Below are 72,089 nucleotides of genomic sequence, written 5' to 3'. Positions count from 1 at the left end.
CTTAGGTGTATGTCTATAGTGGCATGGGGCAGATCAATATCTGCACCCACTTTTAAACCTAACCTAACCTTGTAGCATTTCTATGAAAAATGATTCGGCTCTAGAATATGTTTTAAAAGATGTGCGAATTAATTATCACTTTACTTACTCAGTTTCCTTATCGTTCATCTCAATTGTGTATTTAAACATTATGCATCTATTAAATTAATAAATTATGAAAAAAAATTATTTGCTATTTTCTTGAATGTCCATATAAAATTATATATTTTGGGGCGGATGTGGTACGAAACAAAAAATTACAACTCTTAAATTTTATTTTCTTTCAGGTAACGACCAGAAAGTCATAGCTTCGGCAAGTCAGATTAATGGTACCACGTTTTGCATCTCCATTCATCGTGGATGAAGTTACAAACGTTGTCCGCTATTTTGTATATTTTACTCTAATTGTTTTACCTTTTATTTATGTTAGTCTGAGTAAAAATCCATCTATTGGGTTGCCCAAAAAGTAATTGCGGATTTTTTAAAAGAAAGTAAATACATTTTTAATAAAACTTAAAATGAACTTTAATTACATATACTTTTTTATAATTTTTTTACTAAAGCAAGCTAAAAGTAACAGCTGATACCTGACAGAAGAAAGAATGCAATTACTGAGTCACAAGCTGTGAAAAAATTTGTCTACGCCGACTATATGAAAAATCCGCAATTACTTTTTGGGCAACCCAATACATTTAATCAGTTTTGTTTGCTTGTAAAAAATATGTAAGAAAGAAAAACAGAAACCTACATTTACAACATACTATTGCAACATTTAGTATTAATAGCCTAAATTAATTCCGTCAATGCTTTTCGCTATATCAAATGTGATTAGTTTTTTTTAGATTAGACAAACTCTTAAATACATCGCGATACTATTGTATAAAAAAACCGCGCACAAAATGCTTTAACATTTTTTACAAAAAATTCATTTTAAATTGAATTGTGCGTGACCTTTTACAATATTTAAATGAAATAAATTTTATTCTATTCAGTAAAATGCAAAAGTTCATTCATTCGTGCAAAAGAACATATTTGAGAAAAGTCATAACCATAATATGTATACCATATATGTATGTATATATGATCGTCATGACATTTTAAGTCGAAGTGGGGGATTGGCCTTCGTTATACACTCAATTCTGTAAAGTATAAACCCAAGTTTACGAGCCCGATATAAGTGGCCTGCTGTCTGACCATAATCGCCTGGTTTTAGGAGACTTTAATGCGCATCACATTTCATGACATTCTCCCCTAGGAAACAACCAGCTTGGCATAGTTTTGGCAAAGCAGATTAAAGGCTCCACGTTTTGCACGGTGAATGAGGATGCCCTCACAAGGATTACGAGGAGGTGTAGCAGCTCGCCAGACATTTCCATAGCATCCCGTAATCTCCTGAGTGACGTAACCTGGCAAGCCGTCATTTCTTTGGGAACAGACCACCTCCCCGTAATTCTCACCATCAACCGACCACCGGACTCATAAACTCTGAGCGCCGGCCGTTTATTAATCAAACGAAGGTCGATTGTGTCAGCCTCATAGGGTACACCACACAATCACTGTGGTGGAACATCTGTCGAATTTCGAAGACTGCATAGCACAACAACTGCTTTGCATGCCATCGCCGCTTACATTTGTGGTGGCTGTTGTAGCAGTGTGTTTCGTTCTATTTTTCGTCTGCTTGATTCTGTTGAGTATGAGAATGGAAGGCGCTCGTTTTCCAAGGACCACATTCATGAATGTTGTCTAGACTCGCTTGTCCATTTGATCTAGAGGTTCTCTCTTTCAGCGCTGAATCTCGCTCTGGATCATGTAGTTCCGCCTTAAGGCTTCAGAGTCATAGGCGGACATGCTAATCTATAAGATTATGATTTGGATGGTCCCTGCCATAACAGTCTAGGAGGTATTGCTTAGACAGCATGTAGTTATGTCTTCGCATGATAGAGGTGGTCCACATGAGAACTAAGGAGAAGGCTCGTCGCAGTTCGAATAGCGTCATTCTGACAGATTTGAATATTATTCTACTACGTGTTACAGGCCCGAAACGCGGGATTGCGATTTATCTATGTGGTCGCCAGATTTTTGTGCAATTAAGGGATTAGAAATCGAAACACCGTAGAGTGAAACAGGGAGTTCCCCAAGGCGGGATGATATCTCCGGCACTGTTTAACCTCTACCGTCTTTCGTCTCTCCAATCGATATCACTGATTGTACGCGATTGCATTTGCAGCTACATATTGTGAAACATGCTGATTCCGTTTTAAACCATACACATAACGGACTATGCTGTTAAAAGCTACATTCAATTTTCGGAGGCTCGAAGAATCACAATTCGAAAAAAGTTCACAACCATATATCAAACCTGGAACTAGGAATGTTTTCGCCAGAAGAATTCGGATTTTTATGGGTGTAAAAGAGTGTGTGATCCATGTAGTAACGCCGCAAATATTCCATCAGGTCCGGGTGGATTAAATAGTTTGAAGCTCCTCAAGGATTCCTTCACCATAAATTCCGTTAATAAAAACCTTCGATCAACATCATTATACCAAGATTCCGGTGTCGTCTACTAAAATTTCAGTTTGGACATGGGTTCTTGAGAGAAACTTTTTTATCTTGGCGGCGTCTTTTTTTTCTTGGGCTAATTTCCTTTCCCGAAGAAGACAACTGTCTTCGAAGGACCAACGTCTTCTATGCTTGGACAATCTAAATTATCTTGCCCAAGTCTTCTTCTGAGTAGCCTTCCGAATTTTGTCCAGTTGGTTTTCAAATTATTCCGGATTCGGCGCTGGCCGTGCTATTCTAAACCTAATGTAGCGATGGTCAGGGAAAGAATGTTCCATGGAGACCCTCCAATCCTGAACCTCATCGATTAGATTTTCCGAACATATCGTCACATTTAATACCTTCTCCCTAATCCTATTAACAAAGGTAGTGGTGTTACCGATATTAAGTGTTATTAAGTCGTTAGTATTTAAGAAATCTGCCAGGGCTTGATCCCGCTTATTAGTGTTGCTACTACCCCACGAAATGCGGTGAGAATTTGCATCGCACCCGATTCCTGTCTGTTTTGTTTTCCTCACCAGCCGTTGCAGCTCCGACGTGGGTGGCGGTGTCGGAGAGTCGAAAGGCAGATAAAGTGATGTTAGGCATGCTCCACCGTCTCCCTGTCTCACCACTGTTACATCCGACGTTGACAACTCTGGGGAAAATATATAATTCAAATTTTTATGACAAATAACGCAGGTCCTCGGCCGAGTACCAGCGTTAGCATAGAATAATTGCTAGTTCATATGGCTTGGAAGCCACCGTGGCGCAGAGGTTAGCATGTCCGCCTATGACGCTGAACGCCTGGGTTCGAAACCAGGCGAGACCACGAGAAAAAAAATTTCAGCTGTGGTTTTCCCCTCCTAATGCTGGCAACATTTGTGAGGTACTATGCCATGTAAAACTTCTCTCCACAGAGGTGTCGCACTGCGGCACGCATTTCGGACTCGGCTATTAAAAAGGAGGCCCCTTATCATTGAGCTTGAACTTGAATCGGACAGCACTCATTGATATGTGAGAAGTTTGCCCCTGTTCCTTAGTGGAATGTTCATGGGCAAAATTTGCATTTTGCATATGGCTCAGTTCAGAAACTTTGTTCCAGGACGTCCATGGCTCCTGAATTAAGGCAATATGAATCTTGCCCTTGCTGATTTTCTCCATCAGAGCGTGTGTAGCAGTCTCGCTCCGATGGAGGCTTATCTGGGTTACCTCAATGATTGGTCCTCCAGTAAATGGGCATCTTGGGAGTCGATGATGATCTCATCGGCTGCTCCCTGTTCTTTAGACTGCATTGACTTTCCTGTCACTGCACTGCCTGATGTCATCGTTTTAGGTTTTTTGCCTAGTCTAGTCTTCCGACTTTTTATAAAGCTGTAAGTGTAAGGTAGGCATTACTCTCGACTAAAGGTGCCAAGGCACCCACACCTATAGATAGGAGGGGAGGACAACACGCTATGGTCTGACGCTACCACCGCAGATGTTGAGTCTTTGGAGTCCATTTCTAGCCTACTCCAAATTGCTTTAAAATTTATTCGTAATAGGTAGTACCTATTCTGAGATACAGATATATATTTATTTTTTCTTTGAAGAGCGAAATAAAAGCACGTCCGCTTCACTCAACGGTTACAATGCTTCACCAGGGTAAGTAGTAGTTTTAAGAGTGGAATTAAAAACGTCAAACCAATCGTAAACAGCTTGAAAAAAAATGTATGTTTCCAATGAATTACAGAACGGGTACCCTAAACTGTCACAACGAACTATTGCACCGGCTGTTGTGTTCCAAAACAACTACGCTTAGTTTAACTTTTTGTCGAGCTAAATTGTTTTATAGTAAGTACTTATACTTTTACCAAAAAAATCAAAACAGTCACCAAGATATGTTCACTGCTCCGCTTTTGAGTAATTGAAATGTTTTCGACTGATGTGTGACGCAGAACGTCGGCAATTGTCCTTATTGTAAGCAATTTTACGCCTATCTCAAGTAAAGTCAAGTCTACATCGGCAAATACAAAAATGTTGTCCATACTGTCAACTGGTTTCTGAAACCAGGACTTTTTTGCGAAAATATTGTATTTGTACTCGAAACATACTTATACTGAAACATCTTACCAAAAGCTCTTTTAGAGCTCTCATATCTGAAACAATTCCAACTACGATATAGCCCAATGTCGTGCAGCTGAATTATTGGGTTGCCTAAAAAGTAATTGCGGATTTTTTAAATGAAAGTAAATGCATTTTTAATAAAACTTAGAATGAACTTTAATCAAATATATAATTGTCATTTTGTTCGATAACCTTTTGTCATCTTTCTGGCAAATTTAGTATTCCACGCTCATAGAACTTCTGGCCTTTATCTGCAAAAAACTGAACATAGTACGATTTTATATATATTTTATATCATTGCCGAAAGTTTTACCATTTAAGGAGTTCTGCAAAGATCGAAATAAATGGTAGTCTGATGGTGCAAGGTCAGGACTATATGGTGGATGCATCAAAAGTTCCCAGCCAATCTCACTCAGTTTTTGGCGAGTGACCAAAGATGTGTGCGGTCTAGCCAGGATTCACTGAATAAGGTTAAGCCAAGCGATCAGCCGATATACTTTTTTTTTAATATTTGACAGTACTTGGCATTGAGGATGTCAACTTGTTCTCTTTTTACATTCATTCTTTGTTTACGTTTTCTCCTATATGATGACATTTTCAATCGTCAGATTTGACATCCTTAATGATGTTTATGGGGCCTATCCACTTTGTGTTTTTGCATGTGACCTAACCTTCTATTAGTGAATCCTGGGTCTAGCGTTGTCCTGGTGGAATATGACACCTTTACGATTGACCAATTCTGGTCGCTCTCCTTTGTGGCTGTATTCAATTTGTCCAATTGTTGACAGTAAACATCCGAATTAATCGTTTGGTTCCTTGGAAGCAGCTCAAAATATACCACACCCTTCCATTCTCACCAAACAGACAGCATAACCTTCTTTTGGTGGATATCAGCCTTTGAAGTGGTTTGAGCTGTTTCACCATGCTTGGACCATGGTCGGATCGAATTCATTGCGTTTAAGGTGCATATCACAAGCGTTGATTCGGTTTGTTAAATGAATTTCTTTCAATACATGTGGTACCCAAATATCAAGCTTTTTCCAGAGCCCAAGACTTTTTATGTGATAATGAACGGTTGATTTTGGTATATTTAACTTCTCATCTCACGCTCAGTTACATGACGATCCAATTCGATTAATGTTTTGATTTGGTCATCATCAACTTCATTTGGCCGAACGGAACGTGGCTCATCTTTAAGTGAAAAATCTCTTCCTTTTAAGGCTTTATCACCATACACATCTCGTAACTTTTTAGCAACCTGCTCCGCGTTTTTTCCTTTACGGAAATAATAAAGTAAAATAAGTCGAAAATGCTCCTTTGTGGGCTCTATATTAAAATTGACGCCAAACAAACAAATGTAAACAAAATTTCGCGCACTTTTTTTCTAAAGCAAGCTAAAAGTAACAGCTGATAACTGACAGAAGAAAGAATGCAATAACGGAATTTGGGAAACCAATTTTGACACTGTCTTCCTTTTAAGGCTTTATCACCATACACATCTCGTAACTTTTTAGCAACCTGCTCCGCGTTTTTTCCTTTACGGAAATAATAAAGTAAAATAAGTCGAAAATGCTCCTTTGTGGGCTCTATATCAAAATTGACGCCAAACAAACAAATATAAACAAAATTTCGCGCACTTTTTTTCTAAAGCAAGCTAAAAGTAACAGCTGATAACTGACAGAAGAAAGAATGCAATTACAGAGTCACAAGCCGTTGAAAAAATTTGTCAACGCCGACTATATGCAAAATCCGCAATTACTTTTTAGGCAACCCAATATATTTTCCTCTTATATTTCCTTTGTTATTGCAGTATCATACTTAAAGTAAATTAAAGTAAATTATTTCCATATGCCACGCTATTACGATTTGGGCTTGATTCGCCGGCTTCCGTGCGAAGTCGCCCGCAGCATCGTATTCGAAAGTTCCTAAAACCTTCATCTCATCTCAACAAATACCAAAATACATAATTTATCGTCCTGTGTACTCCATTAATAATGAAGGTTTAATTAGTCATTCGGACGATTCGCAATTCTATTTGCAACTTTTTATTAATTTTAACTTTTGTTGCATCTCTTAAATGGTTTGAAGCTCATCAAGGCTTCCTTTGTGGTTCGGAGAAGATGTTTTCTTGGCATAGGCGGAGCCACGGACCACGTCCACTAGGGAACTGGAGACTATTCTAGATTTACGACCCATTGACATACATATTAAATGTGAGGCAGCCACTGCGGCTATGAGACTTAAGGCGGTCCTCGTGGCACTGGACCTATCGAAGGCATTCGACACGGGTAGCCATGCCAAATTATTTGAGGACATCGCCAACACGTCCCTCCAGCCAGGCCTGAAACGTTGGGTCGCGAATTATCTGTGTGGCCGCCAGTCATTTGTGGAATTTAGGGATAAGACGTCAAAACACCGTAGAGTGAAACAGGGAGTTCCCCAAGGTGGGGTGATATCTCCGGCTCTGTTTAACCTCTACCTATCCTCCATCCCACCTCCTCCAGACGGCAAAGAGATCGTATCATATGCGGACGATTGTACGATCATGGCATCAGGCCCCCACCCATTGATGACATCTGCGTTAGGTTCAACGTCTACCTCAACGAGCTTGCCTCATATTTCGCTGCAAGAAATCTGAAGATATCCGCCACCAAATCTTCAGCCACACTGTTCACTACAAATACGCGTGAGGTGAATACTGAGCTGACTGTGATGGTCGATGGAGAAATGATTCCGACCATCAAGTGTCCCAAAATACTTGGTGTCACATTTGACAGCTCTTATACATTCTACCCACATGCCACAGCAATTTGCCATATAGTCAAAGCAAAAACAAAGTCCACAAGTCACTTGCTGGCAGCACTTGGGGAGCAGACAAAGAAACTTTGTTGACCTTGTTGTGATACGCAGTGGAATAATATTCAGATCTGTCAGAATGCCGCCCTCCGAACTGCGACGGGCTGTCTCCTCAGTTCTCATGTGGACCACCTCCATCAGGAGACAAAGATCCTACCAGTGCGAAGACATAACTACATGCAGTCTAAGCAATACCTTTTGGGCTGTTATCGCAGAAATCATCCAAATCATCATCTTGTTGATAGATACCCACCGCCCAGAAGCCTGAAGGTAGATCTACACGATCTAGAGCGTGAGGTCCAGCGCTACAAGAGAGAACCTCTAGATCAAGCGGGTCTGAACAACATTCATGCAGACGCGGTAGCAGACGCGTTAATGGTCTACCGGGTGAATGTAGTCCTTGGAGAACGACCGCCACCCATTGCACCCGAAGAAATCGACCTCCCCTGGCAAACCAGAGTGGTTCTGGCTCAATTACGTTCCAGCAGATGCAGCCGCCTCAATTTCCACAGAGCCAGGATTGATGCCGACGTGCAAGATGTATGTCCCGATTGTAACCGCACGATACACGTCACCTGTTTAACTGCCCGGTCAGACCCAGATCCCTGTGGACGCACCCCATCTTAGTCGCGGAGTTCCTGGGTCTTGACACTCAACAGAATCAAGCAGACGAAAGATAGTACGCAATAAACTGCTACAACAACAACAACTCTCCACCTTCATCGGCAAGGGCTGCCGCCTCAGTAAAAGCACACTGCTACAACAACAACTCTCCACTCAATACCGATGATAGTCTGCGACTGCAATTGCAGCTACTACATGTACGGAGCATTCATTGTACTTAGTATAGGTTTAATCACGCTCCTGTAGAACCAATGGACTATCCTCAAATTCAGGCATCATTTAGAGCCTACATAATGTCCAATATATGTGAGCTTCCCAGTACGCTCTTGGATATGGCACTTCCAGTTTAATTTATTTCTCTCCAGTTTCTAAGGACTCGGACAACCTGATGGTCTAAGTATTCGATGAGCGTGTCTTTCCTAACATTGTTAAAAGCGCCGTTGATATCAATGCATACTGTCAATATGTACATCTAGACAACGAAACATTCTTTATTTTATGCACAAACTCTTGCAGGGCGGTCTTCACCGATCTCCCCTTCACCTATGCATGCTGCTTGTATCTGAACAATTCGCTGGATATGCTATTGTATTTTATGGTATCCACTATACGTTCCATGGTTTTGAGTACCAGTTTTGAGTCTAAATACCACCCTTGCCTCCTGTTATGTTTTCGGAATATATGCAAATCCTGGGCATGCTGAGGATATAACGGCCAAATGCGGATCTAGGGGTATACCGATTCCAGGAGTACCGTTTTGTCGCATTGTATTTCATCTGTGCTTGAGCAATCCAAATAAACTTATCAAAGCCTCTCCATTTTTTTCCAGTCACTGACATTTAACATGTCTAACTCTATTAAAACTTTCCAAATCGTAACATTACTATTCTTCAGTTTGGGTACCAACACATTTGGTCGCCTCTTCAGGAAAACTGGTGTTGTTCCTTCATAAACATATAACTATTTTAACTAAATAAAACATTAATTTTGTCAAATACTCACCCAAAGGAAATCTCTATTTTCGAAGCAATTTCGTCTTCGTCATTTACCGAAAGTAAACTAAATATAAATAAAAGATTTCATACAAATGCAAATTTTACCCATGATCATTCCACTAAGGAACAGGGGCAAACTTCTCTCATATCAATGAGTGCAGTCCGATTCAAGTTTAAGCTCAATAGTAAAAGGCCTCCTTTTTATAGCCGAGTCCGAACGGCGTGGCGCAGTGCGATACATCTTTGGAGAGAAGTTTTACATGAGATAGTACCTCACAAATGTTGCCAGCATTAGGAGGGGAAAACCACCGCTGAAAATTTTTTTCCAATGGCATGGAATGGAATTTCCCAACTACAGAGTTGTTTCCAAATCCACTAGAACGTCAAATGCTTGGTTTGAATTTTAATTTTTTTCACATTTTGTTCCTTTTTTACATTTTAATTGTTTTAATTTGCACGTTTTTAATCATAAATCCCTTTATCTTGCGGCTGCTGCACATGATAATGCAAATAAAAACTAGAATGTCAATTAAGAGTGTCCAGAAATTTGACAGCATGGTGGAAATTGGCGCAACCATCATCACAGGGTTGTGAAGTTGATTTCGTTACTGTTGGGCAAATGAGCCAATCTTGTTAATTCAACCATGGTCCAATCTGACCGACTGCTAACAGCTTTTCGGGTGAGACCACCTTCATTAATCCAACTTGAAACCTGAGTAAAATTTTTTCTTGCGAAGAGCACTATCTTTTAACGAGTTTTCATAACGTTGTGTTGTGTGTGGGCACTATAGGTAAGAACTATAACACATACAAACAACGAAAAATGGCGCGAACTAGAAACATACTCAAAATCAGAGTTGCACGAAACCCTGGTTTTGGCAGATAGTGCACTTGATTTTTTGTTGTTGGGTAACTGCACTTACCTACATGACATAACTTCCAGGTAGTGTACCGTAAACAGATGAGTACAATTTTTTCTCGCGAAGTGCACAATCTGTCAACGGGTTTTGGTTGTGTGTATGTATTACAGTTAAGAACTAGGCAAATTTATACAAGGTAAAGTCATTAGCCCAGCTGATGAAATTTTTTAATTCCAGAGTTGTATGCAAATCCCAATAGAACGTCAAATGCCTTTTTTGGAATTTAAAAGTATTTTACATATAGTTTCTTTTTTCGCATTGTTATCATTTAAATTTATAATTTACCTATTGGGAAACAACCATGGACTTTGGACAGACTTCTTTTTTTACTGCAAAATTTGTATAATTTGTTATTAGCGAATTGAGAATAGAATATAACTTTCCAAACATCCAATTGCGTATTTTAAAACCACGATGCTGATTCTTGTCTAGCTCTAGCGAGCAAAAACGCCTGAAAACGAACGCAAAAGACTAAGGCGTGATAACTCTATTTTGCCTCAAAATGTCAAAATATCCCAGTTTAATGAAGACATTTCAACTATCAACATTAGCATTCGAAATAGATTCGCCTTGCTGGGGGTGCTAGGCGGCTTAAAAGTAAAATCTATCAAACAGGCAAATACAAACCACACAGAATGTTTGCCTGAATTCAAAATGGTTTCTTTTCCCTTATTCTAAACAAACTCGATTAGATCTTCTTCGGCGTATCAGGCGAACCACCACAGCATTTATGACGACGAAGTAGAAGCAAACATCTATACTACTCACTAAAGTAGTTCTGCCACCTAAACTCCTTTTGGCAAGCGAAAACGCCAACGTCTACAAGACCACTCTGGAAGACTGATACAATGGGAGAGTTTTTGCGTCTTTTAAAAAAAGTAAAATCCATAGATCATTAAACTTACTTACCTTCAGCGTGAGATCCCTTGTTGATCTACGTCGCCAAATTGACCTGCGTATCACCGTCATAAACAACAAAATAGATGTTGGAGAAATCCAAGAATGTGATCCTCGTAGGTGTCACATTTTGGCGCCCAGCAACATGGGACTGCCTTTACTGCTATTGCATATTGGCTACCCAACACCATCCATTTTATTAAAATTTTGTTAAGATAAATAATCCAAACTTATGGGAAAAATTCTTTTTCTTATTAGCGGTGTCCCAGGAATCATGTACTCTGATGCTATAAAGCTAGATATTACATTTGTTGTTGTTTCTAAATAGAATGATGCGATTTAGAAGGTATTCCATACAAAGTAATTTTTTCAGTGTACCGATTTTTGATCAATTGTTAATATATCCCAAAATTCCAATAAGACATCTTTGTTTAAATCTGATTAGATTTCTTTGTTTTTTATTGAGGAAAATTGAATGAAATTTGTTACTTTACATCTTAAATTTCAGCTTAAAGTATTTTTTTAAATTTAATTTGAAAGTGTTAAATTGAAAATAATTCTTAAAGCCAAATACATATTTTTAAACCATTCTCCATTGTCACTTGATCCGTTACAAGATTTCAGCCATCACACCTATGTATATTGTCCTTATCTGAAAAAGAAAAAAAAGATATAATTAATTAATACTATCTATATATTTGTTTTTTTTTAGTGTTGTTTTTGTAGAATACATGTATAACACTAATCAACTATAATATATGTGTATATTGTCTAAAAGATTCTAAAACAATTTCCATAAAAAAAACGAATATATTTCAATTATAATATTTTTATTACCACAGAAATTGCCTATTTCTTAATACCATTTCAATAAACCAGACATATTTTTTTTTTGCATGTTTACATTGCCATACAAACGAAGTTAATAGTTCCCTCCGGGAAACGTTTAAATATTTTTGAATTATAAAATGACAGAAAGAACAGGCTCTAGATCCTCAGCTCGCATTGCTAACAGAAATTTACAAAATCAGAATTTGAATAATATTCCAAACACAAGCGTTAATCTAGATTCTCTGAACAACACCCCGAATAGGAACTCAGATAGATTTGATCCGAATCGTACTGTTATCGAGACAAATCGAAATCAATCACTTAGACAGTTAGGACCTCATACCTCTTCTTCTTTAAGTTCATTAGAGTCTATTACTACACCAGAATACAGCAGTCTGACAGCACGAGAAATCCGAAGAGAATTCTCCAGAATGTCACAACAAAATCGAATGCCTACTCTACTTGAGAATGCCAATCCTTCTTGTGAAGCAAATACTGACGGTATAAGCGTACGTGATTACGTAGACGCATCTATTGGAGCTGCACAGGCTAGCATTATGCGTTCCATAGAACAGAACCTGGCAGTTATGATACCAAGAGCGATTAGAAATTCGTTAGATGAGCGAGGAGATATTCCTTTACAAAGCAGCCGTAATAATGATCATGAGTCTACTCGCCATGAGCAAGAACAACAACATTTTTCATATCGACAACAACAATTCTACCCAAATAACACAAATTATTTACCAAACCGAGCAATGGACGACAACAGTTACAGGCCAAATAACCAATATGGAAATGTACCTCATCCCAACAACTACAATCACACACAAAATTTTGCCATGGGCTATAAACCAATCACACCAATGCAATTGCAAAAGTGGGGACTTCGGTTTGATGGCTCATCAAAATATGTGAGTGTGGAAGATTTTGTTTTCAGGGCAGAATCCCTAAGAATTGATTATAATTGTCCATGGGACATATTCGTAAAAGGTTTCCACCATTTACTGAGTGGACGAGCTCACGATTGGTTGTGGGAATTCAGGCAACAAAACCCTTTTTGCCAATGGGAACAACTTAAATATCATTTTGTCCGGAAGTTCAGAAATTTCGAAAGTGACTTCGAAATTCAAAGGAAAATTATGGAAAGAAGACAAATGCTATCCGAGTCGGCTGATATTTTTATTTCGGAGATTATTAAGTTGTGAAACCAAATGCGTTTTCCCATACAGGAATACGAAATGATTCGAGTCATAAAAGACAACTTAAAAGATGGTCTTATTCAGCTCATATACCCAAAGAATATTGAGTCATTGGATGAACTTATGGAAGAATGTAAAAGAGCCGAGAGAACGCTTGTCTTTTCGCCAACCACAACAACACCTAAACTACAGAAGAGTGAATGAGATGCAAGCCGAATTTTTACCTAATGTAGACACACATGAAGTCGAGGCAATGATGCATAATTCCAAACAACTAGTTTGTTGGAATTGCAAGCAACCTGGACATTCTTTTATTGATTGCCTATTGAACAAAGGGCAATATTTTGTTTCAAATATGGGCTCGACGGCGTAACCTCACCAAAGTGTCCTCGCTGCGCGGGAAACCAGGTAAAGAACATGCTACGAACTGGACCCACATGTTCGAGCGGAGAGACAGCTCAGTAGAAGCCGAACCAGCTGTAAAGTGTCCAGTTGAACAACACTTGAATATACAAAGTTATTGTATCACCACAGGTAATACAATCGACAATCAACCCGATTTTGACAATTTAACCCCTACATCAGCCAAAAGAACACCTGGTCAAATTAATATTCAAAAGCCTACCTGTTCACACAACCATGAACGAAAACTCAAAGCTATAATACCTTATAATGATCGTTTGGAGCGTTATGAAAGAATCCGATCGGAAATATTTTAAGATTTCGTACCTTGCACAAGCAAAAGGATTTTAAAGGCCAGAAAAGGATATGAACGAAGAAAGAAAGAACGACATGAAATCGCTTCTGCCTGTCTGAACATCGAAATCGACATTCGTCCATATATGAATGTTAAATTGAATGGGCATGAATTTAAAGGTTTGATGGACAGCGGTGCTTCAATTAGTTGTTTAGGAAGTTCATGTTTAGAGAAGATAGGTTCGAGTTTAATCAATTTTAAATCAAAGGTCAAGATAGCAGATGGCAAGGAACAAACAATTATTGGCAAGGTAAAACTTACTGTAGAATGCGGTGATAAGAAGCGCGAGATGTTGTTTTATTTAGTCCCGAGTTTAAGACAAGAACTAATACTAGGATATGACTTTTGGAATGAATTAGGCATACGAGTTTGTTTTGACAATATGATTAATGAGATCGATTATAGTCTGGTTGAGAATACACTAATACATGAACTATCGCCTTTGCAGGAGATTGTGTTGGAAGATGTAAAACAGTCTTTTAGGTGCTATTCCGAATTTGAACTAGGTAAGACACACGTTGAGCGTCATATAATCGATATAGGGGATGCAGTCCCTAGAAAAATGAGATATTTTCCAGTGAGCCCTGCTGTTCAAAGACTTATGTACGACGAACTTGATAGAATGTTAGAGTTATGGTGATTTCGATTGTGAAAAAAAGTGCAGCATTTTTTCGACATGTTGCACTGAGATCGAAATTTTGTGTTCGATTCTCCAAAAAAGTGTAACCCCACCACCGGGTAAATGTTCGTTTGTAATGGTGTTGCCCACTGAAAGTGAAAAAATGCTGCATTTTCTACACCGTGGCTAGGCTAGGATGGAGAATGCCGCACTTTAAATCAGCTGCTATCATCTCATGTGCATGCCACCGTTCAAGCAAATTTTGGTTGAAAAGAAGAAGAAGAAAACAATTTGTAGAATGTTTGGCAAAATATTAAAAAGAAATACATAAAAAAAGGAAAAAGTAATCGCGTTTTATTTAGCTAACGGCATATTAGATGCATTGCTACATTTTACAGCATTATTTGGTTGAAATTACAATATACGGGCATATTAACATGTTCGATTGAAAATGTAAAAAGTGTAAAACTATGAGAGGGATAAGGCAGCATTCCCAAAATGTTGTCCCGTATAAGTGCAACATTAGTGTAACATTTTTTTTTCAGAATCGAAATCACCATTAGATTTAATTGAAATAGCGGAAAATGCAGAGTGGAATAATCGTGTTACTCTTGTGGTCAAACCAGGTAAAAACCGTCTTTGCTTGGATGCTAGAGAGTTAAACAAGGTTACTCGCAAGGACGCATATCCACTGCCTAACATCGACGGATTGTTATCGAGGTTGGGCGACACACACTTCATTTCAGCGATAGATCTGAAGGATGCATTTTGGCAAATTCCTCTGGAGGAATCGAGCCGACCTTTGACAGCATTCACAGTACAAGGCCGTCCACATTACCAGTTTAAAGTAATGCCTTTTAGAATGTGCAATGCTGCTCAATGGATGTGCCGCCTGATGGGCAAAGTGATTCCTTCAGAGTTGAGAGACCGAGTTTTCGTATACCTAGATGATTTGCTTGTCGTGTCACCCAATTTCGAAACACACATGCAAATGTTCAAATGTTCACGGTTGGACAGAAGTTAACGGCAGCAGGACTGAAATCAATATGGGAAAATCAAAATTTTGCCATAAAGAATTGCGATATTTAGGCTATATTGTTGGGAGCGGAAAACTGAAGACAGACACTAGCAAGGTTAAGGCTATTGCTAATATTAAGCCACCCAGATGCGCAAAGGATGTCAGGAAATTTTTAGGGACTGTAGGTTGGTATCGAAGATTTATCTATGAGTACTCTACACTAACAGCTCCACTGACCGATACACTCAAGAAATCGCCCAAATTTTCCATGAATCCTGAGGCTTTAGCTGCATTTGAGCAATTGAAATTACGCCTGATCTCTAGTCCTGTTTTAACCAGCCCTAACTTTGATAAACCCTTTTTTATACAATGCGATGCATCAAATGTAGGCGTGGGTGCCGTCCTTTTTCAGAAGGACAACGATAATGAAGAACACCCAATAGAGTACTTCTCAAGGAATATAAATTCAGCACAACGAAACTACTCTACTACCGAGAAGGAATGCCTTGCAGTTTTGTTGGCTATTGAACGCTTCAGGTAATATGTTGAGCTCATGGAGTTTACTGTCATAACTGACCACTCCAGTTTACAGTGGCTCATGAGGCAACATGATCTTAATGGCCGTTTAGCACGCTGGAGTTTAAAACTCCAGGGATATAAATTTACCATCGAGCATAGAAAAGGCACTAAGAATGTGGTACCTGACATGCTATCAAGACTTGATATGGAAGAAGTCGAATTTGAGCGAACAGGCATAATGATTTCAACTCGAAAGAATTTGAAAGCGAGAAATATTTGATATTAATCGACACAGTTGAGCAAAACAAAAATCGACTACCTGATCTGAAAGTATCAGAAGGTGTTGTGTACAAGCGAGTAAAATTCAACAGAGAAGAAACCCAAACAGAAGAGGATTGGTGGCGAATCTGGCTACCTGAGAATCTAACAGATGAAGTGATACGAAAATCACACAACGAAAACACATCTCATGGTGGTATAGCAAAAACACTTTATGACATACGGCAATTTTTCTATTTGCCATCGATGGTATATCAAATAAAAACCTTCATAAGCATGTGCGACACTTGCAAAGAGACAAAACACCCCAGGCAAACATTAAGACCACCAATGGGAAAAGAAACTGCAACAACAAGACCATTCCAGAAAATCTATGTAGATTTTCTAGGACCTTATCCACGTACCTGCTCTGGAAAAGCCTTTATATTTATAGTATTGGACCACAAGACAAAATTTGTCATACTAAAAGCAATGTCTAAGGCCACGGTTATATTGGTAAATAAATTTCTCATAGAAGAAGTTTTTCATAAATTTGGTGTCCCCGAAATTATCCATTCAGACAATGGAAAACAATTTATATCTGATGCCTTTCAAAATATGCTTAAGATATTTGGAATACGGCACATGAGAACAGCAATACACTCACCGCAATCAAATGCTAGTGAAAGGGTAAACAAACTATACTGTATTAGAAGCTACCTACAAACTGATCAAAAACGATGGGATGAAAATCTATCTCGTATTGAATGCTCAGTAAGAACGACAGTTCACGCATCAACAGGCGTAACACCCTATTTTGCACTCACAGGCTATAACGTGATCACACATGCGGATGCCTACGAAATCTTAAGGAAATTAGGAGCACTTTCTGATGGCGATACACAAATTTTACCAAAAGCGGCACAAATGCAATTGCTCACAGATAAAATAAAAGAAAAATTACACGAGGCTTACGTGCGAAATGAAAGGACTTACAACAAGAGATCGAAAAATGTACAATTCAAACCTGGACAAGAAGTTTTTAGAAAGAATTTTGTCCAAAGCAATTTCTCAAAAGGTATTAATGCAAAGCTATGCAAACAGTGGCTCAAATGTCGAATAAGAAGACCTATTGGAAACTGCCAATATGAAATTGAGAATTTAAATGGAAAACTAATCGGAATAATTCACGCTCAACATTTCAAACAATAGACAGACCTAAACATACCCTACACCTAACTTAAAGCTACGCTGTACTAGACTTTATAGCTATGAGTATTAGTAACTCTTACCAATGGCTCTTGCCACAATTAGGTTGCAATTATTTTATAGATGTCAGATCATAGCAGCATACTAGATGTTTCGTGATGTTACCTGAAATTTAGAAGTGAAAGAAATAGATTAAAAAAATGTATGAAAAAGATTACCTGAAAAGAGGAGAAAACGAATTAGAATATTGCAATAGATGAATTTCAAAAAATATACTTATCTTCGCATTACAGATCCTTAGGTATTTGATTGTGTTGTTAGCTCTGACGGACAGACATGCATGTGCATCATTTTGTATGGACATCGTTCGATGGTTTTCACCCATAGATTTTGTTACCTGCTATCAACGAACATATTTTTTGGGGCAATACAGGAACTATGCCAATGAATAGGCAGGGACGGCAGTTGCGCCCAATTAGGCACACACAGTAATAAGGCGATTTGACAATTTGTCATGGACTTTCCAGCGTCCATTCGTATTATTTTGCACAGGCTTTTGCGGCAGGCCATTTGTTTTCGTATCTAACTTTCATAGAAAATCCAATCTCAATGGACATTTGTGAAACATACTTCTTGTTGTCACTAGGCAATATAAAGGCAGAGGCTTTTAGATTTCAACATTTTGTCAGCGACAGGAAATTTCCACAACACAGACAATGGACTTTTGTAATTGTTTTTAAGATATTTGTTCCACAAATGGATTTCCATGTTTGGTATATCTTTCTGTAAGAGATAGACTTTTACTTTAAAATGTACATTATTTCTTTTCATTTGCAATTTTCTTACCTTTTGCTTGTGTACGTTAGGATTTTGCTTTGGAATTTTTTTTTTGTCGTATTTGTTTTGGTTGATATCTACATGCAACAATGACAAATAACGACCACAATTAACATTTTTAGCACACATTTAGTTTGAGCCTTTCCCAGCTATTTTAATTTCACTGGCTACATAAAAATAGCTGGCTTTGTAACGACCACTATATCTGTTGTGTTGTCATTTCGTGTGTCCTTTCTATTTTCTTTTGACATTTTCTTTTTTATGGACATTCACAATGGTGATTTTCAGTGGCACAACCTATACATGAGCGTGGGACGTACAACAAGGTTTGCCATCTGTGCAGCAGAACAGGGTTGTATGTGAACGGCCAGGGTCTGGCAAACTATCACTTTCGAGAGAGGGGTTACCATGAGAGAGTCAGAGTTTGATAATTTTTCCAGAGACATATTTTTTCCAGTCATTTCATTTTACTGAAATGTGACTGATTTGAGGGAACGTAAGCGTGCACATGTTTTTTTTCGTTTGGACATCTATACAACTCACACGTTTTAGCTCCACCCAAATTGGAGTGTTTAAATATTACGTTGAGAAAAGATATTTTATAAGTGATTTAATTGAAAAGTTTTCGTTAAAGTTAATTAAATTATTGACAAATGTGCGATAAGTTTTTTTGGATTTGAAAGATTATTCAAAGGGACAACATAGGTGCGCCATCTCTAATTTGGCCGACGCACGTGTTTTTTTGGTCGGTACAGTACGACCAGTTCTGAAAGTGGGGCCAAGTTGCAACATGGTTAGTGGGACCAGCTGCCTTTGTGGGACGCATGCATTGAAGCCAGACCTGGAAGGATTGCGAAAGATTTTACTCGTACAGTAAGACACGAAAGTATTCGTATACCTACTTACATAATTGTGTTAATGCCATTTATCCCATTGTGCCGTCCTATATATTAACTAACTTGACTAACTAGATACAATATTTAACAAAAAAAAAAAATGATGTACATTACCTAACGAAAAGTGAAACTTAATTGTGTACAACAAGTTAAAAAGATCTAAAAAAAGGTAAGAAAAGAAAGAATTATAGAGAGAAATCAAAGAAGAATTAACAAAAATGAAGAAAAAAAAAAGAAATTAAAACCAAATTTGCTTAAGAATTGGTATACGATAATATTATCATTTCTTAACCAAATGTGGCACCAACTTATTTAACAAAGAAGAAAAAAAAATATATACATACATATTCATAAATACATATTCATAAAAACATACACATATAATTCATATAAAGTATCACAAATTTGAAAAGAAAAATAATTATATTTGAATTAAAATTTAAATTTGAAAAGTCGTTATACGTCGGAAAGAAGAGGACAGAACGAAGAGAAAATCAAAAAACAAAACAGGTCATATTTACTATTTTATTAATCATTATTAAACTAATTAATATATGTACAATATAAAGGGTGATTTTTTTGAGGTTAGGATTTTCATGCATTAGTATTTGACAGATCACGTGGGATTTCAGACATGGTGTCAAAGAGAAAGATGCTCAGTATGCTTTGACATTTCATCATGAATAGACTTACTAACGAGCAACGCTTGCAAATCATTGAATTTTATTCCCAAAATCAGTGTTCGGTTCGAAATGTGTTCATTCACCGTAACGTTGCGTCCAACAGCATCTTTGAAAAAATACGGTCCAATGATTCCACCAGCGTACAAACCACACCAAACAGTGCATTTTTCGGGATGCATGGGCAGTTCTTGAACGGCTTCTGGTTGCTCTTCACTCCAAATGCGGCAATTTTGCTTATTTACGTAGCCATTCAACCAAAAATGAGCCTCATCGCTGAACAAAATTTGTCAAAATTTGAACACATTTCGAACTGAACACTGATTTTGGTAATAAAATTCAATGATTTGCAAGCGTTGCTCGTTAGTAAGTCTATTCATGATGAAATGTCAAAGCATACTGAGCATCTTTCTCTTTGACACCATGTCTGAAATCCCACGTGATCTTTCAAATACTAATGCATGAAAATCCTAACCTCAAAAAAATCACCCTTTATATAAGAATATACAAAAATGTATAATTGAAAACATATAAAAAAATATAAATAGAAACAATAATTAATATATGTATATATTTAAAACAAAGAAAAACCTTATTGAGACAAAATTTGTATATATATAATAAAAAAACAGAACTTCTTAGCTATTTCCTTAAGCCCAATTAAAATATTCAAAAATTTATTAAAACAAATGTAAACTTTTATATAATATTTTTTTTATAATAATAAAAAAATAATTTATGTTATGTAGTTTGTAAAAGGAACTAATATGTGTTGAATAATTTACCATAGGCTGAAAATGTAACGGTTATTCAATGTGAAATGGAAATTTAAAGAAAATACCATGGATGGCAATAAGTCATATGGGGTGGGCAGCCAGGGAGAAAATAACATCTAAACTCTCCCATGAAAAGATGTAACCCACATCAGAATTAAACAAAAGGGCCACAGACAATTATCACTAATCAGATTTTTTTTATCAGTATATTTGACCATTTTTTTTTTAAACTCTAATTTTTGAAAAACCGGTACAAATTTAAATGTACAGCCGTTAGCGGAAAAGAACCTCCCCATGCGGCGAGCTAAGCCGCAGCCAACACCCAAGTACCGGATCCGCTTCACAAAGGCTATGATTTGGGATAACAAAACCCAAGTCAAAGTCTCTGTGCACAAACAGGTTGTCACATAGGAGACGAAATATATAAATTAATGGCTACAACTTTGTTTATGATGGTTCGCCCCTATGGGTAGCCACTTTGATTAAAAACAACATCGAATACATACAATTGTATTCACTGACATTGGCCTGAACGGTACTTCCATTCAGATAAAAACATCGTTCAAAAACACCCAAAAAAATAATATTAATTGGTTCTATTTACATCCCCTGCAGCTAAGCAGTGCAAAGACTTCAAGGTGATCTTGACATGTTGTTAGATCTACTTGCTAGATTCGATGCCCTTATTATTGGTAGAGACGTGAATGCCAAAGGCCTCTCCTGGGGTTACAGTTCCGAAAACTTGAACGGCAAAACGTTACGACCAGGCTACTAGATCACGCATTGGATGTAGTCAGGTTGTGTGACTCTTCGCTTCCTACCCAAATGGCCCATCATTTCCCGATCATTCCAGTGTGACCTTGGTTTCGCCATAAATAGTTTTCCCTTTTCAACGTTCGTTTCACTAAATAAATATTTAGGTGACCGCTAATTCACACGAAATAATTTTTTCGAAGTCACAGTTCGTAAAATTAAAACATATGTTTTGTCTGCAAATTCATACAATTTACAATTTGCAGAAACAAAGGTAAACAAAAGATAGAAAGAAGAAGAAAACCTTGGACTTGTAATTTGTTTTAAAATTTGGAAATGCCTGCAGCTTACTTGTTGTAAGACCATAAGTGTTTTCCGAGCAACGGAAAATGGTTATTCATTCAACAGTTGTTTTGTGATTTAAAGGTGTATTTTCAGTATAAGGAGAAATTCACATTGCTTTCACCATAAAGTTTTTAGCGAAATGGTTTCACAGTTTTTTTGTGAAGTCTATCATACGGGTCACCTCATTTTACAAATATTTTGCATTAGCCTGCGAAACGGAACCAAGGTCATACCCGATTTCCTCGTCAGTCCAAATTTGTTAAACCCTATAGAAGCAAACTTTAAAATTTCATTCTCGGATCATTTTCCAATAAAGTTGGAACTAAATCTTTGCTCTTCCGAAGTAGTCACAAAAGCGCCCCGAGCATATACATCACAAAGACAACAATTGGATGAACTTCCAAAATAATCTGGATTCTGGATCCTTGAATATTATTCCTCCTAGGGATCTCAAAGTGGACTTTCGACTAGTCGATTAGTCGACTTTTTGTGTAAAAAAGTCGAAGTCGACTTTCAATGATTAAGAAGTCGGATAGTCGATTTTGAAGTCGAATAATCGATTATGAAGTCGAAAAGAAAGCTGCACAGGGATATTAGTTTGAAATTAAGCAAGATACATTTTCTTGGCATGGTAAAAGTGTATTCCAATCCATGGACGAGTCGAAAAATATTTTATAGTAGCTTCCATATAAGGGTACATTTCACAAATAGAGATTTTTGCGCCGAATTTAGCGAAGTCAACTTGGAATTTAGAATAGATAGACTCGGGTTTGGTGAAAGCGGTCTGTTTTCATGTTTAATTTCATATTTGAAAAATTGTTTTTGTAAATGCCGAATGCATAAAATCGGATAGAATAGAGATAATTTTGTGTTTCTTCTGGGATTTTATAGAGGAAGTGATAAAGAATAAAAGTTCGTTACTCATATGTGCAATAAAATGTGACGTTGTGTTTCGAGATTCAGAGCAACAATAGTTGAAAGTCGTTAGTCATTTCAAGCTCTAATTTAATTACAAAAAAGGCAAAGCGAACAGGAATGTGGAAACTTTTGCAATAGGCCATATTGCCTTTAAGATAGCGGGGTGGTTTTAATATAAAAATGCGCCAAATTTGCTTTTAAATTTTTCCTAATAACTCCCCTTTATGAAAATACAAAGAAATGATTATATCTTCATGGCAAAAGTCTATGACGACTTATAGGAAATATAAAATTATTTAGAAAATTTTGGAAATTTTTGACAAAAAGTTAAAACGTCTACTTTTAGCGAAATTCGACCTTGATAAAGTCGAAAAGTCGACTTTTCGCGACAATAAGTCGAAAAATCGACTTTTAATGTTTTGATAAATGTCTAAAAATCGACTTTTCGAACCAACTTTGGATCCCTAATTCCTCCCTCAGATAGAAGTTAATGAAAATGACAACCACATTGGCGGATTCAACAAAATTTTCAACTCTGTCCACGAAACTTATTCCTGCAAAGTTCTGGTCTATTAGAACAAGCCTTCACTTTCAGAGAAAGTTAAGAGATTTTTTAAAATAAAAAACAGTTGGCAGAAAAACCTCAAAGATATTTCACAAAACAGGCGAAGTCAGGAATATATTATTCTCTCGAAACTGATTCAACTTCCCAAAACAATAATTAAGGAAACTATAAATATTAAAAACACACAACATTTTAACAAAAGACTACAAAATATGAAGCCGGGGCCATCTGCATTCAAATAGGTCTATAATATATTGGGGAAAAGAAAGTCCTCTCTTTGTTATAGCATAACACACAATGATTCTGTCCTGTTAAACAAAGCTGAAATTGTCGAGCAATTCCAAGTGTTCTATGAAATAACTTTTAGCCAAAGGACTCCAGAAAACCCTATCAGCGATTTTGATTCAAGAGTGGCAGTTTTCTGTCTCCACGAAAATTTTCCGTGCATACGAAATCCGGATATTTTTCATTTTACAAGCACTGATACTATTCGAAACATCATCTGCAATATAAATTGTAAGAAATCAAACGGTGCAGATGGAATTTCGAACTTTATATTAAAGCACTAACCTCAATCTTCGCTACAATTTCTTGCATGTATCTTTTACAACTGCATTAACCTTGGGTACTTTTCGTTGGAGTGGAAAAATGTTATTATAATATTCATCGAGAAAAACAATGCAGTAAAATTGTAGCCCGATCTCCTTGCTTTCCAATGTTGGCAAAATCTATGAACAAATCTTGAAAGAAAGGATTGAGAATGCGTTCATTGTAAATCCTGTCTCCGATTATCAGTTTGGGTTTAAAAAATGCCACACAACACAATCTCAGAAACCAATCCTATGCTGTCGCCATTGCACTCAACATAGAAAAAAGCCTTTGGCTCTTCGTACCACAAAGGTATCCTATACAAAATGGTAGAGATTGGGGTAGACCCTTGCTTAATAAGGGTATGCGGGTGTGTTCTGTGTTTCACATCATTTTCACTTTTCGAAAACATTTCACTTTCCCGCTGCCAAAATTAGCTGTTCTGTGATACCGCGGAAAAGCTATTTTTCGAATTCCCGTTCGAAAAATTAAAACATATTTTTTCTGCAAAGCCATATGATTTGCAGACTGAAATGTGAAAAAATATTGATTTCAATGGCAGCAGTGGACGATTTTCAAATAATGGCTAGTACTATGTTTGTTTTTCACCGATGGAAACACATGTTTTTCATGGTTACTTTTTTGAAACACTAAAACAAATCTCAATGATAACATAATACTTTTGTGAAAATTTTTTCATAAGTAATGAATGGAATCAGCAAGTTCTTTTGCTTCAAAATCTATTATCTAAAAAAAGTAATCATGAAAAAATTTCGCTAAAAGCGAACGTAGTACCACCCTCAACTAAAAAAAAATAGTATATTACCAGCAGTTAAAAACCCACCCCTAAAAACAACAAAAAAACTGCATCAAAATGTTAAAGAAATTTGTGCTGTTTTGTTAAAATTGATTTAATTTTATTTAAAAGTGATGTTATTGTAAAAATATAGCTGAGATAAATATTGGGTTGCCCAAAAAGTAATTGTCGGTAATATAGTAGTAATATAGTCGGCGTTGACAAATTTTTTCAACGGCTTGTGACTCTGTAATTGCATTCTTTCTTCTGTCAGTTATCAGCTGTTACTTTTAGCTTGCTTTAGAAAAAAAGTGCGCGAAAGTTTGTTTACATTTGTTTGTTTGGCGTCAATTTTAATATGGAGCCCACATGTATTGAAAGAAATTCATTTAACAAATTGACCAACGCTTGTGATATGCACCTAAAACGCAATGAAATCGATCCTTTTTTAAAACAAATCATAACTGGAGATGAAAAATGGATTGTTTACAACAACGTTAGTCGAAAACGATCATGGTCCAAGCATGGTGAACCAGCTCAAACCACTTCAAAGGCTGATATCTACCAAAAGAAGGTTATGCTGTCTGTTTGGTGGGATTGGAAGGGTGTGGTATATTTTGAGCTGCTTCCAAGGAACCAAACGATTAATTCGGATGTTTACTGTCAACAATTGGACAAATTGAATACAGCCACAAAGAAGAAGCGACCAGAATTGGTCAATCGTAAAGGTGTCATATTCCACCAGGACAACGCTAGACCGCACACATCTTTGGTCACTCGCCGAAAACTGAGTGAGCTTGGCTGGGAACTTTTGATGCATCCACCATATAGCCCTGACCTTGCACCATCAGACTACCATTTATTTCGATCTTTGCAGAACTCCTTAAATGGTAAAACTTTCGGCAATGATGAGGCTTTTAAATCGCACTTGGTTCAGTTTTTTGCAGATAAAGGCCAGAATTTCTATGAGCGTGGAATACTAAATTTGCCAGGAAGATGGCAAAAGGTTATCGAACAAAATGGCAATTATATATTTGATTAAAGTTCATTCTAAGTTTTATTAAAAATGCATTTACTTTCTTTTAAAAAATCCGCAATTACCTTTTAGGCAACCCAATAATAAACATACCAACAATTGGCAGTATTTTTGTGTTTACATATGTTTTTTCATTGTAAATTAAAGCAATTTTTTGTATTCCCAGCCAGAAGATGTGTGAAAATTTTTCACATTTTTCAGGGGAGAAAAAGGCCACGGAACATCGAAAAGTAAAAAGTTTTCATTCCACTGGCTAAAGTGAATTTCAGAACATACCCAATTGAATAATTTTTTCACTGTGAAAATTTAAGACACAATTTCTTCTCCGGGCAACGTTGGCAGTGAAGTTCCTCAGGGGAGTGTTCTAGCGCCTTTTTTTTAAATTTTCCTTCATTGAATGGTGGTGGGGAAATCTAGTCGAAATTCGCAGGCAATCTTGTACGCCGACGACTGTATGCTATTTATATGCTCACCATTCTTTTCCTCAGCTGGATCTTCATAATGCATCCGCACATCTCAGGTTCATAATTAATTCTACATAAAATGGGGAATTAAAATTAATGCTCTGAAATCTGAAGAAGTGAAATCTGCATAAGAAATGCTTCAGGGAAATGTCCAAGAAACGATGTCCCTGAAATCAAACTTCTTCAGCTTTCAGTGGATGGTGTCAATATTCCATTCAAACATACAATTCAATACCTGGGCATTAATTTCAACAACTTGATGAAATTTAATCTACATGCGAGAGCCACACTGCAAAAACAAAAAAAAAATTGCAGCCACATTCACATTTCTATTCAACAACAAATACTTACTGAAATTTTTGAACGCAAAATCATCAGAAAATTTGTAAACAAACACGAAACACCAACCAAACGATTCTCCAATAACACCATATACGACGCGGAAAATTTCTGGCCACTATGTAAACACTACACTACTGTAGCGACTACAAAACCATGAAAACTCACTTTTAAATGATATTTTTAATGCTGAGAAGAATTTGCGATGGTCGGATTCGACATACTTTTCTCCTATTACCATACTCAGCGAAATTGACTTTATAACCTCTGAGCGCCGGACGTTTATCAATTATAAGAAGGCCGATTGGACTGGCTGCAGAGAGTATACCAATCGCCGCTTCAGTGAACTGCCACCCCTCTGATGTGCTTGTGGCCGAGAGGAAATCCCGAGACATCATCAACGCAGCAGCCGCTCGCTTTATACCAGCCGGTCGAATACCGCAAGTGCGACCCAATTTCCCGGCGCAAGCAGTGGTACTCGCAGACGAGCGTGATGGGATTTGTGCTATGGACCTCGCTAACCCAGAATCAGCGACTGAATCTGGAAATAAACAGGGTAGTCAACGAACATAAGCGGAATTTGTGTCTGGAACACTTGGAGCAATGTAACTTAGGCATCGGTGTAGGCAAACTGTTGTCTACTGTTAAGTCACTCTCGAACCCCGGTAGACGGGATGACAGACCTCAGTCACTTTTGGCGAGTTAACCGTGACTGGTCCGAAGAGGTGCGCCAGGTTCTTCAACCGTCAATTTATTGTGTATCCCGAGAGAAACAGGGCAAGTAGGAGAGCCATTCGCCGTATTCGTGGTCTCCGAGCCGATGAACAGCCATCACAATTTACCGCGGGCGAAGTTACGAATGTCATCCGTGGCGCCAAATCTTCTAAGGCGTTGGGCCCCGACGGAATCTCTACATTGATGTTAAAGAATCTGGATTCACCTGGAGTTGAGTACCTTACCACTGTCCTCAATCTGTCATTGAACACTCTTATAGTTCCAGATGTTTGGAAAATGGGCAGAGTGATCCCGCTACTGAAGCCTGGAAAAGACCCGAGTTTGGGGGAATCGTACAGACTGATCTCCCTACTCTCACCAGTGGCAAAGACGCTTGAGGCATTACTCCTCCCGAGCCTCGTAGGAGAATTTCCATTCGCCGAGCATCAACATGGATTTCGGAGACCGCACATATTTGCCGTGTCCTCGTGGCATTGGACCTATCGAAGGCATTCGACACGGTCAGCCATGTTTATTATTTGAGGACATCGCCAACACGTCCCTCCAACCAGGCCTGAAACGATGGGTCGCGAATTATCTGTGTGGTCGCCAGTAATTTGTGGAATTATCCCTAAAGAGATGTCAAAACACAGTAGAGTGAAACAGGGAGTTCCCCAAGATGGGGTGATATCTCCGGCACTGTTTAACCTCTACCTATCCTCCATCCCACCCCCTCCATACGGCATAGTGATCGTGTCATATGCGGACGATTGTACGATCATGGCATCAGGCCCCCCACCCAATGATGACATCTGCGATAGGTTCAACGTCTACCTCAACGAGCTTGCCTCATATTTCGCTGCAAGAAATCTGAAGATATCCCCCACCAAATCTTCAGCCACACTGTTTACTACAAATACGCGTGAGGTGAATACTGAGCTGACTGTGATGGTCGACTATCAAGTGTCCCAAAAAACTTGGCGTCACATTTGACAGCTCTTACACATGCCACAGCAATCTGCGATAAAGACAAAAGTAGAAACAAGGTCCTCAAGTCACTTGCTGGCACACTTGGGGTGCAGACAAAGAAACCTGGTTGACCACGTGCAAAGCAATTGGCCGGTCTGTGGTAAGTTATGCAGCGCCAGTGTGGTCTCGTCAGCTTTGTGACACGCAGTGGAATAATATTCAGATCTGTCAGAATGCCGCCCTCCGAACTGCGACGGGCTGTCTCCTCAGTTCTCATGTGGACCACCTCCATCAGGAGACAAAGATCCTACCAGTGCGAAGACATAACTACATGCTGTCCAAGCAATACCTTTTGGGCTGTTATCGCAGAAACCATCATTTTGTGGATAGATATCCACCGCCCAGAAGCCTTTAGGTAGATCTACACGATCTAGAGCGTGAGGTTCAGCGCTACAAGAGAGAACCTCTAGATCAAGCGGCATATCAAGCGGGTCTAAACAACATTCATGCAGACACGGTAGCAGACGCGGTAATTAGCTACCGGGTGAATGTAGTCCTTGGAGAACGACCACCACCCATTGCACCCGAAGAAATCGACCTCCCCCGGCAAACCAGAGTGGTTCTGGCTCAATTACGTTCCGGCAGATGTAGCCGCCTCAATTCCCACAGAGCTAGGATTGATGCCGACGTGCAAGATGTATGACCCGATTGTAACCAGGGACCGCACGATACACGTCACCTGTTTAACTGCCCGGTCAGACCCACTCGACTCAGACCCAGATCCCTGTGGACGCACCCCATCTTAGTTGCAGAGTTTCTGGGTCTCGACACTCAACATCACAAGCAGACGAAAGATAGAACACAATAAACTGTTACAACAACAACATGTCAGTAATGTGTCCCCACCGAAGTGCCGGTATCTGTAAGACGCGAAAGCCGGGCAAGACATAGGAAATGCTCCAACGTCTCATCATCTTCTCCGCATGCCCTACACATGCTGTCACATGCCGCACTGAGTTTACATAAGTGAGCTCGTAGTCCTAATGTCCCGTTATGATGCCGAGAACTATACTGACCTCCTTCTTACTTTCTTTCAGTAATAGCCTCATCTTCTCACGATTTGGGTCTCCCCATATAATTTTCGCCGTCTTACTGACTGTTTCGCTGTTCCACAGGGTTGCATGCGCATTCGTCGCCCACGCCCTTAACTCGCACTGCGACAACCGAAAGGCCTCGGGTTAACCAAATGTTCTGTTGGGGCTATTCTCTGTGCCACTGGCAGTAGTGCCTCGCACTCGAAATCAAGAGTCGTCTTGAGTCTTACAGCCGCAATGGCTGGATCACACTTAAACTGTATGTCAATGGGTCGGATATCTAGAATGGTTTCCATTGCCCTAATAGGAGTGGTCCTCTTCGCTCCGCCTATGCCAAGACTACTTGTTCTCTGAGGTTGTTATGCTATCCTTACGTTGTACTTTTTCTCCATCGCAGTCCACCAAATTACTGAGGCGTAAGCAAGTATTGGTCTAATCACGCTCCTATAGAGCCAGTGGACTATCCTTGGATTCACGCCACATTTCGAGCCTACGGCCCGCCAACTTAGTGCCCAACTTCTGTGAGCCGCCTCAGTACACTCCTAAATGTGACACTTCCAATTAATTTTCCTGTCCAAAATCACACCTAAGTATTTGAACTTGTCAGATATCGAAATCGTTTTATTGAGGAAACGTGGTGCGTTAAACTGGCCCGCCCTCGTCTTCCTCGTTAACAGACATATCTAGTCTAGTCCAGCCATATACAAGACCTTTTCGGACATTCTGCATGTTCGGCTCCTTACCCCTTAGAAGTATTATAACATGGGCTGCGTAGCAGATGGGTTCAAATCCTCCCCAGTCAGAATACGTAAAAGGTCATATATGGTGGTCACTTAAAAGAGTGGCGATAAAATGCCGCTCTATGGCGTGACTTGTGCCATTTCTTCTTTATATTTATGTCATGGGACACACAATTTATCCACCTGTTCATTAGCATATTGTTTTTCCAGTCTCTAAGGACTCGATCTGTACGTTTTGGCATCGAAGGATTCTTCTATTTTATTCACAACCTCGTGCAGGGCAGTCTTCGCCGACCTTCCCTTGACATAGGCATACTGTTTGTATTTGAGCAGCGATCCAGCGATGTCCTACTTTTTATCACGGTGTCCACAATACGTTCCATGGTTTTGAGTAGAAAGGACGTAAGGCTTATAGGTCTGTAGGCCTTTGGTGTCGCATAACTTGCCTTGCCGAGCTTGGGTATAAATACCACCCTTTCGGAGTATACGCAAGTCCCAGGCACGCTGTGAATATATTGGCCAGATGGGGCGTCAGATAATCGGCCTCCTTCTGTAGTAACGCCGGAAATATACCATCAGGTGTGGGTGACTTAAATGGTTTAAAGCTTCTCAAGGATTTCTTAGCCAAAAATTCTGTATTGATAAGCCTTCGATCAACATCGTTATTCCAAAATTCCGGTGTCCCGTTAGCCCCGTCGTATCCTGTGGAAAATGGGTTTTCATCAAAAGCCTCAACATGTCCTCTCACTTCCATGTCGTCTACTAAAGTTTCAGTTTGGACATGGGTTTTTTAGAGACATTTTTTCATATTGGCGGCGTCATTAACAATATGGACCTGTTCGCAGAAATGCTTCCAGTAGGCACGTTCTGCCGCTCTGGTAATTTTATTGTATTCCTTGAGCCGTGTGTAATACACATATCAATATACTTCCGCTTTCAATCATTGGTCCTCCAATAAATGAGCCTCTTGGGAGTAGGTCATTATCTCATCATCTGCTTCCTGTTCTTTATACTGCATTGACTTTCCTGCTACTGTACTGTCTGATGTAATCGTATAAGCTTCTTTGACAATCCTAGACTTCCGAATGTTTATAAAGTCAGTAATGGTTTCATCGTCGGGTGCATTAGTCAGCTCATCTCTGTTGTGCTTCCTTGCCACTTCGGCTCCTACAATTCTCAGCCACCATCTTCCCCTTCAATAATTGCAGTCCTCCATTAAGACTCAGGGGCCTTGCGCGCTTCCTTCGTTTCTGCTTCGACATTGTCCACCTCCACAGGACACTGGAGACTCAATTGCGGGATGGCTGGCTTGGTCTTACCAGAGTACTTGAAAGCGGAGAGCTCTTTTTGTTCTTCAGCATCTCGGCAGTGTTATGCTCTTCGGGAGATCCGATTCTCTTTCCAGCTTCCGTCAGTTCTATCCCTAACAGCATCCTGCACTTTTGCCCGATTGCGTTTCGGGCACATACTCCTCCGTCTCCTTCGACGTGCCCGTGATCGCTTTCTCGGTCTGCTTGTGAACTTAGCAAAGCCATCGCTCACTTCTGCCGTCATCCCGCTGCCCTCATCTCTGGATTCGGCTGCGATGACTGTTTCATTGACACTGTCGCTGTCTGAATCCGAATCGGAAACACCACCTTTATCCGTCTCTTCCTCATTAATTAGTCTGACGAGTAGTTGTGCGCTTGAAGCATTACTTACGAGGGAAGAACAACATGCTACAGTCTGACATCACCACCGTAGCTGTTGGGTTTTTGGAGTCCATTTCTAGCCTACTCCAAAAAGGCCTTAAAATTCTTCTTAATAAGTAGTACCTATTCCGAGATACGGATATTATTCTTTGGGGAGCGCAATGAAAACACGTCCGCTCGACTCTACAGCTACTTTAATCATATCATTTGTTGCTAATGTGTGAAATATCGGATCAAATAGAACATATTTTGAGATTTGAAAAAAATCATGCTGTGTTATCAAGCCCTTGACATTTAGATTTACTGCAAAACCAGAACAAAAATAAAAAAAAAATGTTCTCAGCCGTTCGCATGATCTCACCTTATAAGTGCATCCTGTACTACTTCATAAAATAATTTACAAAAGATGTCGAGATTATCTATACCAAAACCTACAATTTGGAAGAATAAACCAAAGAATATTAAATTTTTAGTGAATGCAATCGAGCTGTCTTCCCCCGATAATAAAATCCATCAGCAACGCGAAAAGCTTTAAGCAATCTTCAACAAATTTTTTCAAAAATACATGAGTTTTTATAAAATTTTGATTTTTTACTCTAATACGAGGTATCATTGAATTTACAGATAGTGCACTCAATATTTTGTTGTTGGGCAACTGCCACTACCTGTAAATTAATATATCTTGCATTATATATTATACACACTAATGTACATGTAAAAAGGTATGTCTTCAGCACAACAAAAATAATCTACCCCCAGCGATTGGCAAGTGCGTAAACACAAATGTCTTCAATGTGTTTTATATTTATATTTTCATCATTTAAACACAGTTTTGTTGCTTATGTGTGGAGGTTAGGTTTAAGTGGCAGTCTGCCATCAGACTCACTTAGACGTTTTGTCCATTGTAATAGCATAGGAACAGAAGAATAAAGATTCCTTCTAGTTCCTACCGCTGAGCTTTAAAAAGCCCAATAAATTGCGAACGTTCACATCCGCTAAATCAGACAGGTTCTCAAAGAAATAAGCACCTAAAGTTCAACTCCTTCTGACTGCCAGTGCGGGACATACACACAGAAGGTGTTCTATAGTCTCTTCTACTTCGATGTCCTCACAGCTTCTGCAAAAGTTGTTACTGGCTACCTTCAGTCTGTCACCATGTTTTCCAATTAGTCAGTGACCCGCCATGACGGTCACAATGACCGATGCGTGTATACCTCAAATCTAGATTAGGCCACATAGTTTTGGAATGCTCACAGCCGCCTTTTTTGTGACCATCTATCATTTGTTGCCCTCCGGGCCTGATCCTAAAAACTTAGCTAACATGTCACTAGAGGCATACTCACAGATTCCAGTTTCCCTGGAATATTTAAGGTAGTTTCTAGTCTCGCAAGCTCGTTTGCTTTACAATTCCCTGGGACATCTCTGTGGCCCGGCACCCAGAACAGGTGAATTTTGAAGTGTGCAGCCATCTCGTTGTGAGATCTGCGACAGTCGGGGGCTAATCCACCACTTCCTTAATTGCAAGGATCTCCGCTTGATACACATTGTAGTCGTCGGGTAACCTTTACGATATGACCAGTTTTACATTTTTAGATTACACCCCAAAGCCCACCTGGTCTTCTAGTTTGGAACCATCCGTGTTCTTTTACCAGGAATATCGTAGTTCCAATCGGTTCTATAATGAATAGTGATACAGTACTTTTTATCAAAAGCTGTTCAGAGAGGTTGTAATCCACACTGCCTGGAACATCGGACATTGTATCAAGGATAACACAGTGTCCGTAGCCGCCACATGACCAAAGAGAAAGCTCCCTTAGACTAACGGGATCGGTCGGAGCAATTTTTCTAGCCACAATGTCCAGGGGGCATTAGATGTAGCATTAAATGGAATATCTAAGTGTGGAATATTTAGATTTATTGCAAATTAAAAACATAAATGAATAAAGTTCTACATTACGTATTTGGCTGTCAGTGAGTGTACATCGCTTTTTTTGGTCTTTGCGAATATTACTGTTTCAACTGCATATACACACATACATACACACACGTTTGTACTTTTTCGTGCTGGTGTCTTTTGTTCTGGAAGCGTGATTTTGCGGTGCTGAGTGGCTTTTGGAGGATTTTGGTCTGTGGTGTGGCTGTTGGTGGAGGCTTCTGCTGGAGTGGTGTGAATCCAGGAAGCTGTCGTTGGGAGTGAAGAAGAAAGAAAGCGCCATGGCGGCTAAGCCGCTCATTTTGGCGCATGTGGTGTCTGATAATTTCAAGTTGATTAAGACTAAGGAGAAATCGTATGATGTCAATAGGAGAATGCTTGAGGAAAATATGGATGAAGCGTGTGCAAGTGAAATGATTGCTGAGGGTGCTGCTATTGAATGTACCGTTGGGAGTATTGGAAGTGTTGGTGCGAGCTGCGACAAGATATTGGAAGGCAATGTTGCTAGTGGTATGAGTGGTGAGATGTGTGCTGGTGTGAGAGCTGCGACTGGAAGTAGAAGGATGGATGCCGCTAAAACAGGTAACGGGGTATCTAGAGGACGGGAGGGGGAAGATGAGATGCAGAATAAGAGAAGAAGAACAGAGGAGAATGTGATAATTACTTATAATGAGGGGCATGTTGGTGACTTTGCTGTCCTTGTCGATACATCGAAGTCTGATGAAATTAGAAATACGAGAAGAAGAAATGGTCTATATCTGTACGAGAAAATTAAAGATATTATTTCTGCTAGTGATGGCATTGATGAGATTAAGGATGTGGGGCGCACAATGTATAAGATTAAGTTCTTTACTGCGGTGGCAGCCAACAAGTTTGTTAGTAACAAGAGATTGGCTGAGAGAAATTTGAAGGCGTTCATTCCACGTAATTTTGTGGAAACTTTTGGTGTGCTCAGGGATGTACCTCTGTCGATTACTGAGGACGAAATTGCTGCTGATGTAAGAAGATGCTTAGCAATAGAGGATTCTCCTCTTAAATTGATGTCTGTACAGAGGTTCACTAGAAGAGATTTGGATGATAGAACAAGGATGATTCCTACTGGGTCGGTGAAGGTTGGTTTTAGCGGGGGTGCACTCCCAAGAGATGTGAAGGTGAATTATACGAGAACAATGGTGCATACGTTCTATCCGAGTGTAAGGCAATGCAGGAAGTGTGGAAGGCTTGGGCATTTGGAGATGGGCTGTAAGTCCAGCAGAAGATGTCTGAAATGTGGCGTAGAGGGCGATCAATGCGGAGGTGTGTGCTCTGTAGGAAGACTGGCCATCTGGCGTCTAACAGAGATGTGTGCCAAGTTTGGCAGAAAGAGACAAGGATCAACAAGTTGATGGCTGAGAACAAGATGTCGAGGTCGGAGGTTTTGGATTCGTTTGGACAAGTAAGAACTAATAGATTTGAGGAGCTGATGGACAATGAGGATTTCCCGCAGATGCAAGGAGGAGGAAGGAATGTTAGAGATAGAGTCAGAGAGTCTAACAGGATTTTGACACCGTGGGCGTATAATGCGGTTGCGAAGAAGGTTTCTAACGCGCGTAAGGAGGTGGCTGTGGCGCAGGGCGCGCAGATACATCCGAGAATGTTTGATGAGGTGTCTCCCTCTCAGCCAGTATACCAGTACCCTGGCTATAGCAGGGTGAGTGAGCTGGAGAAGATCATGCAAGAGCTGTTGAAATTTATGCGGGATCATTTTACGCAAGTGGGCAGTGATGCGGGCCTGGTGGCTGTCAGGCATTTTTCAGAGCGTGTTAATAAAGTTGGAATTAGTAATGATGTTCAGTTGATTTCTACGGCCAGTAACAATGACAATCAAAATATTACAGTATAATGTGCAATCGCTGAAGAAGAACAAAGCTACATTAGAATATTTGCTAAACAAGGATGGTTTTGATATTTGCTGCTTATGTGAGACTTTTTCTCATGAGGACGTTAACAAGAATAATAAAATTTTTAACTTTAACCTGGCGGAAAAGAGACGTGGTGATGGCTACGGAGGCGTGGCCATTGGCCTAAGAAAATATATTAGTTTTAAAACTTTAGACTTTGTTACTGACTTGGATATTGTGATTGTCAAAACTCTGAACTTAAAGAAGAACTTTGTCTTTTGTGCTGTTTATTGTCCTCCGTCTATATCGGTTCCTGCTTTCGAGCTTGAGATGTCGACTCTTTTGAACTACCTGGAGACTTTGAATGATGTTGTACTGCTTGGTGACTTTAATGCGAGATGCCTGGCTTGGGGTGACAGTGTCACCATGCCTAAAGGTCGGATCCTGCAGCAGCTAACTGACAATGCTGGCTTTATTTGCTTTAATAATGGTGCACATACCTTCAAGAGATCCTTGGCTGATGATAATGGTACTGTTTTAGACCTTTGTTTTGCTAATGGTGCGTCGGAGATGGAATGGAGCACTTTATCCTTTTTAATTGGTGGAAGCCATCACTTTCCTATTGAGATTACAATTAAGTCGGATAGGATTTCCTATGGCAAGTTTGTAGCGAAGAATTTGCTGGCGGACGCCTTAAGTCGAACTTCTTTTGGGCCTGATATGGATGAGATTGAAAAGTCCTTTTTGAATGAAATAAATAGTGCTACTTTCAAGATTAAAGATAACAGGGTTCCCAAGTTCTGGTGGCAGAAGAACTTGGATGTCTTATTTAGATCTCAAAAAGCTGCCTTTAAGAAATGTGAAAGATATCCTACGCTGGAGAATATTGAAGCGGCGAGCACTGCTAGGAAAGAGTGGAAGTTGGCAGTTTTGAATGCAAAGAGAGAAAGTTTTAAGGCTAACCTGGCTGGTCTGAATGCTGACCCGGGAACGAAACAGGCTTGGAATTTCGTAAAAAACGTGGTTGGGAGGCGCAAGATCGGTGCTACCAGCTCGTGGAATGCTGAAAATAATGAGGCATATTTGAAATTTCTCAAGGAACAAGTGCCGTGTGATGATGATGTAGCTGTAATGGATCTGGTGTGCCCAAGGGCTGTAAAGTTTGAATATGAGGATTTTGAAAGAGTGCTGAATGGCAAAAGAAAGGCGTCGGCTGGTGGCTGTGACGGCATTACGTATGACATGATCAAAGCACTTCCGGATATCTCTAAGAGCGTGTTGTTTACTGCCCTTAATAATTGCTTTGCGAATAATCTAATCAGAGATGGCTGGAGAAGGATCAAGATTGTGCCGGTGCCTAAGCCGGGCAAAGATTTGAAGGATTATAGGAATTTCAGACCAATCTCTTTAATAGCTGTCTTCCTGAAAATGATTAATCTTATGGTTAAGGATAAGGTTGCTTGCTTTCTGGAGGCTATGGGTTTCTTGCCTGAGCGATGCTTTGCATACAGGAGGGGGAGGTCTACCTCATCCTGTGTTAATGATTTATTGCACCGTACTGCGGTTCTTAAGGCGAATGGTTTTAAAGTTATGATTGTGGCCCTAGACATCGCAAATGCTTATAACTGTGTCAAGATTGAGGTACTGAGCAAGATTTTGGTTGATTGTGGTTTGGAGATGCATTATATAGCGTGGATACGCAATTTTTTGTCAAATAGGATTTTGTGTCTTGGCAAAAGCACAACCACTGTTGTCGATGGTCTGCCGCAAGGGAGCTGTTTATCCCCGCTGCTATTTAATGTTTACACGAAGAACCTACACGGAATAGAAGATTGGTCTAGCTTGGTTTACCAATATGCGGATGATTTCTTGATAATGGTGTTTGATAAAGACTTTAATGAAGCGGAGAAGAAGCTTCAGATGAAGGTGCAAGCCTTTTATGATCTATGCAAAGAATTAAATCTTTCCTTTCAGGCGGATAAATCCCAGATTATGTACTTGGCGAAGGGCAGCAGGAAGAAGGTGAGCCTGTCTGTTAATGGAGCTGTGATTCAACAAGTCAAGACCCTTAAGTATCTAGGAAGGACGATAACTGCATCGTTATCCGTTAAAGACCACTACACTCGAATTGCCAAGGAAGTTGAGTCAAGAAAAAATGTTTTTAAATTTCTGACACCTGTTAAGGGAGGTCTGGATCCAGCCGTAGCTCTTAATCTATATCGTTCTCTGATAAGATCGAAGCTGGAGTATGCGAGGGCTACTGCAGCCCATACTCCGATGAGTATAAATAAGAAGATTATGACAACTCAAAATGCCACTCTGAGAAGATGTTTGGGAGTGACGCCCTCTACGCCAATTCATGTGATCTATGCCCTTGCAAATGAGATGCCTGCCGCGGAGCGCAGTTTGTGGCTGACGGCTAGGGAGTTATTAAGAGTGAAATCTATGAACCCAGATTTATACGCAATGGTTGCGGAAAACCCGTATGTACGCTCCAGCTATAGTCATGTTTATCACATGTTTCAGGAGATTTTTGATGTGATTTCTGTTGTAGAGGAAGAGTGCAGGCCTGTCAGTCTGACGGTGCGGTCTTCGATTGTTTGTGGAGACAGAGCCAATGTTGCTAAAGAGATTTTTCAGAAAATGTATTGCAAAGAGATAGCGGAGTATAAAGATGATGGTTTTGTTGTGTTTGCCACGGATGCATCGGTGAAGGCTGGGAGTGCTGGATGTGCCGTTTTTAATGCCACGCGGGATCAGCGGTTCCTGTTTAGAATTCAGGGGAAGACGTCAAGCCTCTTCTCTGAGTTAATAGCGCTGCTTAAGGCAGTTGAGATTGCGGTGGAGGATGGCTGCTGTGAATTTGTTGTCTTTACGGATAGTCTAAATGCCTGCAGACTGCTGAGTGCCCCTCGTACGAAGAATCACCTTGTTGCTGGAATTTTTCGGAAGCTGAATTTCTCTAATATCAACAAATGCCATATTGTATGGGCACCTGCCCACGTTGGTATTAAAATCAATGAGACTGCTGACTGGCTGGCTAAGTATGCAGCTGATATTGGTGCCCCTGTTAATTTTGATTACACCCTCGAGGAAGGGTTAAGGCGTATAAAGGATGAGATATATGATATTTGGAATCGTGACTATCGTTTGAAATCTACTGAAAAAGGCAGAAAGTTCTTTGAGCTGTTTCCTGATATTCCCTCCCGTCCCTGGTTCCTAGGGGCTGACTTGGAACCTGCGGAGAAAAAGATACTTAATAGAATGTTTACAGGACACACCTATGATAAAACCTATTTGCATAGATTTAACCCCGGTTTGTCATGCTTTTGTGACATATGTGGCTGTCGGGAATCTGTGGGGCACATGATTTTTGAGTGCCCTAAATATCGCTCACTGAGATCTCGTTTTAGTATTTTTAGTAAATATACCAATCTCAAGGACCTGCTTGAGTGTAAACAAGTACCTGAATATAAATGTTTATTGTGTTTCATCCAAGAAGCTAAAATTGATGTTTGATGAATGAATCTGATCGCTTCATGTATGCTGTTACATGTTCGCTTCTTTATTTGATGCTTTGTTTGTCCATACCACCATCTCATTGTACACTCACCTTACCACTTTACTTGGAGTAGTTTAATGGATCTGTGATATATGCCCTCTTGGGCGAATGTGATATTTAGATGCTAATTTCTTTTTCTATTGCATCTTCTCGATTAATAGCATAAGCACCCTCGACGTACAACAATCCTGACGATAGACTCAACCACTTTCAACACTTCTTGACGAAAAAGGAACATATAATTGGAATTAATACGAGCTTTTTGGAGGATTTAGCACCTACATCACTTTGTGATATCGTTTAAGTTTGGCAGTGTGGACGGCTGCTCCTGGATATAACCTGGCATATGTGAGACTTGTCTCCGCCATTCGTTCTGAAAGTCCAAAAATAAAGTTCTACTCAACTGTTCGCAGGACCTCACCTTATAAGTGCCATCATGTGCCAAAATCTACTTTTTGTGACTTTATGTATCAAAATCTACTGTTCGCGTACTTTTCCTGTAAAAATTTGCAGGAGAGTAAGAACAGCCTTCAGTCTCTTGCTATTATTGGAAATAAAGTTCAATTACTAAACAGATGGTTTTCATGAAACAGCTGTTCGATGCTGCAAATTTCTGCTGAAAAAAAAACTCCAGTAGAAAATTGCAAGTTCTCAATTATGGCTGTACTATATTCGTTGAAACCTCTTTTTTCGCGATTACTTTTTTGAATCATTACGAAAATAACAAAGATGAAATAACAATTTTATTAATGAAAACTGAATGAAATCAGCACGTTTTTTGTTTTAAAATCTATAATCTAGAAAAAATAATCGGCGAAAATATCGCGAAAAGAGAGTATAGTAACAACCTTCGTCAAACTCTCAAAGTTTAGCTTGCTCTCACAAACTTCTGCTAGCACATAAAGTAGGCGAACGACTTCCAGTAACAATTTGTGCAAATCTGCGCAAGTTTTTGATTGCTTACTTACCATTGTAACATCGCATACTATAGTTATAAGACTATTGTAATCTTTTTGTGTGCGAAAAAAGTTAATAAATCAAATTAAACAATTATTCAAAAGTGAAATACTTCATTTGCCTTCTTGTTACTACAGTTTTTATGTCATTTTTAAATCAATGCCGATGCATATTCCGCAGGAAACTTAAACATATGAGAGTTTAACGACTTCATGGTAGGAAGCAGGCCAGCATTGGGTATTATGTTCCAAGACAAAAAAAGAGTGATGTTATGATTGTTCCTGTAATATAGAAAAGAAAACGAAGTTAACATATGAACATATACAATGTAGAGCTCATTACTATTATACGAATAATAATACAATAGTATTATTTAAAAATTAATTAAATCATATTATAAATCTGTGCGGAGATCCATGCTACTTCTCCCATCGGACGCCTCCCATGATGGGTACCGCTGATATAAAATATGCGGGGCGAACCAACAAGTTAGCACCAGCAGGGGGTGTCCCGCTTGCAGGGATACGAATATGATCACGATGGGTTCGTGCAATAGAGCCGGCAGCGGATGAGCTAAAGGGAATGGCCAACGGTGGCGCTCACACCCCTTCGGAAGATTCACCATCAAGAAAGCCCGGCCTAGTGGGTCGCTGGCAGCCGGAGCACTAGGCACCAAAGCGATGGCCCAATCCGCCATCCATATAAAAAAACGCGATTACAGAAACATTAACAAGAAATAATGGGACTGACAACCCCCCGATGAAGACCTATGGATTTATAACACAGTTTATGATTGAAACATGGAGCGTCAGAACTTTCTAGAGGCATAGAGACTTTACCAAGTCCAGAGCGAGATGTCAAGATGTCTCTTAGTGGCAACACTAGGCCTACGCCCAACCGTAGTGAAAAGGACTCAAACAAAAAGCACAATGTTCAACCTCTTAAACCTAAAAGAACCCGAAACATCGCGCGAATACTAGACAACATTAACGTAGAAGCTGCAACATACGGTAGTATTTACGGAAAAGGCCACCTCTATCATAGGCATTGTTCGACGATCCCAAAAACCAAGGCTAAGCAACATAACTATAGAGGAAAAAACACAGGAAACGTCTACGCAACGCCCTGCTACGGGCAAATCAAGTGAAACTAGAACCGAGGCCAAGACTGAATATCGCGCTTCCGCCTCGCTGGTCAAGCGCTTAATTCGCAGAGATAATATTTTAAAATAGTGGCAGAGCAAGCCGAAAATGTATCTAATATTGGAAAAATGCGTGGTTTTTACGAGTCAATAAAACAAATAGGCGGCAACAATATAGGGCCAACGGCAATTATAAAAATGAGGACGGATCGGCATTAACAACACCCGGACAATACCCTATGGCGTGGTTTCTTCCGCTCCGATGGACCAACAACCGAGGACGCAAGCTCCGACCTTCTTAATCCCCCTGTGCACCGACAACCACGCAGGGATATATCTACGGCCCCACCCACCTGCGAAGAAATTGAGGCCGTTATGGTCTCACCTGATAATATACCTGCTGAACTCTTGCGGTATGGGACACAATCCATAGCTCAAGCTGTCATCCCGATATTCAGGAAGGCCTGGGATTCAAACGCAATTCCCACGGAATGGAAGAAGTCATGGTCACAATCACAAAGAAGGGTGACCTCACCTTGTGTAAAAACAGGAGGGGGATTTAATTGCCAAATGCAATAAATAAAGTGATAGAAAGTCTTCTTCTGCAGCGTATTTTGCCAGCACTTGGCGGCATTTTGAGGAAGAAACAGGCAGGTTTTCGGCAAGATCGTTCTTGTACTGACCACATTAACTCCCTACCCATAATCATTGAACAGTCTGCAGATCTTAATACACACCTTTTATGCATCGACTTCCAGACACAGTTTTACGCAGTTCAATGTGGAGCACGGGCATCGCCGAAAAAATCGTGACACTAATAAGGGAGCTGTTTAGAAATACACGTTCCAATGGAAAAGAGAGCCGACCTTTCGGGATGGATAAAGGAGTGAAGCTGGGTTGCATCCTGTCACCGACGCTATTTTTAATTTAATTGGACTCCCTATTAGAGGCAACTAATGCTGAAGCACCCTAAGGCAACATGCTCGGAGACATCGACTACGCGGATGATATATGCCTCTTTGCGCATCGCTTCGAGCACATAAATGCGAAACTGGAACAATAGAATGAAAATACTGCCTAAGTAGAGCTGAGGATAAACATAGCAAAGACCAAATTGATGAGGATAGGAACATCAAATCTGACATCGCTCACTATAAACGACCATGTCATTGAAGACGTTGGCAAATTTTCCTATCTTGGCAGCAAAATAACAAAAGACGTAGGATCAGACGAAGACATACGCGTACGCATCAACAAGGCTAGAAGCGCCTTTCTTAAACTCAACAAAGTTTGGAGATGCAGTGACATCTCACATAATACAAAAGTTAGGACCATCAACAGTAGTGTGAAATCTATGTCATCGAATACGAAATCATCAAAACTTGTTTAGAAAATATTATTATGTCCAATATATCGCCAAAATTATAAATACCCAAATAAATAACCAAAAAATGTATTTTTTGGGTATTTACCCAAAAAATACCCAAGCGTTGGGTATTTACCCGGTAAAAACCCATCTCTAGATTTTAAGGATATTGAGCCAATAAAAGGAGCATTTTTCATTCGATTTGCATAAAGTATGCAAACAGTGCGTTTTGGTACCCCTCTAAACTTTTTTGTTGAATAGCGTCCAGATCGGACCATATTTGGATATAGACCGATCTTCCGATATGGAGTAAAAAAATCTTAAAAGGATCATTTTTCATCAGATTTTGATGAAATTTTGGTACCCTTCTTAACCTTTTAGTTGCATATCAAAACTCAGTTTCAAATTTCATGAAAATCGGATGAAAAAATGCTCCTTTTATGAGATCACTATCAGGACATCGGTCTATATGGCAGCTATATCCAAATACGGTCCGATTTGGACGATATTCAAATTATATTGGTCAACACCACAGCACCTTAATGCCGGAGGAAATTCTTTCTTACATACTTCCCCACATTGGACACTCGTTTTACCACATATGGCCGATTTACATTTGCTGTTTTTATACCCTCCACCATAAGATGGGGGGTAACTAATTTCGTCATTCTGTTTGTAACTACTCGAAATATTCGTCTGAGACCCCATAAAGTATATATATTCTTGATCGTCGTGACATTTTATGTCGATCTAGCCATGTCCGTCCGTCTGTCTGTCGAAAGCACGCTAACTTCCGAAGGAGTAAAGCTAGCCGCTTGAAATTTTGCACAAATACTTCTTATTAGTGTAGGTCGGTTGGTATTGTAAATGGGCCATATCGGTCCATAACCTGATATAGCTGCCATATAAACCGATCTTGGGTCTTGACTTCTTGAGCCTCTAGCGTGCACAATTCTTATCCGATCAGAATGAAATTTTGCACGACGTGTTTTGTTTTGATATCCAACAACTGTGCCAAGTATGGTTCAAATCGGTTCATAACCTGATATAGCTGCCATATAAACCGATCTTGAGTCTTGACTTCTTGAGCCTCTAGAGTGCGCAATTCTTATCCGATTGAAATGAAATTTTGCACGACGTGTTTTGTTATTATATCCAACAACTGTGCCAAGTATGGTTCAAATCGGTCCATAACCTGATATAGCTGCCATATAGCTGCCATATAAACCCATCTTGGGTCTTGACTTCTTGAGCCTCTAGAGGGCGCAATTCTTATCCGATTGGAATGGAATTTCGCACGACGTGTTTTGTTATAATACCCAACAACTGTGCCAAGTATGGTTTAAATCGGTCCATAACCTGATATAGCTGCCATATAAACCGATCTTGGGTCTTGACTTCTTGAGCCTCTAGAGGGCACAATTCTTATCCGATTTGAATGAATTTTTGCACGAAGTATACCGTTATGATATCCAACAACTGTGCCGAGTATGGTTGAAATCGGTCCATAACCTGATATAGCTGTCATATAAACAGATCTGGGGATTTGACTTCTTGAGCTTCTAGAGGGCGCAATTCCAATCCGATTTGGCTGAAATTTTACATGACGTATTTTATTTTTACTTTCAACAACTGTGTCAAATAAGGTTCAAATCGGTTCATAACCTGATATAGCTGTCATATAAACCGATCTGGGATATTGACTTCTTGACCCCTAGAGGTCGCAATTATTATCCGATATGCCTGAAATTTTATACGATGGATCCTCTCGTGACCATCAACAAACGTGTTTATTATGGTCTGAATCGGTCTATAGCCCGATACAGATCCCATATAAATCGTTCTCTCTATTTTACTTCGTGAGCCCCAATGGGCGCAATTCTTATACGAATTGGCTGAAATTTTACACAGGTCTCCAACATATAATTTAATTGTGGTCCGAACCGGACCATATCTTGATATCGTTTTAATAGCAGAGCAACTCTTTTCTTATATCCTTTTTTCCCTAAGAAGAGATGCCGGGAAAAGAAGTCGACAAATGCGATCCATGGTGGAGGGTATATAAGATTCGGCCCGGCCGAACTTAGCACGCTTTTACTTGTTACATTTTAAATAATTTTTTTTTGCAAGCGTTGTTAGAAAAATGTCCTTTACGTTCGACGAAAAACCTATCACTTTTATAAGGGTTTGTCGGTCGAGATGACGATTGCAACTATTCTAACACCGTAGGAAAGGTCCTGGGACAGTTCGAAAAGGATGAGTATACTTTGCAAGTATTTTTAAAAGAGATAACATTTTAAAAAATAATAAAGAATCGTAAGTTATGACAATTGAAACTGTTCATTCCCTGTAGAATATGCCCTGTGACAGGTAACTAATTCTCCAGTTTAGGACCGGTATATTTGGGGCAATTAACTACACACTTCCCGTAGAGGAATTCAAACGACCACATTTTTTGTGTGAAAATAATTTTAATGACTCAGTTGTCATTGTTCTATGATAACCCTTTTCGTTTGTTTACTTTTAATTTGCCTTTTGTCACAACGCGTTGTTTAAATTTTTAATTCTGCTTTATTGTGTATGCTCACGGTAATGTTTTCAGCTTAGGGTTACATGCGGTTTTAATGCATATATATAAAGTTCATTCTTGTTGTTGTTGTAGCAGTGTATTGTACACCGAGGCGGCAGCCCTTGCCGATGAAGGATTCCATCGGGTCAATCCGGTACGTACAACCGGCTGCGACGGGATTGATTGATATTACAATGTAAGTATTTTAAGCAAATCTTAGAGGTTAGTAATTTTAAATACATTTATAAGTTTTTTTATGCGTAGACCTTTAAGTCTCCAACACCGGTATGTAAACATCCCTCACGATGTAGAGCTGAGTACGTGTCTGCACGAAGCTCAAGATCAATTGGTACGTTACTTCTAAGGTGAGGGTCAGCAAGAGAGTTATCGCTGAAATCACGGGTGGGGTCTTCAAAAAGTGGGCCTGAGTAGGGTCTTAGACGCAGCTCGTAAGTAATGTGAGCGTTAACTTTCAACTCCCAAGTGTTGCCTGTGTCCCGGGGCATAATTTTGAGACTGGCGAATCGTTGACCTTGATGCAAAAACGAACCGAGTCCCAGATGGCGAAAGGTCGAGTATGCAATTCTGGACAACGTTAAAGACTGGCATATTAAGGCTCTCATTGAAGCCCAATTGTCAACCTCATCTCCGGCAACCCGTATCATTGCCGTTGACGTAAGCACTAGATCCCAGGCAAAGCTTGGCGCTGTTATAGAAATTGCTATATTTAAAGGAGCGTCTTCCAGTTGAGGCGCTCCGTGCGGTAATGTGTGGCGGCGGAAGCTACAGCGACGGAACCTCGTTGCACATGAGCAGTCAGTTGCCAAAAGACTCCAGTCCAAACAATTGAGGCTGTATACCATACCTTTGATACGGTGTTTGTTATCGGAACCGCTGGCAGGAGTTGACAGCGTTGTCCTCCTGGCAAAGACCACAAGAATATTGCTAGGTACCTTGTCGACCACCACTATCCCTCTGGTTTCGTCGTGCGCCAGACCGAGCTCGTTCGCCTCAACAGTGGTCGCGCCTTTCTTGTTTTTTAACAAGCTGCTATTCAGGTCAAAATTCTAGATAATTTCTCGAACGTTAAGTTCATTTTCGCTATAAATTTTCGCAAGTGAGATTTAAATGACTTGACACCCGCCTGCCACAGGTACTTTGCCAATACCGCCTAGTATTATTTTGTTCGCGTCATTGGCAAAGATTTTTAATACCTTTTGGTATATATCAGACAAACGAGGCTATTAAGAATTGACAGCGTCACATTTGTATTCTTGTCATAGCGCCAAGTGTTGTTGAGCTTTGTACTTAAAATATTAAGACAAGGCAGATGACTTTAACAGACGCCGATTGGATCGCATGATCTCTTTCGAGTCTAAGAAACTAAGAAAGGATTCAAATTAAAAATGCTGCTTCTAGGAGATAACTTTGTTTTTTGTTCTAAGCTGTGCTATTTGGAAGCAAAGTTAAATTCTTAGATGCGATCGACTTGCACTAGTATTCCACCAAAATCGTAAAACGTAACACAAAACTCGATATGCGCGCGATAAAGAAGAGAATATTACAAGAGGGATTTCAAAAGTTGTTCCAACTACAACTTTGAAGACAAAATGGAACAAATGGTCAGCAGGCAATTCCTGAAAGCTTTTGTTATCGTTTGATGTCCATTTCATGAGTTGAAAACCAGCCGAGTATACGATTGAAATGAACTCTTTACTAGATTTTAATTAAGCCCCTGCAAGAACATCATCAACAGATTCTCTCGAATTTTCTTTGATGCAAGGGGATGTGTCCGTCACGTCTCCCGCTAGTAGAATAAAAGTCCGAATTGCAATAAATGGAGCGCAATTTACTCCGAATGCTACTGTCAAGAGCGTTGAGGCTCCTTTCGTTTAAAGGACTTGAAGCGTTGAAACCCACTTAGGCTTCGTTGTGAGTCGTTCTGGCTTGATGACAGCATGTTGCGGCAAATAGTAATTGGGAGTCTTACTTACCTCCTCTGTAGATAGTCTCCTCATGTGTCCAAGTTCCAGATATTCAAGTATGGTTTTGTCATATTGTCGCTTTTTCTCAAGCGTTTTCCACACGATAAAAATGCGTCAATGCGATGTTTCTCGAACACCCTAGTTCTTCGCAATTTTTAAACTCTAGGGTCACGAAGTTTCTTTCCTTAAAGTTTGCTCACAAACCATGTCCTCTTCACACATCAATTTCGTTTTGGGGTTTCCTCCACCTCCCAAAAACGAGTAAGAATCTTCTCCATTTATATTGTGTTGTAAAGAGAAATTCGGTTACCATCCGCAGGTGTGCCGATTGATATTATAGGGTATCTATTCCTATTAGAAGTCCAACCGGTTGGCTTATGTAGAATTTTGGATTTGCCAAATCAAGGTTGTCAACATTCCGAAGTAGTGCTAGATCTAAGTCTGGGGCGGTAAATTAGAAGGAAGGGTCTTCAAGACAGGCGCTTAAACCTCCAACTCAAATCTATGACCTAAACGTGAACGCAAAGTGAAAAGTCAAGCTTTATTAGAAGTTTCGGCTACAATTTGGCTAAGCCCTGTTACCTGTACCCAGTTTTGCTTGTATGGAAGACTCAATTTGTTCTTGAGTCTCTCTGTTATAAAGGTGGACTGCGATCCATATTCAATAATATCTCTGGCATCGAATAGTTGCCCTCTAGATTCTATCTGTACCACGGCAGTAAATAGTAAAGTTCCCCTGGGATGATGCTCACTAACTCGTTTATGCTGAAGGGTCAAGGTAGTGATGTTGTTTTGATCTGATTCTGGTTTGGACTGTATAAGTGTCGTAAGAGCTGCAGCACTTGTACTAGGTTGTAGTGCATCCCTAGCTGGGTCTTTACTACGGTAAAGGGTTTTTGTTCCCCTGTGTAGCATTGTGTGATGCCTCAAGTTGCATTCTCTATACGTAAATTTGCTCTTGCATTATTTTACCCCGTGGTTTGATAAAATACAATTGTAATATAAATGTGAATCCTTTAATGAATTGTATTGTATTAAAATATTGTATATTATATTGATAGTTTTCTCAATAAACTTCGGACAACTCCTTTAAGAGGCGCTGAGTTGGAAATTTGGAAGCTTTGAACATTTTCGGTCATTTCGCAGAACATAGATAAGGTTGAAAAGAGGGTGCAGATATTATTCTGCTCCACTGTTCGTTGACCTGCGTTCTTTTATTCTCACACCTGTTAGTTAAATTAGATCACGCTGATTATTATTTCTCTGGCTTCGCTGTTTTCTTTGTTAAATAAAAAAGCTTTCCACGATGCTCTATTTTGAATTTCTAATGTATATTGGAGTGAAGAGGTTCCTAAAGGTCGGTCAAGCTATATACCCTTCCTTGAATGTTACCGACACATTTAACACATCACATGGGGGAGTCGCAAATCCATTTCCGTTTTACTGGCGGCTGAGTCTCTTTCAATCCTTTTCTGGGCCGCTTGATCCTTGAGTGCGTTAATGTCCGCGTTTAACGAGCTGAAATTCTGCTGGCCGAAGTTTATTCTCGTCTATTGGTTCTTCTTCTAATGCTGGTATATGATTCCGACAGACTAAGTACGTTTTCTTAACATTATTACACAGTGTATCTAATTCTACCTGCAAAGCCTTAAGTGCTCTCGAAATCTACCAAGTCGTTGACGCTATTTGCAAACCTATCGCGTTTGGGTTTCTTCATTTTGCATAAAATTTCTTTCTACCAAAAATTTCCATCTCGAGAAGGTTCAAACAAAGTTCTCTTAATTTGTCTCGGTTTTCGACCTGAATTCAGAAAAACCACAGAAAATTGTCCAAAAATTCGCGATCACAATCACTTCTTGGTACAAAGTTTACAACAATGACTTTGCCAATACGTAAAAAACAAACTTTATATATAGATATATGTGTATATATATATATGTGTATATATATATATATATATACATATATATATATATATATATACACATATATATATATACACATATATCTATATATATATATATATATATATATATATATATATATATATATATATATATATATATATATATATATATATATATATATATATATATATATATATATATATATATATATATATATATATATATATATGTATATATATATATATATGTATATGTATATATATATATATATATATATAAAGTTTGTTTTTTACGTATTGGCAAAGTCATTGTTGTAAACTTTGTACCAAGAAGTGATTGTGATCGCGAATTTTTGGACAATTTTCTGTGGTTTTTCTGAATTCAGGTCGAAAACCGAGACAAATTAAGATCTGTCAAATACTAATGCATGAAAATCCTAACCTCAAAAAAATCACCCTTTATATGTGTATATTTACTTCTAACAATAGCCGTTTCGGCTGAGCGATGATCAGTCGGTCACGCAACTCCATATATATATAAAAGAGGTGCGTGACTGACTGACTGATCAACGCCCAACCGAAACGGCTATTGCTAGAAGAAAATGATAATACTAGAATCATGAAATTTTGCACGAATGTTGTATTTTAGATTGAAGGCTCGGGATAAGACCGGATTTTGTGATATTCGTACGTTAAGGTACTAAAAAGTACGAAAAGGTTCATATTTGTCCAAAGCGAAGAACGTCAACGCGAAGAAAAAAAATTTTGAAAATCGTATCGGAAGTGAGAGAAATAGTGCGTTTAGTACCGCAATAGGTGCTGTTTGGTACTTTCTTTGTAAACTGAAATAGAGCACTGAATTTTGAAATTTAGGTACACTATGGCCCGGCACGGGATAGCTATGAGTACCACACAGGCTGGACTGGATCTTAGAGCTCCGATCTGTGTGGTATTCACCGTTGTCACAAGAAGCTTAGCTGCGAGCTACCGGGCGCGTCCACAGCTTGCGGATAATGGAATGCCCCACACAGAGTAGCTGCGATTGCAGCCGTAGACAATCAGCGGAGAATCTCAGTAAGAGTCCGGTTGGCACCGGCTCTATTCAAAATTCGTACATTTTGGTACCAAAATTGGTATCATTTTGTACTTTCTGTTCAGATGGAGCTTGAGGTCTGAAATTTGGCATGTAGGTACAACTAAGAAATATATGATGGGTGACTAAAGTTTCTATTAGAAATATGATGGGTGATTAAATATTCTATTAAAAAATCGTACAGATGGAAATAGAGGTCAGAAATTTGGGATTTAGCTAAAAGAAGAAAATGTATGTGTAATGTAGGTACCACTTAAATTAAGCAATTTGACAAAAATACGACATGTGGAAGAAAATGTAATAATTGTGGTGTAATTGGGACCTTGAAAGAATATATCGGGCAATTCGTTTATTTAGGAATTCAAACGTACAAAATGGTACTTTCTCAATGGAGTGAGCTAATTCTCTCAAAATTTGGATACAAGTTCACCTTGACTATACATTTTGGGCGACCAGAAGATTATTTAAAATTGCACATTTAGGTACTAAACCGTACAAAATTGTACCTTCTTTATGAATTTAGTTAAAGCATTCAAAATTAATTCGTGTATTTAGGTACAAAAAACATACAAAATGGTACTTCTTTACAAGTGATCTTAAGCTCTCAAAATTAGGATACAGCTACACCTTGTCTATAAATTTTGGGCGACCAGAAATTTTTTTTTGTATCAAAATCGTACAATTGGGTACAAAAACATACAAAATTGTACTTTCTTTACAAATTGAGCTAAAGCGCTCAACATTGAACTTCACCTATACCTTGACAATATATATTGGGGTTAGCGAAGCGGACCACCGGCATGCTAGTTATCCATATATAGATTATATTTACATGGGCGCTGAGGATGTGGATGTGGATCTAAAATTCATGGTACTGTACGCAAAATGCTAAGAAAGGTTTTTATTACGATCGAATTTAAGTATGTACATATATAAATTATTTTGTTTATAATATTCTTTACAGAGGTTGTCGCCGACAATGAAGAGAGGCTTTATAAGGAATCGACAAGTTTTCTATTTTTCTAAACCTGGGAACATTAAGAATAAATATAAATATTTTTAGCAACATTTTTCATGTTCATGGATAGCTCCACATGAAAATGTGGCTACAACAGTAACAACAACTTTTTCTTTTATTTGATTAAATTGCGTATAAAACATAAAAAATATTGCTAACAAATATTTATATTTTTTCTTAATGGTTCCAGGCTTCTACAAAAGAGAAAAATTGTCGATTCCATTTTGAGCCTCTTCGTTGTTGGCGACACAATCTGTAAAGAGTATTATTAGCAATATAATTTATAAACATACATATTTAAAATGAATCGTTAAAAATACCAATCTTAGCATTTTGCGGGGAATAACACGAAATCTAGATCCACATATGTTATCGTCCATCCTTAGCGCTCAAATCAGTATAATCTATATATGGATAATAAAATATTAAAATATTAATATTAAAAATATGTATTTATAAATAACACATTTACATTCTACAATGTCCTCCAATTTGTTGAATTTGCCATTTATCCATTCTATTTGTTCACATACGACTTTTTTCTGTATTACACTATTATAGGGCAACATTTTAAATTATAACAAAAGAAAAATTTCATTTTATGTAGAGATAAAAACCACACTTCTAACCTTCTTTAAATTTTTTTTGTCTAGCCACGCCACTTTGTTTTTGTATGTGATTGAAACTAGACATATGTTTGACTCGTTCGTATTTGTTTTCGCATTACATATGTGTGAAAGGGAACACAATATAATCTTGGTCAATACACAAGTTGTACTTTTACATTACAATTATTGAATTACAAAAAATTAAATTATAATTCGTACAATTTAAAAGATGTTCAATGTATGCCTTACAATCCCATGGCAGCCGGTGGTACGCACCGGATTGACCCGAGGGAACCCTCATCGGCATGGGCTGCCGCCTCAGTGTACGTCTTCGTCTTTTTTCGTCATGGTGGCGGCACATGCCGGAGTGCCTTCTCCGCACGCTTCTGGTCCGTGCCGGGATTGAAAAGAACCCCGGACCCCTGGTGCTGTTCGGTTTGCCAAAACCGCCTCCACCATCGCTCGGTGTCGGTGGGGTGTAACCGGTGCATGGAGTGGGTACATTTCCGATCTTGCTCCGGCCTCACCTCACTACGGGAGTATAGTCATACTGGATATGTCCCAAAGTACTGTGCGAACATATCCAGCAGTGAGTCCCATCTCTCCTGTACGGCAATATACGCAACGGCAGCATCCCAGCCAAAATATTGCCAGGCCAGTGCCGGGAAATGTAACGTTTTTGCAGCTAAACTGCAACGGACTCCGTGGCAAGATCGATGAGATTGTGGATTTAATGAGTCGGAAAGATTTATTGGTCGCAGCGATCCACGAAGCTGACCAATACCTGCAACTTGCACAGTTGTCACGAATACAATGTGCTACGTAAGGATCGCTCAAGGAATGGAGGTGGGGGATTGGCCTTCGTGATACACCATTCCGTGCAATATAGACCCATCCCGCCTGCTCCTGGCGCGCATGGAATTCATGGGGATAGCGGTCCGGTACTGCCGAGGTAGAACTATACAACGTGTACATACCGCCGGTTGGTAGCTGTGGCCCGATTAATGGCCAAGCTTACAACCCCGACATAAGTGCGTTACTATCTGGCCATAATCGTCTGGTTCTAGGGGACTTTAATGCGCATCACACTTCATGGCATTCTCCCCTAGGTAACGACAAGTGTGCCATAGCTTTGGCAGAGCAGATTGAAAGCTCCACGTTTTGCACTGTGAATGAGGATGCCACTACTAGGATTACGAGGAGGTCCAGCAGCCTGCCAGACCTTTCCATTGCATTCCCTGATCTCCTGAGTGACGTATCCTGGCAATCCGTCATCTCTTTGGGGTCAGACCACCTCCCCATAATTCTCACCATCGACCGACCACCCGACTCAGAGCGCCGGACATTTATCAATCAGAAGAAGGCCGATTGGGCTGGCTTCAGAGAGTATACCAATCGCCGCTTCAGTGAACTGCCACCCCCCTCGGATGTGCTAGTGGCCGAGAGGAAATTCCGAGACATCATTAACGCAACAGCCGCTCGCTTTATACCAGCCGGTCGAATACCCCAAGTGCGGCCCAATTTCCCGCCGCAAGCAGTGGTACTCGCAGACGAGCGTGATGGAATTCGTGGTATGGACCCCGCTAACCCCAGAATCAGCGAGCTGAATCTGGAAATAAACAGGGTAGTCAACGAACATAAGCGGAATTTGCGACTGGAACACTTGGAGCAATGTAACTTAGGCACCGGTGTAGACAAACTGTGGTCTACTGTTAAGTCACTCTCGAACCCCGGTAGGCGGGAAAAAAAGACAGGACCTCAGTCACTTTTGGCGAAATAACCGTGACTGATCCGAAGAGATGCGCCAGGTTCTTCAACCGTCAATTTATTGTGCATCCCCAGAGAGACAGAGCAAGGAGGAAAACCATTCGCGTATTCGTGGACTCCGAGCCGATGAACAGCTATCACAATTTACCGTGGGCGAAGTTACGAATGTCATAAGTGGCGCCAAATCATCTAAGGCGTTGGTCCTCGCCGGAATCTCTACATTGATGTTGAAGAATCTGGATTCACCTGGAGTTGAGTACCTCACCACTGTCTTCAACCTGTCTTTGAAAACTCTTATAGTTCGCGATGTCTGGAAAATGGGCAGAGTGATCCCGCTACTGAAGCCTGGAAAAGCTCCGATTTTCTGGGAGTCGTACAGACCGATCTCCCTTCTGAAGGTTGTTCAACCGTCAACTTATTGTGCATCCCGAGAGAGACAGGGCAAGAGGAGAGCCATTCGCCGTATTCGTGGTCTCCGAGCCGATGAACAGCTATCACAATTTACCGTGGGCGAAGTTACGAATGTCATCCGTGGCGCCAAATCATCCAAGGCGTTGGGCCCCGACGGAATCTCTACATTGATGTTGGAGAATATGAATTTACCTGGAGTTGAGTACCTTACTACTGTCGTCAACCTGTCTTTGAGCACTCTTTTAGTTCCCGACGTCTGATCCCGCTACTGAAGCCTGGAAAGGACCCGAGTTTGGAGGAATCGTACAGACCGATCTCCCTTCTCTCACCAGTAGCAAAGACGCTTAATGCATTACTTCTTCCGAGTCTCATAGAAGAATTTTCATTCGCCAAGCATCAACATGAATTTCGAAGACTGCATAGCACAACAACTGCTTTGAATGCAATCACCGCACACATTTCCTTGTGGTCAGCCATGCCAAGCTATTTGAGGACATCGCCAACACGTCGCTCAGCCAGGCCGGAAACGCTAGGTCGCGAATTATCTGTGTGGTCGCCAGTCATTTGTGGAATTTAGGGATAAGAAGTCAAAGCACCGTAGAGTGAAACAGGGAGTTACCCAAGGTGGGGTGATATTTCCGGCACTGTTTAACCTCTACCTATCCTCCATTCCACCTCCTCCAGACGACATAGAGATCGTATCATATGCGGACGATTGTACGATCATGACATCAGGTCCCCTACCCAATGATGACATCTGCGATAGGTTGAACGTCTACCTCAACGAACTTGCCCTACATTTCGCTGCAAAAAATCTGAAGATATTTGCAACCAAATCTTCAGCCACATTGTTCACTACAAATACGCTTGAGGTAAAAATACTTAGCTGACTGTGATGGTCGATGGAGAAATTATTCCGACCTGCATGTCACAAAGCTGACGAGACCACACTGGCGCAGCATGACTTACCACAGACCGACCAATTGCTTTGCACGTGGTCAACAAGGTTTCTTTGTCTGCACCCCAAGTGTGCCACCAAGTGACTTGAGGATCTTGTTTCTACTTTTGACTTTACCGCAAATAGCTGTGGAATGTGGGGAGAATGTGTAAGAGCTCTCAAATGTAACGCCAAGTATTTTGGGACTCTTGATGGTCGGAATCATTTCTCCATCGACCATCATAGTCAGCTCAGTATTCACCTCATGCGTATTTGTAGTGAACAATGTGGCTGAAGATTTGTGGCAGATATCTTGCAGCGAAATATGAGGTAAGTTCGTTGAGGTAGACGTTCAACCTATCGATGTCAACAATCGGGAACTATAAGAGTGTTCAAAGACAGGTTAAGGACAGTAGTAAGGTACTCAACTCCAGGTAAACTCAGATTCTTCAACATCAATGTAGAGATTCCGTCGGGGCCCAACACCGTGGACGATTTGGCGCCACGGATGACATTCGTAACTTCGTCCACGGTAATTGTGGTGGCTGTGCATCGGCTCGGAGACCACGAATACGGCGACTGGCTCCTCCTTGCCCTGTCACTCTCGGGATGCACAATAAATTGACGGTTGAATAACCTGGCGCATCTCTTCGGATCAGTCACGGTTATTTCGCCAAAAGTGACTGAGGTCCTGTCTTTTTTTCCCGTCTACCGGGGTTCGAGAGTGACTTAACAGTAGACCACAGTTTGCCTGAACCGGTGCTTAAGTTACATTGGTCCAAGTGTCCCAGCCAGAAATTCCCCTTATGTTCGTTGACTACCAGCTATTCAGCTCGCTGAAGCCAGCCCAATCGGCCTTCTTCTGATTGAAGTTGTTGTAGTTGTAGCAGCACTGTGTGGTACACTGAGGCGACAGCCCTTGCCGATGAAGGAATTCATTGGGTCAATCCGGTGCATACAACCGGCTGCCATGGGATTGTATCTTCTGATTGATAAACGTCCGAAGCTCAGAGGTTATGAAGTCGGGTGGTCGGTCGATGGTGAGAATTATGGGGAGGTTGTCTGACCCCAAAGAGATTACGGCTTGCCAGGATACGTCACTCAGGAGATCAGGGGATGCAATGGAAATGTCTGGCTAGCTGCTGCACCTCCTCGCGATCCTAGTGGGGCATCCTCATTCACCGTGCAAAACGTGAAGCTTTCAATCTGCTTAGCCAAAGCTATGCCACGCTGGTCGTTACCTAGGGTAACGACGACGAACGATTGCATCCCCTGATCTCCTGAGTGACGTATCCTGGCAAGCCGTCATCTCTTTGGGGTCAGACCACCTCCCAATAATTCTTACCATCAACCGACCACCCGACTTCATAACCTCTGAACGCCGGACGTTTATCAATCATAAGAAGGCCGATAGGGCTGGCTTCAGAGAGTATACCAATCGCCGCTTCAGTGAACTGCCACCTCCCTCCGAGCTAGTGGCCGAGAGGAAATTCCGAGACATCATTAACGCAACGGCCGCTCGCTTTATACCAGCCGTGGACCCCGCTAACCCCAGAATGGACCCCGCTAACCCCAGAATCGGCGAGCTGAATCTGGAAATAAACAGGGTAGTCAACGAATATAAGCGGAATTTGTGGCTGGAACACTTGGAGCAATGTAACTTAGATGTAGGCAAACTGTGGTCTACTGTTAAGTCACTCTCGAACCCCGGTAGACGGGAAAAAAAGACAGGACCTCAGTCACTTTTGGCGAAATAACCGTGACTGATCCGAAAAGATGCGTCAGGTTGTTCAACCGTCAACTTATTGTGCATCCCCAGAGAGACAGGGCAAGGAGGAGAGCCATTCGCCGTATTCGTGGTCCCCGAGCCGATGAACAGCTATCACAATTTACCGAGAGAGACAGGGCAAGAGGAGAGCCATTCGCCGTATTCGTGGTCTCCGAACCGATGAACAGCCATCACACTTTACCGTAGATGAAGTTACGAATGTCATCCGTGGCGCCAAATCATCCAAGGCGATGGGCCCCGACGGAATCTCTACATTGAGGTTGAAGAATCTGGATTTACCTGGAGTTGAGTACCTTACCACTCTCCTCAACCTGTCTTTGAACACTCTTATAGTTTCCGATGTCTGAAGCCTGGAAAGGACCCCGAGTTTGGGGGAGTCGTACAGACCGACCTCCCTTCTCTCAGCAGTGGCAAAGACGCTTGAGGTATTACTCCTCCCGAGCCTCGTAGAATTTCCATTCGCCGAGCATCAACATGGATTTCGAAGACTGCACTGCACAACAGCTTTGCATACCATCACCGCACACATTTGCCGTGGCTTCAATCAGCCCAGGCCATGTGATAGGACGGTCCTCTTGGCACTGGACCTATCGAAGGCATTCGACACGGTCAGCCATGCCAAATTATTTGAGGACATCGCCAACACGTCCCTCCAGCCAGGCCCAGGTCACCAGTCATTTGTGAAATTCAAGGATAAGAAATCGAACCACCGTAGAGTGAAACAGGTAGTTCTCCAAGACGGGGTGATATTTGCGGCACTGTTTAACGTCTAAATTTAAAGTATTATGTTGAGATTTTTGTAGTGTTTCAAAAAAGTAATCGCGAAAAAACATAGTTTTCTACTTCAACGAACGTAGTACCAGCCATAAAACCTTGTACTGAGATCGTCTTTTCGCTCGAACATTAGTCAAAGCACGTTATAAAATATGACCATGAAGAAAATTCATACACATTTCGTAGAAGCGTTTCTGAGTTCTATAAGCAAAAAAATAACGATATGTAGCTGCGCCAATATAAATTTCAAATCAATTAATAGATAATTTTAATTAGAATGAACTTAGTACTAGGTTGAAACTTGAAAAACATCCTATTAGTTCAAACGAAACCATACTGAAAAGTAATACATTGTTATACCATACATACATAGTTTCTAGGAATTCCCATTAGAACAAACTTTCAAAATTGAATTAATTAAATGCCATACTACCTTAAACCATTTCCATCATCCCAGAAGTAGTACTTGGTATTTAAGTTCTTAAAGTTGAGCGCTGCGATATCTCCTCGACGCACAATTTTGTCCCATAAAACAACTTGATTCAATTCATTGTCAGGCGTTTTGTATTCAGCAGTTAGAAATAAGAAAAGCTGCTTTACGTTCCAATTAAATAAAGTTGTTAAATTGGCCTCCAAATCAAAAGTTATAAATCCCAAATCATGTTTTTCTCTGGATGCTCCATAATCCGGGACATTTTTTCTAAATAGGAAAATAAAGGAAAGATTCCCTGTCACAAAAAGAAAAATCCAAGGTTCAGTTGTTTTTGATACTTACACCAAGATCTTGGCAGTGTTAATATAAGAAGTAACTCTATAGTCAAGAAAAACAGTAGAAATAAAGCAACAAAATGTAAGACCTGCTAAAACAGATAATGTATAAGCAACTGTGGCATTTCCTCTTGTAAGAACCGTATGCATCTTTCAACTTAATTGTATCGACACGTAGTACTAAATGAATTAGAGATTAATTTGATAAGTAACTAGAGATGTAAAAGTCGATTAATCGTCTTTCTGTGTAAAAACGTCGAAGTCGACTTTTAATGGCTATAAAATTGAATAGTGGACTTTTTCGTGATATCAGTCATTTAGGTTGTTTTATATAAGTAAGGTACTCTGTTTTTTGTTGTGGAAAACTTCAAAAAATATCTTGATGTACTGCATATTTTATCATACAATCCTGTCTTTATATAATACCAGAACTAATTGTTTCTTTTGAGTCGTTGGCATTTTAATTTTTCACACATCTTCCATTTATAATTTTTTTTTATATGGAGTTTGACAGTTGTCTACGTGAAAAGCCAAGAGTACCAACCGATATGGATATATAAAACGCTAAAAAACCTTAAAATGCTTTTATTAAACGCTGGCAACACTAACACACATCCGATATATCAAAAAAAATAAACAAAACAAACAAGTCAATTAAATAATTATAAATAAATGTTTCTCGGAGTTCATTTATATGATTTTATTAATATCAAAAATAATTGTTGAATGTTAGAATGTATTCTAGGTATTCACAAAACTTAAAACAGCATTATTTGAGTTTATTTGACATTAAAAGAGTTGCCCGATTAAAAAAGTTGATATGGTCAGATCCATGACGTAATTACCAGGTAGTCTACCGTAAACAGCTGAGTACAATTTTTTATTGCTAAGAACACTATCTATCAACGAGTTTTGCTTGTGTGTGTTAAAGTTATGAGCTATAAAACTAAAAACAACTAAAAATGGCGCGACCGACAACATACTCAAAATCAGAGTTGTACTTATCACTGATTTTGACAGATAATTCACTCAATATTTTACTATTAGGCAACTGCCATTACCTGTAAATAAATATATCTTGGTCAGTGCCAAATATATCTGGCATCAGATATAATTGAATACGAAAAATGGTTAGATATAATTGAATCTAATTTTATCAAATTAGACCTAATTGGATACAATCTGACACAATTCGATAGAATTATATACAATTGTATCTCGAATTTGTCCGAGATATAAACAGATCCAATTATATCTAATTGGATCTTAAATCTTAAATTAAAATAAATTTGCTGTTGTTTTTTTTTTATTTTACATTTAAATGTTGTTGTTTTTTTATTAATAAACTCTTATTTGTTTAGCATTTTCCCATACAAGTTCTACCGTTACTTTTTGCCGCTATTGGGGTTTGTATTGTACATGAGTCCTCTCGTTTGCTAGTCAGTTACGCTACCAAAATGAGCCAACCCCCTATTAAAATGTGAGCCAAACTACAAAGAATTGGAAATAGCTCTACAACTTTTTATGTATTGATCTTATCGATACAAAATGTTCTAGATGTTTGTATAGGAGGACATATGCTTTCAGGAGGCCATATGCTTTGAGTCAACGCGTGCTTTTGTAGGTCCAAATCTCTAACAGAGGCTGAGATACAGGGTGTCAAAATTGCCCTCATTTAACTTCCCCAACTTTTTGGAAGCCATAATTTTTGATCTACTGAGTCCTCTCGTTTGCTAGTCAGTTACGCTACCAAAATGAGCCAACCCCCTAATTATAATGTGAGCCAAACTACAAAGAATTGGAAATAGCTCTACAACTTTTTATGTATTGATCTTATCGATACAAAATGTTCTAGATGTTTGTATAGGAGGACATATGCTTTCAGGAGGCCATATGCTTTGAGTCAACGCGTGCTTTTGTAGGTCCAAATCTCTAACAGAGGCTGAGATACAGGGTGTCAAAATTGACCTCATTTAACTTCCCCAACTTTTTGGAAGCCATAATTTTTGATCAACTGAACCGATTTGCATGATTTAGGACTCTGGAGAAAGAGCTTGAGATCTAAAAAAGCAAAACATGCATAATGTATTACGCCACCGTGTACGTTAAAAAAATATTCATTATATTATTTTAAAATACCAACATGTTAACTTGTCTTTTAAGAACTCCACCCAATCCTGTGCTTTGTATAGGAGGACATCTGCTTTCAGGAGGCCATATGCTTTGAGTCAACGCGTGCTTTTGTAGGTCCAAATCTCTAACAGAGGCTGAGATACAGGGTGTCAAAATTGCCCTCATTTAACTTCCCCAACTTTTTGGAAGCCATAATTTTTGATCTACTGAGTCCTCTCGTTTGCTAGTCAGTTACGCTACCAAAATGAGCCAACCCCCTAATTATAATGTGAGCCAAACTACAAAGAATTGGAAATAGCTCTACAACTTTTTATGTATTGATCTTATCGATACAAAATGTTCTAGATGTTTGTATAGGAGGACATATGCTTTCAGGAGGCCATATGCTTTGAGTCAACGCGTGCTTTTGTAGGTCCAAATCTCTAACAGAGGCTGAGATACAGGGTGTCAAAATTGCCCTCATTTAACTTCCACAACTTTTTGGAAGCCATAATTTTTGATCTACTGAACCGATTTGCATGATTTAGGACTCTGGAGAAAGAGCTTGAGATCTAAAAAAGCAAAACATGCATAATGTATTACGCCACCGTGTACCGTTAAAAAAATATTCATTATATTATTTTAAAATACCAACATGTTATATTGTTTTTTAAGAACTCCACCCAATCCTGTGCTTTGTCTATGTGACGAATGGTAGCAAAAATGACGTTTAGTGTGGTGAACGTGTACCGTAGCCCAGGGGCTAGTAAGATTTTTGACAGCACTGCGAATTTGGACATTTCATTGAGCAAAGTCCCATGTCAGTAATTGTAAATTTATTTGCGTTTTGGTAACTAATTTGCGTGCGGCATAACTTAGCCGCCTAAATTGTGGACAGACGTTACTAAATTTAAACGACTAATTTGGCTTTAAATAAGTAACATTATCGTTTATTGTTATTGGCAACGGGATTCTAGAAGGTTGTTATTTAACAATAAGCTAGTAATGACTTTGACTTTTCACACGAACAACTGTCAAAATACACTACACTAGTAATGACTTCGACTTTTTACACGAACAACTGTCAAAATACACTATAAAAAATGGTGACGAAGATTATGCGAACACATTCCGTAAAAGTGGTACTGCCTTTTATGAACGACATGTCGCTGCATCATGATAAACTTCGCACAATTTTAATTGCAAATGTAATTAAATGCTCACGAAATGCGCCGAAACAACTCTGCTCTAAAACTGTTATCTTTGTTGTGTGTTGTTTTTTAGTTTTGTTTGTGTTCTGACAAAGAAAATAAAATAATTTAATAGGCATTTTTGCCGTGAATGAAGTCAGTACTAGGTTTAATGCATGACATTATTATCAGGTAGTGTACAGTTAACAGATGAGTAAAATTTTTTTTCTCACGAAGTGCACTGTCAACTAGTTTTGGTTGTGTGTGTGTATTAAAGTTAAGAACCATAACACACAAACTACAAAAAATGGCGCGAACTAGTAATATACATAAAATCAGAGGCACTAATCACTGACTTTAACAGATGGTGTTCTCAACATTTTGTTGATAGGCAACTGCCACTACCTCTAAGTAATGGAAAATATTTTTTAAATATTCATTACTCAAATTATTCTTACTTTCTGGATTTTTCCTGTATTATTATGTGGCGTGCACATCTTTTTTACTTTTTATTTTTGAAATTTGTCAGTGTTAGAAAAATAGTCGATTGGCACAGCAAAATTAAATTTTTTCTCACCAGTGTAAGAAACAACCCCCTACGTCACCTTTGCATCCCACCATAGGAGATTGCTATCATTCGACACACAATCTTTATACTTAAAATTGTGACAGTATATGTATGCACAGAATGAAAAGAGAATCATGTCAATATATTTAGCGGTTTAAAATTGCCATTGTTTTCATAAGAAAAATATTTTTTTTTGTCAAAAAGTTTTCGCAAACTTTTGCCATCAAAGCATTATCATTTGTTTCCATTCTCAAAAAGCGGAGGTATTAAGCAATCTTTTAAATGCCAATTTGTTTAATTTCGATATCAAACCATACCGTTATCTTACGATGAATATGACCATTTTTTTCACTAAATTTCACACTAAAAAATTCCATGGGGATTTTTTCACTTTTTTGAAATTGAATTAAAGATTTAAATGTTTCTAATAATTTAAGGTATGTCTAGCTATATCCTAGCCATAAATGATAATATACACGCCCTGCGCCATCTAGTGGCGAAAACGAGACCTCCAGCGCCATCTGATGGCTAGATTTCAGTTCCTGTCAACGAAAGAGGCAGCCTGCAGATACCCACTGACAACTATGGCTGCCACCATAGGTTTTGTTGGTGCACGCTGGGATTAAAATTTGATGATGGAGGCAATTCCAAGCCAGCCGGCTGGTGGCCCCATGAAGGATCTTTCTTTTTGGTTTGGACTCGGCAGAGAAAAGTAGTTGGACTTGGCGTTTATACTAGCAGGATTAGAAAAATAAACCTCAACGTTTTAAAATTGTTTTAGTAGACTTTTGTTGAAACGTTAAAGAATAAGAGATAATTTAAAAGCTTTAAAAGTTAAAGTGATTGAAAGTCAAAGGTATGAAAATAAAAATTTGAACGAAATAAGTACAAAAGAAATAAACAAATTGAAAAACTTAAGAATTAAAAAAGAAAAGTTATTAAAATATGAAATCGAAGTGAAGTTATGAAAAAAACCTTGATAAAAGGAACTGAAAATTATTAAAACCTGAAAGTGAAGAGGAATTTTTAAAAACCTAAAAACGAAAAATTTTCTAAAACTTGAAAAAAAAACAAAATTACTCAAGCTGAAATGTTAAAAAACAAATGGAATTGGAACCAAAGAAGGATATGGCTTATAGATAATTTGCTTTCTTATGAATCAAAGGAAGAAAAGATAATTTATTAATAAAGCGGCTAGGCAGACAAACCCCATACCTTTAGTTTATTTAAACGGCGCGAAAGTAAATTGGCGTTGTCCTCAGCTGTTAAGATGAGCTCAACCTAGTGCCAGGGGGGTAGAAGTTGTAGACTGTTGGGCGAAAAGGAGCCCTTACTGCATGTGGTGTTCGCTTTCGAACTTAGGCCTTTGGTGGAAAAAATAAATATCTACGTATATACGGAATACTCATACTTACCACAACTAGACGGACGAACAGACAAGAGGGAAGGCGTTGGCATCGATTAGTCGCTCCAGCATTGACGCCGGCGAAAATACCAGCTGCCAAAGAGGAATACCAATACTCCAGGAAGACCGGAAACCTCTTCCCTTCCCTCCAGGTTTCCTATCGTCGCCACGATTATACCGCAATGGTACATTTTTGTCTTCTCTGGGTTAACATTGAGACCTCTGGATCTAGCCCAGTCATATGCCACATGCAAGACCCTTTCGGCCCTTCTGCATGGCAGACGGGTTGGTCACCCAAAGAAGTGGCGATAAAACGCCCCTCTATGGCGTGCCCTGTGCCAGTTTCTCCCTAATTTTATTTTATGGGACACCCAATTTATCCAGCTGTTCCTTAGCATATGGTTTATACAGTCTCTAATGACCGGGTCCACCCGGTACTGGTCTAATGATTGGATCAATGTGTCGATCCGCACATTATTAAACGCCCCCTCGAGGGAGTCTTCAATTTTATGCACCACCTCGTGAAGGGCAGTGTCCACCGCCCTTCCCCTGACATAGGCAAACTGTTTGTATTTAAGCAGTTCGCTGGATATCCTACTCTTTATCATGGTATCCACAATACGTTCCGTGGTTTTGAGTAGAAAGGGCGTAAGGCTTTTAGTGCTGTGGGCCTTTGGTGTCGCATAGCTTGCCTCACCAGTCTTGGGTATAAATACCACCCTTGCCTCCTGCCAGTCTTTCGGAGTATTTGCAAGTGAAAATAGTTGCCAGATGATGAGCCAGATAGTTGGCCTCCTTTTGTAGTAACGCCGGGTGACTTAAATGGTTTGAAGCTCCTCAAGACTTCCTTGACCATAACTTCCGTTATGATAAACCTTCGATCAAACTCATTATTCCAAGGTTCCGGTGTCTCTGTGAGTCCCGTCGCAACCTGTGGAAAATGCGTTTTCATCAAAAACCTCAACATGTCCTCCGTTTTTCCTGGTTTCACTCCATATCGTTAACTAAACTTTCAGTTTGGACATGGGATTTTGAGAGAAACTTTTTCATCTTGGCAGCGTCATTAATACTACCGACCTGGTCACGGAAAAGATTCGGGAAGACACTTTTTGCCGCTCTGGTAATTTTATTGTATTCCTTAAGCCGTGTGTAATACACATCCCAATATACTTTCGATTTTTTACGACGTGCTCTGTTAAAAAGTCTGCGGACCTCTTTGCCAATATTGCGAATCTCCTTGGTCATCCAGGGTTTATCTTGGGCTGATTACTTTCCCGTCGAAAGACCCCACCCGTGCATTCGTAATTTTGTTGACATTTACGTCTATGCTTAAAAAATCTTTGTTGCCCAAGTTTTCTTCTGAGTAGTCTTCCGAGTTTTGTACAGTTGGTTTTCAACTTATCCCGCCGTTATCGGATTCGGCATTGGCCGTGCTATTCTAAACCTAATGTAACGATAATCTGAAAAGGAATGCTCCATGGAGACTCTCCAATCCTGAACGTCATCGATCACATTTTACGAATAATAATATCTACAAATCCAGCCTAATTTTTCATACCTCAATCTCACAGTTTCAAGATATAGAATAATTATATGTTGTGTCAATCTTGAAGTGTCCTGTACGGATTGAATATGAATTTTCGTTTTTCTTGTAAACGACATAACCGATTCGCAAATGGATTGATTATTTTGAAAGCCAATAATAATATCTGCAAATCAAGCCTTATTTTTCATACCTAACACTCACAGTTTCCGAGATATAGGATACTAACGTGTTGGGTCATTCATGAAGTGCGGATGGAGGAAACAATTTTTTTCTTGGGAATGACTAACCGATTCGCAATCGGATTGATTCGTTTGAAAGCCAATAATAATATCTACAATTCCAGCCTTATTTTGCCTACCTAACACTTACAGTTTCCGAGATATAGAATAATATTGTGTTGGGTTACTCTCGAAGCGTCTTGTGCGGATGGAATATGTAAATTTCGTTTTTCTCGAAAACGACTTAACCGATTCGTAATCGGATTGATCCGTTTGAAAGCCAATAATAATATCTACAATTCCAGCCTTATTTTGCATACCTAACACTCACAGTTTCCGAGATATAGAATAATTTTAGGTTGGGGTCATTCTGGAAGTGTCTTATGCGAATGGAATATGTAACTTTCTTTTTTCTTAGAAGCGACTTAACCGATTCGCAATTGGATTAAGTCGTTTAAAAGCCAATAAAAATATCTACAATTCCAGACGTATTTTGCCTACCTAACAGTCACAGTTTCTGATATATAGATCAATTTTATGTTTTATCATTCTCGAAGTGCCTTGGGCGGATGAAAAATGTAAATTTTGTTTTTCTCGGAGACGACTAAACTGATTAACAATCAGATTGGTTCGTTTGAAAGCCAATAATAATATCTATATTTCCACCCTTATTTTGCCTACCTAACATTAACAGTTTCCAAAATATAGAACAATTTTATGTTGGGTCATTCTCGTGTCTTGTGCGGATGGACTGCGTAATTTTCGTGTTTCTCGGAATCAACTTAACCGATTCGCATTTGGATTGATTCGCTTGAAAGCCTACAATAATATCTACAATTTCAGCCTTATTTTGCCTACCCAACACTCACAGTTTTCGAGATATAGAATAATTTTAGGTTGGGGTCATTCTTGAAGTGTCTTGAGCGGATTGAAAATGTAAATTTCGTTTTTCCCGGAGACGACTTAACCGATTTACAATCGGATTGATTCGTTTGAAACCCAATAATAATGTCTACAATTCCAGCCTTATTTTGCCTACCTAACACTCACAGTTTCCGAGATATAGAATAATTTTTTGTTGGGTCATTCTGGAAGTGTCTTTTGCGGATGGAATATGTAATTTTCATTTTTCTCAGAAGCGACTTAACCGATTCGCAATTGGATTGAGTCGTTTAAAAGCCAATAAAAATATCTACAATTCCAGACGTATTTTGCCTACCTAACAGTCACAGTTTCCGATATATAGATCAATTTTATGTTTTATCATTCTCGAAGAAAAATGTAAATTTTGTTTTTCTCGGAGACGACTTAACTGATTAACAATCGGATTGATTCGTTTGAAAGCCAATAATAATATCTATATTTCCACCCTTATTTTGCCTACCAAACATTAACAGTTTCCAAAATATAGAACAATTTTATGTTGGGTCATTCTCGTGTCTTGTGCGGATGGACTACGTAATTTTCGTGTTTCTCGGAATCAACTTAACCGATTGGCAATCGGAGTGATTCGCTTGAAAGCCTACAATAATATCTACAATTTCAGCCTTATTTTGCCTACCCAACACTCACAGTTTCCGAGATATAGAATAATTTTAGGTTGGGGTCATTATTGAAGTGTCTTGTGCGGATTGAAAATGTAAATTTCGTTTTTCTGGCAAACGACTTAACCGATTCGCAATTGCATTGATTCGTTTGAAAGCCAATAATAATATCTACAATTCCAACCTTATTTTGCCTACTCAACACTCACAGTTTCCGAGATAAAGATTAATTTTATGTTTTGCCATTCTCGAAGTGTCTTGTGCGGATTGAAAATGTAAATTTTGTTTTTCTCGGAGACGACTTAACCGATTGACAATCGGATTGATTCGTTTGAAAGCCAATAATAATATCTACAATTCCATACTGGATTCCATTCCATACTACATGGACTCCATACTACATGGACAATTCCAGCCTAATTTTGCCTTCCCAGCGCTTACAGTTTCCGATACAGAGAATAATACTATGTTGGGTCATTCTCGAAGTGTCTTGCGCGGATGGAAAATGTAAATTCCGTTTTTCTCGGAAACGACTTAACCGAGATAAAGATTAATTTTATGTTTTGCCATTCTCGAAGTGTCTTGTGCGGATTGAAAATGTAAATTTTGTTTTTCTCGGAAATGACTTAACCGATTGACAATCGGATTGATTCGTTTGAAAGCCAATAATAATATCTATTACATTTTCAACTTATTTTGCCTACCTAACACAAACATTCTCCGAGGTATAGAAAAATTTAATGTTGGGTCATTCTCGTAGTGTTTTGTGCGGATGGAAAGGTAAATTTGGTTTTTCTTGGAAACGAATTAACCGATTTGCTATCGGATTGATTCGTTTGAAAGCCAATAATAATATCTACAATTCCAGCCTTATTTCGCCTTCGTTACACTCACCGTTTCCGAGATATAGAATAATTTTATGTCGGGTCATTCGTGAAGTGTCTTGTGCGGTTGGAATATATAACTTTAATTTTTCTCGGAAACGACATAACCGATTCGCATATGGATTCATTCGTTTGAAAAACAACACAAATATCTACAATCTTAGCCCTTTTTTGCTTACCTAACATTGACAGTTTCCGAGATATAGAATAATTTTATGTTGGGTCATTCTCGAAATGTCTTGTGGGGATGAAATATGTAACTTTCGTTTTTCTCGGAAACGACTTAACCGATTCGCAACGACTTAACTGATTCGCTTGAAATCCAACAAAAATATCTACATTTCCAGACTTATGTTGCCTACCTGACACTCACAGTTTTCGATAGAGAGAATAATTCTATTGTGGGTCATTTTCGAAGTGACTTGTGCGGATGAAAATGTAATTTTCGTTTTTCTCTGAAACGACCTGACCGATTCGCAAATGGATTGATTCGTTTGAAAGCCAACACAAATATCTACAATCTTAGCCCTTTTTTGCTTACATAGCATTAACAGTTTCCGAGATATAGATTAATTTTATGTTGGGTCATTCTCGAAATGTCTTGTGCGGATGAAATATATAACTTTCGTTTTTCCCGGAAACGACTTAACCGATTCGCAACGACTTAACTGATTCGATTGAAATCCAACAAAAATATCTACATTTCCAGACTTATGTTGCCTACCTGACACTCACAGTTTTCGATAGAGAGAATAATTCTATTGTGGGTCATTTTCGAAGTCACTTGTGCGGATGGAAAATGTAATTTTCGTTCTTCTCTGAAATGACTTGACCGATTCGAAATCGGATTGATCCGTTTGTAAGCCAATATAAATATATACAAATCCAGCCTTATTTATACTACATAACACTCACAGTTTCCGAGATAAAGAATAATTTTATGTTTTGTCATTCTCGAAGTGTCTTGTGCGGATGGAAAATGTAAATTTGGTTTTTCTTGGAAACGACTTAACCGATTCGCTATCGGATTGATTCATTTGAAAGCCAATAATAATATCTACATTCCAGCCTTATTTTGCCTTCCTAACGCTCACAGTTTCCGAGATATAGAATAATTTTATGTTGGGTCATTCTCGAAATGTCTTGTGCGGATGAAATATGTAACTTTCGTTTCTCTCGAAAACGACTTAACCGATTCGCAATTGGATTGATTCGATTGAAAGCCAATATTAATATATACAATTCCATCCTTATTTTGCCTGCACAACGCTAACAGTTTCCGAGATATAGAATAATTTTATGTTGGGTCATTCTCGATGTGAAATGTGTGGATGGGAAATGTAAATTTCGTTTTTCTCGGAAACAACTTAACCGATTCGCAATCGGATTGATTTATTTGAAAGCTAATAACAATATCTACATTTCCAGCCCCTATTTTGCCTACCTTACACTAACAGTTTCCGAGGTATAGAAAAATTTTATGTTGGGTCATTCTCGAAATGTCTTGTGGGGATGAAATATGTTACTTTCGTTTTTCTCGGAAACGACTTATTCGTTTGAAAGCCAATAATAATATCTACATTTCCAGCCTTATTTTGCCTACCTTACACTAACAGTTTCCGAGGTATAGACAAATTTTATGTTGGGTCATTCTCGAAGTGTCTTATACGGATGGAAAATGTAAATTTGGTTTTTCTTGGAAACGACTTAACCGATTCGCTATCGGATTGATTCGTTTGAAAGCCAATAATAATATCTGCAATACCAGCCTTATTTTACCTACCTATTACTTAAAGTTTCCGAGATATAGAATAATTTAATGTTGGGTATCTTGTGCGGTTGGAATATACAACTTTCGATTTTCTCTGAAACGACTTAACCGATTCGCAATTGCATTGATTCGTTTGAAAGCCAATAATAATATCTACAATCTCAGCCTTATTTTGCCTAGCTAACACTCAAAGTTTTCGAGATATAGGATAATTTTATGTCGGGTCATTCTCTAAGTGTCTTGTGCGGATGGAATATGTAACTTTCGTTTTTCTCGGAAACGACTTTACCGATCGGCAGTTGGATTGATTCGTTTGAAAGCCAGTAATAATGTCTACAATCTCAGCCTTATATTGCCTACCCAACACTCACAGTTTCCGAGATATAGAATAATTTTATGTTGGGTCATTCTCGAAGTGTCTTGTGCGGATGGACTATATAATTTTAGTTTTTCTCGGAAACGACTTAACCGATTCGCAATCGGATTGATTCGTTTGAATGCCAATAATAATATCTACAATCCCATACTCGTTTTGTGTACCTAGCACTCACCGTTTCCAAAATATAGATTAATTTTAGGTTGGGCCATTCTGGAAGTGACTTGTGCGGATGGAATATGTAATTTTCGTTTTTCTCGGAAACGACTTAACCGATTTGCAATTGGATTGATTCATTTGAAAGCCAATAATAATATCTACAATTTCATACTGGGTTTGTCTATATAGCACTCACAGTTTCCGAGATATAGAATAATTTTAGGTTGGATCATTCGGGAAGTGACTTGGGCGGATGGAATACGTAATTTTCGTGTTTCTCGGAAACGACTTAACCGATTTTTAGGTTGGGTCATTCTGTAAGTGACTTATGCGGATGGAATATATAATTTTCGGAAACGACTTAACCGATTCGCAATCGGATTAATTCGTTTGAAAGCCAATAATAATATCTACAATCCCATTCCCGTTTTGTCTACCTAGCGCTCACCGTTTCCGAGATACAGATAATTTTTAGGTTGGGTCATTCTGGAAGTGATTTGTGCGGATAGAATATGTAATTTTCGTTTTTCTCGGAAACGACTTAACCGATTCGCAATCGGATTGATTCGTTTGAAAGCCAATAATAGTATTTACAATCCCATTCCCGTTTTGTCTACCTAGCACTCACCGTTTCCGAGATATAGATTATTTTTAGGTTGGGTCATTCTGGAAGTGACTTGTGCGGATGGAGGAAACAATTTTTTTCTTGGGAATGACTTAACCGATTCGCAACCGGATTGATTCGTTTGAAAGCCAATAATAATATCTACAATTCCAGCCTTATTTTGCCTACCCAATACTCACAGTTTCCGAGATGTAGAATAATTTTTATGTTGGGTCTTTCTCGAAGTGTCTTGTGCGGATGGACTATATAATTTTAGTTTTTCTCGGAAACGACTTAACCGATTCGCAATCGGATTGATTCGTTTGAATGCCAATAATAATATCTACAATCCCATACTCGTTTTGTCTACCTAGCACTCACCGTTTCCAAAATATAGATTAATTTTAGGTTGGGTCATTCTGGAAGTGACTTGTGCGGATGGAATATGTAATTTTCGTTTTTCTCGGAAACGACTTAGCCCTTACTGCATGTGGTGTTCGCTTTGCGAACTTAGGCCTTTGGTGAAAAAAATAAATATCTACGTATATACGGAATAATCATACTTACCACAACTAGACGGACGAACAGACAAGAGGGAAGGCGTTGGCATCGATGAGCCGCTCCAGCATTGACGCCGGCGAAAATACCAGCTGCCAAAGTGGAATACCAATACTCCAGGAAGACCGGAAACCTCTTCCCTTCCCTCCAGGTTTCCTATCGTCGCCACGATTATACCGCGATGGTATATTTTTGTCTTCTCTGGGTTAACATTGAGATCTCTGGATCTAGCCCAGTCATATGCTACATGCAAGACCCTTTCGGCTCTTCTGCATGGCAGACGGGTTGGTCACCCAAAGAAGTGGCGATAAAATGCCCCTCTATGGCGTGCCCTGTGCCACTTTCTCCCTAATTATATTTTATGGGACACTCAATTTATCCAGCTGTTCCTTAGCATATGGTTTATCCAGTCTCTAATGACCGCGTCCACCCGGTACTGGTCTAATGATTGGATCAATGTGTCGATCCGCACATTATTAAACGCCCCCTCGAGGGAGTCTTCAATTTTATGCACCACCTCGTGAAGGGCAGTGTCCACCGCCCTTCCCCTGACATAGGCAAACTGTTTGTATTTAAGCAGTTCGCTGGATATCCTACTCTTTATCATGGTATCCACAATACGTTCCGTGGTTTTGAGTAGAAAGGGCGTAAGGCTTTTAGACCTGTGGGCCTTTGGTGTCGCATAGCTTGCCTCACCAGTCTTGGGTATAAATACCACCTTTGCCTCCTGCCAGTTTTTCGGAGTATTTGCAAGTTCTAGGCACGCTGTGAAAATAGTTGCCAGATGAGGAGCCAGATAGTTGGCCTCCTTTTGTAGTAATGCCGGGTGACTTAAATGGTTTGAAGCTCCTCAAGACTTCCTTGACCATAACTTCCGTTATGATAAACCTTCGATCAAACTCATTATTCCAAGGTTCCGGTGTCTCTGTGAGTCCCGTCGCAACCTGTGGAAAATGCGTTTTCATCAAAAACCTCAACATGTCCTCCGTTTTTCCTGTTTTCACTCCCATATCGTTAACTAAACTTTCAGTTTGGACATGGGATTTTGAGAGAAACTTTTTCATCTTGGCAGCGTCATTAATACTACCGAGCTGGTCACGG

General features: G+C 39.4%; 1 protein-coding gene and 1 long non-coding RNA gene across 3 annotated transcripts; both read right to left on the bottom strand.

Annotated features, from left to right (window-relative positions):
* Positions 1 to 11,416: 11,416 nt before the first annotated feature.
* On the bottom strand, positions 11,417 to 18,453 carry LOC131995442 (uncharacterized). Of its 2 annotated transcripts, none has more exons than XR_009397467.1 (3): positions 18,235 to 18,453; positions 17,472 to 18,171; positions 11,417 to 11,627 (listed from the first exon to the last, which is right to left on the bottom strand). It is a non-coding gene; the product is annotated as an uncharacterized LOC131995442 (long non-coding RNA). The 2 variants fall into 2 exon arrangements; XR_009397466.1 differs by having other exon boundaries at positions 11,417 to 11,622.
* A 21,561-nt stretch (positions 18,454 to 40,014) lies between these two features.
* Positions 40,015 to 58,255, bottom strand: LOC106094889 (signal peptidase complex subunit 3). Its single transcript, XM_013262124.2, has 3 exons — positions 58,061 to 58,255; positions 57,719 to 57,985; positions 40,015 to 40,202 (listed from the first exon to the last, which is right to left on the bottom strand). The coding sequence occupies exons 1-3, from the start codon at positions 58,201 to 58,203 to the stop codon at positions 40,073 to 40,075; spliced, it is 540 nt and encodes a 179-aa protein (XP_013117578.1). The 5' UTR covers positions 58,204 to 58,255; the 3' UTR covers positions 40,015 to 40,072.
* Positions 58,256 to 72,089: the final 13,834 nt, after the last annotated feature.

This window comes from Stomoxys calcitrans, chromosome 1 (assembly GCF_963082655.1).
Source record: "Stomoxys calcitrans chromosome 1, idStoCalc2.1, whole genome shotgun sequence".
Taxonomy (NCBI): Eukaryota; Metazoa; Arthropoda; class Insecta; order Diptera; family Muscidae; genus Stomoxys; species Stomoxys calcitrans.
The sequence above is the reverse complement of the archived record's forward strand: the minus strand, read 5'-3'. Positions and strand labels throughout refer to the sequence as shown.

What these genes read in the sequence shown, in the direction of transcription:
- LOC106094889 (XM_013262124.2), bottom strand. Translation starts at nt 58,203, where the DNA reads ATGCATACGGTTCTTACAAGAGGAAATGCCACAGTTGCTTATACATTA. An exon ending in AACACTGCCAAGATCTTGGT is followed by an intron (nt 57,986 to 58,060) that starts GTAAGTATCAAA and finishes TTTCCTATTTAG; the next exon opens with AAAAAATGTCCCGGATTATG. An exon ending in GATGATGGAAATGGTTTAAG is followed by an intron (nt 40,203 to 57,718) that starts GTAGTATGGCAT and finishes TCTATATTACAG; the next exon opens with GAACAATCATAACATCACTC.